Source organism: Bidens hawaiensis, unplaced genomic scaffold (assembly GCF_021521415.1).
Source record: "Bidens hawaiensis isolate Kalapana, Puna unplaced genomic scaffold, B.hawaiensis_p1.1 tig00044294_1, whole genome shotgun sequence".
In the NCBI taxonomy this organism is placed as follows: Eukaryota; Viridiplantae; Streptophyta; class Magnoliopsida; order Asterales; family Asteraceae; genus Bidens; species Bidens hawaiensis.
In genome coordinates, this window is record NW_027497877.1 from 22,693 (window position 1) to 94,781 (window position 72,089).

Genomic DNA, 72,089 nt, shown 5'->3' on the forward strand with positions numbered 1-72,089 from the left:
TTTAATGGGAGCAAACAAATTTAATGGATATTATAATAAGAGGATACATTTAATATTTTTCAGTTAACTACCACTAACAGATGATAGATCACAGATTCTCGTTTGATGTAGGCAATGCATTTGCTCATACATTAATGGATATTATAGTAAGAGGATACAAACAAGTGTCCAGCGGTTAGATAGTTCCAAAAATGATACCAGTATTATGGGCCAACATTCAGTTTATTTTTAAACAAATGACCTTCAATTGCATAACGTTTGTTTTTAAGAATTATGATGACCCTACAGCTTAAACACATCGTAAATCACACTGAAATTCAAATAATGACGAAAACTATTAATTAAAATATTTTTACATTTCTTTATTTTACATAAAGAAGCATCTTAGTACAATATTAACATATAAATATCTAAGTTGGGATATACTAGACTTTCTATTGTTTTTTCTTTCTGAAAAATGACTTTCACTTGTTAAAGTGGTTAAATTAAGTCCGAAGAAGTGACATTTGTAAAGATGACCTTTAGAGCATAATAATATATAGAATTGAAGTCTTTTATTGAATCTCAATGTGCCAACCCTTTCCCTAAACATTAACAATAATATTTTCTTGGAAATTTAAATCCATACCAAATGTCACCATATGCTTCTGTATGAATCGGAAGAATGCTAGAACTTATTAATCAGGATTGATTTTTAATACCCCCAACTTTTGCTCATTTAACACTCCTAATTAACAATTTGTCTTCTACCACCCTCAACTTGTAACCTTTTTTCTTCTGTCACTCCCGAACTTAACGAACCCTAACCTCGTTAGTTTTTTTTTCGCTGACGTGACATGTATTTAATGATGTGGCACTTTTTAGAAAGTTGGGGGTCCATGCCTCCACTTCATCATCTTCTCCATAAAATCATAACCTCTAACCACCACCATCACCCACTTCCTCCTTCCACATAAAAACCCTAATCCGACGACGTCGCTGCCGTTTCCACAGGAAAAATGAAGTATGAAAGAGCGACGCTAGAAAGATTGAAGGAGGAGCGGGCTGTGAGATTGTGTGAACGTGCTATTTAGGTTTTTTAGGTTTAAACATGTTAATTTTCACATTTAGTCCTTTCTTTCCCTAGTTTACATAAAAGGTGTAAAATATATTTGTGTATTATAACAATTAACTACCTTATATTCACTAGTTTACATTTTGGTCCTTAAACTTATAAATTTATACATAAAATTTATAAAATCAACATTGTATGCATATACAACATATATATATATATATATATATATATAAATTTATGCATGGTACTAAATAACCGATATCTCACCCCAAAAAATGATATATCATGTATCGATCCTTGACCGATATCTCCGATATTTTTCCGCATTAACTGTTTAGCTTTTATGTCTAAACAAGTAGTTCATGTCCTTTGGATGGTAGTAACTATTATTCAACAATTGCACATGATCGAGTTATGTCTGTGCATTCATTTCAATAAAAGTAATATCATCATCATCATCATTATCGTACTCAGTAAATCCCACCAATAGCAAAGCTATGGTAGGGTCTGAGGAGGGTAAGATGTAGACAGCCCTACCTCTATCCCGTAGGAATAGAGAGGCTGCTTCCGGTGAGACTCCCGGCTCGAAAGTAGTTTTGCATCAAGCCTTGGGCATAAGGCACATAACACTCAACCACTGAGACACCGGCCGAGTGGTGCATGTACCCTTGTCTTTCGGCTATCAACGTCACCACATGATGCATGATTAACCTTCTGTCACTTTTAACGTTATTTTCACGAGATCGGTAAAATAACGTCAAAATTAGTGCAATTTTACATAAATAAAAATAACACGTGACACGAGTTTACTGGAGATTTAATATGCAGAAAAATCACTGCATTTTCTCTCTTCTCTACTCACAACACCTTAAACTATTCTCTAAATTATAAAAACTCGCTCACAGAAATTAGTGGACACGATGAGAATGTTCAAGACTCATCACTCAACAGTTCACACAAGTTATATCAAGCTTTGAACCACAATTACATCATGATCAACAATTCAAACTAAAGAAGCAAATGACAGGAAAGACATGTTTCTGTCTACAAGATCTGTCCCTTTGTAAGATTTTTGAACAAATATTATTTTAATGGGAGCAAACGGATTTAATGGATATTATAATAAGAGTATACATTTAATATTTTTCAGTTAACTACCACTGATAGATCACAGATTGGTTGCATGCCATGAATGACGAATTTAGTGCTTTACAGGTTAATCACACTTGGGATTTGGTTTCTCGAGCAATGAACAGCCCGATCATCTGACCCATGTGGCTTTTTTGCCATAAATTCAAAGCCGATGGATCCTTGGATAGATAAAAAGCTCGATTGGTATGCAATGGTAAATCACAAACGGTAGGTATTGATTGCGCCGAGACATTCAACCCGGTTATAAACCAAAAACTATGCGTACATTCTGTCTTTAGCCATCTCAAGAGCTTGGCCTATACAACAATTAGAAGTGAAAAATGCATTTTTACATGGCCACTTACAAGATACCGTGCTCGTTTAACAGCCACATGGATTCGTCTATCCAAACTTCCTGAACCAAGTGTGTAAATTGAATAAGTTCCTATATGGTTTGAAACAGTCTCCTCGGGCATGGTACACTAGATTCTCTTCATTTTTGTTATCATTGGGATTCAAGAATAGTGTATGTGATACTTCTGTAACATTTCGGTTTTTCGGTATTTGTATTTGTATTGTATACCCGACGCGAGTTTGTCATTCGGGTTGTTTTCACTAAATAAATCACGCAATTATTGAGTATATATTGGTATTTTTATTATTTATTGTCATTATGTCATGTGTAACCATTTATCGAACTCTAAACTCGATTACTCTGGCATAGTATTGCAATTATTCGAAGTCCAAGGGCTAGTTTGTAATTAGCAAAACTTAGTTTGTATATTTTCGGTTTTTAATATACTTCATCATATTGTAATTTTTAGGGCATCTTATTTGAAAGTTGTCGGCTCGCTTATTTTCGCATCCCATCTTCTTTAACTCGCCTACTGTTCTAAGGTGAGTAGTCATACTCCCATTTTTCTATTTTGTTTTGGGGACTTTATGCGTACACAAAACCCAATTTATTTATTTACACAAGTATATAATCAAACGCAATTCCTCTATTTACGTAGTTGTGATATTGCTAGATTAGTTGTTAAATGCTACGTGATTATGTGTTTACAATTTTTAATGGTTGGTCGGTATCTCATCATCATACTTATCCTCGTAGATTGATCATATGTTGTCGTATTACTCGTCACCTTTTTTGGGTCGAGGGAAAAGACACTTTTGCTTTATGTTATACTAGTTGATGTAATGCACATTATCGCAAACAATTGTCATTTTTATTTATTATACTTATCTCAAGTTGTGATTACTTGCTCAACATTATGTCAACTTATATTATTTTTCACATATTGTAGGTAGCTATATGGGATGAATGAAGTAAAGTTTGTAGGCTTAGTTTGTGTCACACCCAACTTACGGCGGAAATGCCGGGACGCGAACTGATTGTTCACAACTCAAAAGGTACTATCATAAAATAAAAATATCACAATATCTATTAAATTAATATATTTCAAATTTAATATATTTCAAATTAAAGTGCAGAATCATTCAAAACATAACAAACAATCTAGTAAATAATTCCAAACCAAATAAAATATAAATAGTCTTCGTTTTATTTCCTAAGGTCCTTCTAACCGTTCTTCACATTAAACTTTAAGTCAACTGGTAACCAGTATATGCATAGAAAATAAAGTAGATTTTGTAAACACTAGGTTGAGTGAGAATATCATCATTTTTCATGATACAATAATATATAAATAAATAAGCAAAACAAAATAAATGCGGCAATAAACAATTAAACCGTGAGCAATTAATGTGTCAGCTGACCATTGCCATGCGAGCGGGCGTTAGCTATTGTGACAGTCGTATGATCATACTATAATGTGATTACGATGGACCTCTCTGAATGCGATAAAGTAAACACCTAAACAAGTAACTGATAACATTTGATCGAATACACACAATTATACGTTTGCTAATTTGTGTATGTATGTAATATGAAAGTAATTATTAGTACGCATATGCCCCCAAATCATTTAAAAGTAGTAACATAGAGGGGAATGATAAATCTCACCTTATTACGTAAGCGAGTGAGCAAAAATAAGACTAAAAGATAAGAAAATAAACGAATCGTCCTCTAACGCATCGTATGAGATGAATCAAATAGACCTAAAATTTGAGATAAATAACTACTATTAAAACCGAAAACATTGCCACTGGAATCGTTCCAAACGGATGTCTAGAACTCCGGTTAAGAAATAAACGTTTAAGCAAGTTGGTACTGACCAGAATCTGAACAGCGAGTCGGAAGTCGGGTTATAGTCAGTAGCCTTAAAATCTTGAACAAAAATAAAAGTCTTCTGGACCGAAATTCGGTTCCAACCAGAAGCATGAGAAATTGATTAGTCAAAATTCTTGACTAATATACCCTTAAATGGGTTTGAATCAAATTGTCCCGTCAATACCCCTCAATTTCAGAAATTGATTAAGGGCTATTGATAAGTGAGTATTAGTGAACAATTCATTAGTTAACAACTTATCCGGATAATGCTTGAGTTGACGGGAAATCGGAGTCAAAGGTCAGACAAACGTTAAAGTCAAACTGCAGCTTGTAAACCTCGAGTAATAAAGCAAAAACGAGAGGGAATTCGTGTGTATAATGAAAGTGATGGCTGGGATAGCAAAGTTTTAGTAACATCTAGGGTTTGGAATTGTGATTTGTTTATATAATCAGTAAATCAACTTGTAGAACAAGAAACCGACTTGTTTTGGTATACGAATAACATATTAATGACGAAATCGGGTCTTGTAATCTTTGATATATCAATTAAAATACAAAGAATGAACCTAGACATTATTCCCTAGCATATTAAATAACTTGTTGCTCAAATTTTGTGATTTAGGGTCGTTTAGGGAAAGATTTAGCATTAAACGAGAATCGAAACCTAAATTAGCTGAACTGGGCACGCTTCGCCATGCCGCGCGAAGAACCAAAGGCTCCTCCTTCGCGCCGCGCGAAGGGGGGGGGGGTCTTTGTAACATCCTAAAATTTATAATGTTAAATAAAAGAAAGTTATGTTTAGTGATTTCACGTTTTAGTTATTTAATGTCGAGTAAGGAACGGGTCATGGGCTTAGATTACGTAAGATGGGTTAAATGAGAATGGGCCTTGGGTCCGTGGGCTTATAAATACCCATCCCAAGCCCAAGATATCATTTTATTTCCATCTTTCTCTTTTACACACTCAAAAACACACACATAACCGACCGAGATCCGAAGTCGAGACCCGAGATTTTGCTGGTAGATCTGAGTTGGAAAGGTAAGAACTAATCCCGCAAAGCTAATATTACTGAAAATGGTTAGGATTTGACGGGTTAATCGGACCCGAAACACAACTGCCCAAATCGGACCCCTAAAACGTCGATTTTAGGCCGATTTGATGGTTGGGATTTGTAGGCGCCGATCATACGATTCCGTGGGTACCAAAATCGAGTTATTTGGCTAAGAAACGAAGGAGTTATGGGCAAACAGATCTGCAGCGCGACAACTTCGCCTTCATCTGGGCAACTTCGCCTTCAAGCTAAGTTCGCCTGCAAGCTAAGTTCGCCTGATGAACTTCGCCTGCAAGCCAAGTTCGCCTGATGATAAGTTCGCCTGAAGCCAAGTTCGCCTGATGGTAACTTCGCCTAAATGGTAACTTCGCCTAAAAGCCAAGTTCGCCTGAGGTTTAACTTCGCCTAAAAGCCAAGTTCGCCTAAGGTTTAACTTCGCCTAAAAGCCAAGTTCGCCTGAGGTTTAACTTCGCCTGAAGCCAAGTTCGCCTAAGGTTTAACTTCGCCTAAAAGCCAAGTTCGCCTAAGGTTTAACTTCGCCTGAAGCCAAGTTCGCCTAAGGTTTAACTTCGCCTGAAGCCAAGTTCGCCTAAGGTTTAACTTCGCCTAAAGTGAAGTTCGCTTAGAAAATAAATTAAAAACCTAATGGAAAATGTGTTAAGGCAGTTATCGAAAATAAAATTTTTCCAAGCTGACCTGGCAGCTTAACCCCAGCCAGGGGCTCTGCCCCTTGGACCCCGCTAGGGGCTGCCACCCCTAGAACCCCGCTGCCAGGGGCGCTGCCCCCGGACCCCCGTTCGTTGTGGGTCATATATAGATAGAAATACAAAACGAGTAGTAGTAGTTAATTGATATGTGTAAATATTATACAGTTAGCCGAGCCCAGTTAAAGAAAGGAATTACGATCAACGGCGAGCGTAACAGGATCCAGGTGAGTTTCTAGCCCCATTCCTTGTTATGTTTTCGGGGCTGTGTGCATACTTGATGTGTTGTTAATACATTTATCCTAAGTGATAAGTGTATGCCATATGTGGTATATGTGATATGTATGAATGATTGCTTGATGGTACGTGAACGATCTTCGGATATTGCACGTACTGTCAGGTTGTAACGTTATAAATATGGTAAGTATGATATGTATGAATGATTGCTTGATGGTACGTGAACGATCTTCGGATATTGCACGTACTGTCAGGTTGTAACGTTATAAATATGGCAAGTATGATATGTATGTTTATGTGTATGAACGTAATAAAGTTAATAAAGGAAGGAAATGACGGTTGTATGGTTGTATGGTTACGAAAAGGGTACCGAGCCCTAATAATACTCGAGGTATGATGTATGGTTGTATGGTAACGAAGAGGGAATCGAACCCTACTAATATTCGAAAACAAGGGACCAGACCCTAATAATATCTGTGATGTTAGGGACCAGACCCTAATAATATCTGTGATGATAGGGACCAGACCCTAATAATATCTGTGATGTTAGGGACCAGACCCTTATAATATCTGTGATGTTAGGGACCAGACCCTTATAATATCTGTGATGTTAGGGACCAGACCCTTATAATATCTGTGATGTTAGGGACCAGACCCTTATAATATCTGTGAGGTTATAGGGCGAAAGGCTCTTTAAAACGTATGATTATGAATGTAAAGAAAGTATGTAAGTAAGAAAGAAAGTATGTAAGTAAGAATGAAGGTATGAGTACTTATGTGTGTATAAAAGAAAGTTATGAGGTTAAGTACGTATGTATGTAATAAGGTATTGTATGGTATTGTATGATTAACTAGAACTCACTCAGCGTAGCTGACTTTTAGTATGCACGCAGGTGAGTAGGATGAGACAGCTGGCTTGAGTGGAGGACACATGGCAGAAGACTAAAGCCTGGCATCTGAAGATCTGATATGCTTTTATAAGTTATGTTTTGATTTTGAAAGACAAGAGGAATGTTTTAAGACATGATTATGAATTGATATGTAATGTTTTATGAAAGTTTTATATTCCGCGTAAAGTTTTTAATTAACTCTGATATTTAGAACTGTGTTTATGAGTAAATCCAACACGAAAGTAGGGTTACCTGTGACGGGGCCTTACAAGTTGGTATCAGAGCAAAGTTCGAGAGATTTAAGCATCCTACATGCTTAGACTCGAACAGAGAATGGGATTTAAGTAAGAAAGGAAAGAAGATGCCAGTCCAAGAATGCCATGTGTCGTTCAAGCAAGATCAGTAAAGGTAAATTGTATGATTAAATGATATATGTTAATGAGAAAGAAAAGATATGTGAACGACAGGGATAGGAATAATTGATTGTTGATTTGACTAACTACTTAAGTAGAACCAGCACAAATAGACTCATAAAAGGAAGTGTATAGGACACGGAAAGTAACGTGATCAGCTAATCACAACTGGCCACTGTTATTACCTGTTAGCCTTACCATCCTTGTACTAAACGGTTCCTTGAGTGACGATGTTTGTGTTTTCCCCTTTAGAATACTAATGGCTGGAGCTGGAGAATTTGTTGAAACTGGGGGTCGCGCTGGGCGTCGTGGCAGGCCTCGTCTTGTCCGGCAACCCTCGGTGGAAGAAGCTTCCCACACCGAAGATGAAGGAAGCGCAGCTGGAGGAGACCAGAACAACAACGAGGAAGTTCAACTTAGCCCTGCAGTTCAAGCAGCCATCGTTCAGGCTGTAGTTGCTGCTGTGAAGAACCTGAATCCCGAAGGATCTGCTGGAAGCCGTGAGCGAACTGCTGAAGGGGCGGGTGGTGATGGTAGAAAGGATGGGGAAGGTGAAAGAGGGGCCTCGAGTGGGGTTAAGTCTGTGAAAGTCGATGATAGGAGAGGAGGACAAGGTGGGTGCAGCTATAAGTCCTTCAAAGGTTGTGACCCGCCAAAGCTGACTGGTTTAGGAGACGCAATCGCTACTCTCCAGTGGATAACCGCTATGGACAAGGTTATCCGCATTAGCGAATGCCGTCCAGACCAAGCTGTGGGTTATGCTACTCAGTCATTCGTAGATGAGGCTATGTATTGGTGGGAAAGTGTGGAGCAGAGAAAGACTAAGGATGAGATTGGAGCAATGAAGTGGGAAGATTTGAAAGAGTTGGTAATGAAGAAGTTCTGTGCAGATGCCGAGGTTGAAAGAACGGAGATGAAGTTCCAGAATTTAAAAGCCGGTATGATGACGCATCGTGAGTATACCACGGAGTTCAACCGACTATCTAGGTTGGTGCCTGACATGGTTGACACTGAGGTCAAGAGAATCAAATGTTATGTGAGGGGGTTGCCACAAAAGGTCCGCATGTTAGTCAGGGCGATTCAACCTGCTACTTTTGATTCGGCTGTTGGACTCGCGGAAATGGTCTATGCTGACGTGGCCGCGGATGATAGGGTGGAAAGGGACGAAGAGAAAGAGAAGAAAGGGGTCACTCCTGCTAAACGACCCGGTACTCAGTTATGGAACTCCAAGGATAAGAAACAGAAAGTGTGGGAGAAGAGATCGTGTAAGACCTGCGGGAAGAGGCATGGTGGTGAGTGCAAGTGGGGTAAAAGTTCTAATGTTTGTCTCAAATGTGGAAAGGCTCATGGTGGAGAATGCAGAATGGGGTCGAATGCCTGTTATAAGTGCGGGAAGGTAGGGCATTATGCCAATGAGTGCAGTGCGAAGCCAGCATGTTACAAATGTGGCAAGACAGGCCATATGTCAAGGGAGTGCACTGAAGGTGTAGCTGGAGGTAGTGGAAAGAAGGATGCCGATCAAGCTAGGCCCAGAACTAGAGCCTACATGCTGACCCAGGAACAAGCCAGGCAGATTCCGGATGTCGTCACAGGTACGTTTCTAGTGAACGATGTTTCCGCTTCTGTATTATTTGATTCTGGTGCGAATAGAAGTTTTGTAGCTACGACGTTTAGTAAACTAGCTAAAATGAAAGGCTGCCGAGTGTCTGAAACTTTTGTAGTAGAAACCGCAAGTGACATTTCGGTGAATATAACAAAAATGGTTAAGAATTGTAAGATAGAGTTAGAGGGACATGAGTTCCCTGTTACTTTGTATGTTATGGCCTTAGGAGGGTTCGATGTAGTCTTGGGTATGGATTGGTTGTCTGAGTTTGAGGCTCAGATAGTATGTAAAAGTAAGATGATAAGGTTAAAGTCATTGGATGGTAGTGCGGTGACGGTTTATGGTGATAAGGAGAGTTATGGACTTAATGTCATTTCGATGATAAAAGCCGAGGGTTTGTTAAGGCGAGGGTGGGGTGCCTACCTGGCGTATGTTGTCAACGCTACGGCCGAGACGAAAGAAATGAAAGATGTTCCTATTGTGCGCGACTACCCAGAAGTATTCCCTGAGGATCTTCCGGGGTTGCCACCGGAGCGAGAAATAGAATTTCAGATAGATTTAATACCAGGAGCCCAGCCCGTCGCGAAAGCGCCTTACCGTCTAGCACCGTCCGAGATGAAGGAATTAATGTCCCAACTGCAAGAACTCCTCGACAAGGGTTTTATCAGACCGAGTGTTTCTCCGTGGGGCGCACCGGTTTTGTTTGTGAAGAAAAAGGATGGAAGTATGAGAATGTGCATAGACTATCGTGAGTTGAATAAGCTTACGGTAAAGAATAGATACCCCTTGCCTAGGATTGACGATCTGTTTGACCAACTGCAAGGTTCGAGTTGGTTCTCACGAATAGATCTCAGATCAGGCTACCATCAGCTGAAGGTGAAAGAGGTAGACATCCCTAAAACAGCGTTCCGAACGCGGTATGGACACTACGAGTTCCTTGTAATGTCATTCGGTCTAACAAATGCTCCTGCAGCATTTATGGACATGATGAATAGGGTGTGTCGACCGATGTTGGATAAGTCGGTTATCGTCTTCATCGATGATATATTGATTTATTCAAAGAGTGAGTCTGACCATGCCGAGCATCTGAGAGAGGTATTGGAAGTTCTGAAGAAAGAAAGGTTGTATGCCAAGTTTTCGAAGTGCGCGTTCTGGTTAAGAGAAGTGCAATTTTTAGGTCATGTGGTTAATCCGGAGGGGATTACCGTGGACCCAGCTAAGATTGAAGCGATAACGAATTGGAAGACTCCGCAGAATCCGACTGATATACGAAGCTTCCTAGGGTTAGCTGGCTACTATAGGAGATTCATCGAAGGTTTCTCCAAGATAGCCGCACCGCTGACCGGTATGACCCGAAAGACGATAGTATTCAATTGGGGAAAGTTTCAGGAGGAAGCCTTTGAAGAATTGAAGAAGAGACTCACGCAAGCTCCAATCCTTACTTTACCCGATGGTGATGAGGATTTTGTTGTCTGTGCTGATGCCTCGCATCAAGGGTTAGGTTGCGTGTTGATGCAACGAGGGAAGGTGATAGCCTACGCGTCTAGACAGTTGAAGGTCCATGAGAGTACTTATCCGACGCATGATTTGGAGTTAGCAGCTGTAGTGCATGCTCTTAAGATATGGAGGCATTATCTGTACGGCACTAAGTGTACTATCTATACCGATCATAAGAGTTTAAAGTACTTCTTCGAGCAGAAAGAACTGAACATGAGACAGAGAAGATGGTTAGAATTGATAAAGGATTACGACTGTGAGATTAAGTATTACCCCGGTAAGGCTAACGTGGTCGCTGATGCGTTAAGTCGTAAGAATGAGGAAGTCCTTGTAACCGTGAAGTCATATAAGTTGATCATGAACTCAAGTCTTTTTGAAGAAATCATCAAAGTGCAGTCAGAAGTGTTAGTAGACGAAGGGTTAATAAAGAAAGAAAGGATTTATGGCCAGCAAGATGAGTTGATGGAAAACACTCATGGAGTTAAAACTAGATTTGACCGTATGTGGATTCCACGCCATGGTGATCTTAGAAGTCGAATCTTAGATGAAGCTCATAAGTCAAGGTACTCAATCCATCCTGGAGCTACAAAGATGTACCAAGACTTGAAAAGAGATTACTGGTGGCCAGGAATGAAGAATGATGTAGTGGATTATGTTAGTAAGTGCTTAACTTGCTTACAAGTCAAGGCCGAGCACCAAAAGCCTTATGGGAAGATGCAACCGCTAGAGATACCTGAGTGGAAATGGGAACACATCACCATGGATTTCATAACTAAGCTACCTCGTACAGCTAAGCATCATGATACCATCTGGGTGATTGTGGACCGTTTGACCAAGAGTGCTCACTTTCTGCCCATACGAGAGGCCATCTCGTCAGAAACGTTAGCAAGCTTGTTCATCAAGGAAGTGGTAACCAAGCATGGAGTACCGTTATCGATCGTGTCTGATAGGGATACACGGTTTACTTCGAGGTTCTGGAAGAAATTTCATGAAGCTATGGGGACGAGGTTGAACATCAGTACGGCGTATCATCCTCAAACCGATGGACAGTCTGAAAGGACGATCCAAACCCTTGAGGATATGCTACGTGCTTGCGTTTTAGATTTTGGTGGAAGTTGGGATGATCATCTGCATCTGGCAGAGTTCTCCTATAACAACAGTTACCATTCGAGTATTGGTATGCCACCGTTTGAGATGCTGTACGGTAGACGATGTAGAACCCCGGTGTGTTGGGGTGAGATTGGTCAGAAGGAAATGGGAAGTATAGAAGTGGTTCAAGAAACGTCTTCAAAGTTCGATCAGATCAAAGCAAGAATGAAAGCCGCTCAAGACAGACAAAAGTCTTATGCGGATAAGCGGCGACGACCAATTGAGTTTAACGTTGGCGACTATGTGATGCTTAAGGTCTCGCCTTGGAAAGGAATTATCCGTTTTAGAAAGAGAGGGAAGCTAAGTCCGAGGTACATTGGACCATTTAAAATTTTGTATCGTGTGGGGGAAGTAGCTTATAAGCTGGATTTACCCGATGAGTTAGAAGGAATTCATTCAACCTTCCATGTTTCTCATCTGAGGAAGTGTCTAGCTGATGACACGTCTCACGTGCCATTAATGGACATCGAGGTTGATGAACAATTGAACTACATCGAGCAACCGATAAAGATCGTTGATCGCAAGGAGAAGCAGCTTCGTCACAAGATTATACCCTTGGTAAAAGTGATATGGAAACACCGCAAGGGATCAGATGCTACTTGGGAAGTCGAGGATGAGATGCGCAAGTTTTACCCTAGTTTGTTTATGTAATAGTTAGGTTTCGGGGACGAAACCTCTTTAAGGGGGGAAGACTTGTAACATCCTAAAATTTATAATGTTAAATAAAAGAAAGTTATGTTTAGTGATTTCACGTTTTAGTTATTTAATGTCGAGTAAGGAACGGGTCATGGGCTTAGATTACGTAAGATGGGTTAAATGAGAATGGGCCTTGGGTCCGTGGGCTTATAAATACCCATCCCAAGCCCAAGATATCATTTTATTTCCATCTTTCTCTTTTACACACTCAAAAACACACACATAACCGACCGAGATCCGAAGTCGAGACCCGAGATTTTGCTGGTAGATCTGAGTTGGAAAGGTAAGAACTAATCCCGCAAAGCTAATATTACTGAAAATGGTTAGGATTTGACGGGTTAATCGGACCCGAAACACAACTGCCCAAATCGGACCCCTAAAACGTCGATTTTAGGCCGATTTGATGGTTGGGATTTGTAGGCGCCGATCATACGATTCCGTGGGTACCAAAATCGAGTTATTTGGCTAAGAAACGAAGGAGTTATGGGCAAACAGATCTGCAGCGCGACAACTTCGCCTTCATCTGGGCAACTTCGCCTTCAAGCGATGAACTTCGCCTGCAAGCTAAGTTCGCCTGATGAACTTCGCCTGCAAGCCAAGTTCGCCTGATGATAAGTTCGCCTGAAGCCAAGTTCGCCTGATGGTAACTTCGCCTAAATGGTAACTTCGCCTAAAAGCCAAGTTCGCCTGAGGTTTAACTTCGCCTAAAAGCCAAGTTCGCCTAAGGTTTAACTTCGCCTAAAAGCCAAGTTCGCCTGAGGTTTAACTTCGCCTGAAGCCAAGTTCGCCTAAGGTTTAACTTCGCCTAAAAGCCAAGTTCGCCTAAGGTTTAACTTCGCCTGAAGCCAAGTTCGCCTAAGGTTTAACTTCGCCTGAAGCCAAGTTCGCCTAAGGTTTAACTTCGCCTAAAGTGAAGTTCGCTTAGAAAATAAATTAAAAACCTAATGGAAAATGTGTTAAGGCAGTTATCGAAAATAAAATTTTTCCAAGCTGACCTGGCAGCTTAACCCCAGCCAGGGGCTCTGCCCCTTGGACCCCGCTAGGGGCTGCCACCCCTAGAACCCCGCTGCCAGGGGCGCTGCCCCCGGACCCCCGTTCGTTGTGGGTCATATATAGATAGAAATACAAAACGAGTAGTAGTAGTTAATTGATATGTGTAAATATTATACAGTTAGCCGAGCCCAGTTAAAGAAAGGAATTACGATCAACGGCGAGCGTAACAGGATCCAGGTGAGTTTCTAGCCCCATTCCTTGTTATGTTTTCGGGGCTGTGTGCATACTTGATGTGTTGTTAATACATTTATCCTAAGTGATAAGTGTATGCCATATGTGGTATATGTGATATGTATGAATGATTGCTTGATGGTACGTGAACGATCTTCGGATATTGCACGTACTGTCAGGTTGTAACGTTATAAATATGGTAAGTATGATATGTATGAATGATTGCTTGATGGTACGTGAACGATCTTCGGATATTGCACGTACTGTCAGGTTGTAACGTTATAAATATGGCAAGTATGATATGTATGTTTATGTGTATGAACGTAATAAAGTTAATAAAGGAAGGAAATGACGGTTGTATGGTTGTATGGTTACGAAAAGGGTACCGAGCCCTAATAATACTCGAGGTATGATGTATGGTTGTATGGTAACGAAGAGGGAATCGAACCCTACTAATATTCGAAAACAAGGGACCAGACCCTAATAATATCTGTGATGTTAGGGACCAGACCCTAATAATATCTGTGATGATAGGGACCAGACCCTAATAATATCTGTGATGTTAGGGACCAGACCCTTATAATATCTGTGATGTTAGGGACCAGACCCTTATAATATCTGTGATGTTAGGGACCAGACCCTTATAATATCTGTGATGTTAGGGACCAGACCCTTATAATATCTGTGAGGTTATAGGGCGAAAGGCTCTTTAAAACGTATGATTATGAATGTAAAGAAAGTATGTAAGTAAGAAAGAAAGTATGTAAGTAAGAATGAAGGTATGAGTACTTATGTGTGTATAAAAGAAAGTTATGAGGTTAAGTACGTATGTATGTAATAAGGTATTGTATGGTATTGTATGATTAACTAGAACTCACTCAGCGTAGCTGACTTTTAGTATGCACGCAGGTGAGTAGGATGAGACAGCTGGCTTGAGTGGAGGACACATGGCAGAAGACTAAAGCCTGGCATCTGAAGATCTGATATGCTTTTATAAGTTATGTTTTGATTTTGAAAGACAAGAGGAATGTTTTAAGACATGATTATGAATTGATATGTAATGTTTTATGAAAGTTTTATATTCCGCGTAAAGTTTTTAATTAACTCTGATATTTAGAACTGTGTTTATGAGTAAATCCAACACGAAAGTAGGGTTACCTGTGACGGGGCCTTACAGTCTTCTACAAGATTTTGATTTTTGGTAGTTTTAGTCCCTGTAGTTTCAAAAATGCATTTTTAAGCAATTTTAAACAATTGTAAGAGTTTCTAAGGGATATTGGGCACGATTGAAAGTTAAGAAATCATAAACTAAGATAAACACAATTATATTGCTAATAATTGCATAATTTATTAATAAGAAATACCCGAATACATTATCGAATTGGGTAAACAAATACGAATACGGAAAAATCGAAATGTTACAGTTTGGACCTTAGGCTTTAAATAAAATGAACATTATGCTTGTTTTGGGATTGATGTATTGTCTTTAGATTTGTTTTAGTTTGTCGAACAATTGTGTACTTTGATATGGAATAAATTAATTAGTTATTGTCACCATATTTTTTAGTGTCTTTTAAGATATGATACAAATTATGTCGCGCTCCAGCATGCTCTGCGGTTCGGTTAGAGTGTGACAACTTCCCTTTTTCTTTGTCACCACGACGATTAGATGACATAATTGTTTCTTTATGTCGACGATATTGAGCTCACCGCTTCTAATAGTGCACTTCGTAATCACGTCGTTACAAGGTTATGTTGTGAATTTGTTATGTCCGATTGAGGCCTCTTCATCACTTCCTTGGCATTTCGGTTACTTGGGACATCTTTTTGTCCCAATCACAATATGCATGGACATTTTTCATCGAGCGTCAATGATGGCATGTACGTCGTATCCCACCCTTGTTGGCACCAGCTCTAAGCCCAGTGCTAATGTAGGGGGTCTTACCCGGTTATGCTCACCCCTACGTTTGCTCCGCCCGTTAGTGTCGCTTATGTCTACTGTCTAAGGTATGTGATTAATATATAAAAGCCCTTCAAAGTTGTATTAACTAGCGGTTAGTGAATGGCATTAGCGGGTTGGACTAAGAACGATAGTCAAATGAAAGTGTTTTATACCATAAAAACCTAAAATAAAGTATTGGATCAAAACTGATAATTTTAAAACCTCATAAACGAAAACTGAAGTTCTCTTATTTTAAATAAATATATTGAACCAATGGCAACGAAAAAGAAAATGAAAATTAAGAAAAACAAATGGGAATTAACAAAAATAAAATATCATAAACTTAAAAAATATATGAAAACAGTAATTAAAATAACGTTTCCTAGTTAAACAATTATAAATTTACTAGATTTTATCCCCCGTATTAAGGATGTCGTTTTACATTATTCGTTTTAATATTTATATATGTATATTTGGATTTTAATTTTATTTATTGTTAGAAAGTTAATATAATTAATATATTTGAGGTTTGATGATGAAATGGTTTCATAAATAAATGAGATGTTATAATCCGGTTTAAAAGCTATCTGGGTTTGGTGATACCCATTACTTGTTTATTTTCTTTATTATAAAACTGTTTCTTAACTATAAATAATATTTTTTTTAAATAAAATAGGATATTAAGTTTTTTGTATATCCCTATTTTATAGGATTTTTATATCAAATATTTGATAAGATTAATTTACCTATTCTAATAAAGTAAAATAAATGTGGAAACTTGTCATGTTTTAGTTAATCTTCACAATTTTTTTCCCTCCAAAACTAATATACTCTAATATATGTAATAAATCAATAATGATTCACTTTCCTTTTAAACTATATTTATATAATATCTATATATTTTTATAAATATAAATATTAACATATTTTTTTACTATATATTTCAAAATACTTGGTGATTTAAAAAATCAACAACAAATCATGTTTCTTAAATGAAAATTGTTTCGGGTTTTTTATGGAACTTAAAATTTTGATTTTATAGGTCAAAAGTTGGTAAATAGATTGTTTGGTACAAGTTAACTGTATTTAGGTTAAAATTTGTAACGGGTAAAAATGAAAATTTTGAATTTTAAAAGTTTGAGAATGCAAAATAGATTTATCGTCAAATTTGTTATGGGTTCAAAGTGTTGACTTTAAAATGTCAAAAGTATGAAAGTTAGAAGTTTAAACATGATTCGGGTTTCAAATTTATCTTTAAGGGCATTTTTTGAAATAATCAAAAGGTTCGGGATTTGGCAAACTAACCATTTTCCCCTCAACTATTAAAATATAAGAAAAGATTGCGAACACTTTCGACGTGCCACCCCCATGCCTATCAATGCTTCTAACTTTTATCAAATTTGAAATATTTATGTCAACATTAATTTTTCCTTCAATGGTGAATAGAACGTTGTATGGGAAGCATGTCATGCAAAACTATGCTCAAATGAATATTCACAAAATTGAATGAGTTAACATGTTATTTTTTATATTGTCATTATGACAAAGTCAAAAAGCCCTCTGAAACTTATCAAAATCTTTTTCATGGTGTAGCTTAGAAAAACATAGCTCTTGAAGAACATCCATTGTTACAATTTAATGTTCTACTTTCCTTTGATGGGTGGTAAATTGATAAATATATCAATAAAGGTAACGCTCCTTTTGTATTTAGGCTGAGTGGTTAGAACTACTGAGAAGCTTTATTTCCGAAATTGGTTCATAACCAAAAATCTTTCAATTATACATATATGGCACCGAGAATGAATTTTTCAATAGAAAGAAGCATTATCGGGCACGTTTTTGCACGGACATTTTTTTTATTAATTTCATTTAAAAAAATCATTTTTGTGATATAAATAAAATCAATTTATATACACATTGTATAGATACAAGCATAGATGTAATATATTTTTTTTCATATACGCTATGCAATTATTTTTTTTACTTATAATTTTATAATTTGAATTATCCCGTGTGGGACACGGGCTTTAAAACTAGTTTTTAATATAATGGGATGTTATAACCCTTTTAAGAGCTATCTTGGTTTGGTGAGAATCATACCCGTGAATTCGGGTCAAATGCATGAGAAACCTTCATTTACAAATAAAGCAATCTGATGGCTTGAGAGAATGGTTGTTTTATATTTTTAGTTTTTAATATTTATTTTTTGGATTTTAATTTTCTTTATTGTAAGAAAATTAATAATATACTTAGCGTTTGGTGATGAAAGGTTTTCATAAATAAATGATATATTATAACCCGTTTAAAGGATATCTGGATTTGGTAACCCATGACCCACTTATTTTTTTACTATAAAATTATTTATTAATTTTAAATAATAACTTTTTATTTTTAAATTGGATATTAAATTTTAGTATATCCCTACTTTATTGGATTTTCATATCAAATAATTGGTAAGATTAATTTTTAATTTAATGAGATGTTATAACCCGTTTAAGAGGTATCTGGTTTTGGTAAGACCCATACGCATGAATTTGGATTAAATCAATGAGAGACTTTCATTTAAAAATCAAGCAATCTAGTGACTTTCATAAAAGAGAGGATCGACCACATCATGACACGTAGGATTTTAGGGGTTTCGCTTATATATATTATAGATAAATAAATAATAAAACAAAATACACTATAAAATAAAAATACTATAAATTCATTTAGTGGACCACCAACCCGTTGACACACATTTATTTTAATTCTTCATTTGCCCAGCCCTTTATGATAAAAAAAACAATTAATTTGGCTTACAAAATGTTGAGACATTTAAGGTTAGTGTTAGCCAATGTTTTCAGACCCGGTTCAGGTCCCGGGTTAAAGGTCAGACTGATTCGAAAGGACGGACCGGCGTTTGACCCGAATGACGTTATAAATAATTTAAATATATGTGTTAAAAATAACAATAATTAAAATTAATAATAACAAAGTTTAATGTTTATTTATGTTTTATATATTACTTTTTAAATATATATTATTTATGTTTGATTAATAAAGAGATAAATGGACCTTGGTTGATAGGTTCATGGATTAATTATTAAAGTTTTTATTTCTGAAATGACTCAAATTTAAATCCTAACAGGTAAGGGTGGCAAAACAAACGCAAATGGGTTTTTTTGGGTCAATTTGGATAACTTTTAAAATTGAGATGGGTCAGGATGGATCAAAATAATTTTGCAAGAGGGTCAAGATGGGTTGGGAAAATACTAATGACTTTTGGTTATAGGTTAGAATGGGTTTGCTTATGGGTTAGAATGGACTAAAAAAGCTTTATCCAATTTTATTTCAAACAAAACCCACGGAACCGAATAGAAACCGAGAAATCGAAACCGAAATTATTGAAATCGAACATATACCGAAACCAATCGAAATGAAAAAAAGCAAAACCGAAGCGGAAAAAAAACTGAAAAAACCGAACCTGAACCGAGACAAAACCGAGATTTTTTTTTAATGAACAAGGAAGACCGGGGAAACATTTTAGTTATTTTACTTTTTGCGTTTTCGATTTATATTTTGAGTTATTATTTTTTTATTAATTTTTTTGAATATTTTTTTGAGGGGTTTTTGAAACCCTTTATATTTTAACCTTTACTTGGTTCAAGATTGGTTGACTTTATCCATCTTGACCCATACCCATCCTAAACCGAATAAAACCGAGAAATCGAAACCGAACGAAAACCGAAACGAAAAAAAAACAAAAATGAACAAAAAAAACCGAACCTGAACCGACACGAAACCGAGTTTTTTTTTTTTTTTATAAACGAGTACGACGTGGGAGACATCTTTGTTATTTTAGTTTTTGCGTTTTTGATTTATATTTTGAGTTATTGTTTTTTTATTAAATTTTTTGAATATTTTTTTGAGGGGTTTTTTGAAACCTTTGCATTTTAACCTTTACTTGAGTCAAGATGGATTATCTTTACCCATCTTGACCCATACCCATCCTAACCCTCTATTTTAAACATCCATCCTCATCCATATCCACCCTGACCCAAACCCATCCTGACTCGTCACCCAAATCCAACCCAACCCACTCATATTGCCACCTCTACTGACTGGGTTTTTAGAAAACAGTTCAAATCATCTGATCTGGCCCTTTATAGAGACCGACGGGCCAGGCAGGATTTCAAAGCAGTAGTGTTAACGGTCTAATAATCTGATTCCAAAGTTAAAATAGAAGATGCCAGATATGACTAATTGAAGTATTTTGTCCCCATTACAATACTCTCGTATTTATACATACTCCATGGATGAAGTTGGTAGAGGTGCATAAAAGAAACCCAACCATTGATTTTAGCAGATGCCATTTTTGATAACAAATCAAAGACGACGTCACCTTCATATTCATCTTGGTTAGCCTCTGTTTCCTGTTCTTCATCCTCTATTGTGTCACATAACACATCAGGAGGTTCACTCTTTATTCAATGGCTGAGATTCATCTTCCTCTCTCCATGCCCACAAAGAGCTCTTCTATCCGCCGTTGATCTCATCTTCCTGCTCGCCCTCTTTGTTTTTGCTGCTCTAAAGCTATATTCAAGATTCACATCCCACACTTACACATCACCCGTTGATGATGAACCTTTGATTACTAAAACCACAACTGTTCACACCAATATTTGGTTTAAGCTGTCTCTGTTTGCCACCGCCATATTAACAGTTTTGTCTATTGTTTCATCAGTTTTGGGATTCACCGAACATACCGAGTCGCCATGGAAGGAAGTTAATGCCATTTCTTGGCTAATTCAAGCTTTATGTTTTCTTATAATTATTGTTTTAGTCTTCCATGAGAAGATACGTCAAGCAGTAACTCACCCGTCGTCTTTTCTGGGGAGTCAATTTCATCGTCGTTGCATTGTTGGCTTGTTCGGGTATTATCCGACTAGTTTCTAGTACCCGGAACGCTTCGCTTTTCAAATCCGACATAGTTTCGTTGATCTCTCTAGTGTTTTCGGCTTTCCTGTTCATTGTATCCATAACTGGCTCAACTGGAGTTACAATATCTAGAAACAGTAACGGTAACAGTGACGATAAAGTGTCAATTGTAAGCGGATGGGCAACAGCATCCATTATATCAAAACTATTTTGGCTATGGCTGAACCCATTGCTATCAAAAGGGTACAAAGCCCCTCTAAAGGTAGTCGACATCCCGACGCTATCACCCAAGCATCGGGCCGAGAAAATGGCAAGCCTATTCGAACGAAACTGGCCTAAAGCGAATGAAAACTCGCAACACCCTGTCCGAACCACGCTTATCCGATGTTTCTGGACAGATGTCTTATTCAACGCGTGCCTTGCACTGGTAAAGCTCTCGGTCACGTATGTCGGGCCTTTGTTGATCCAGCAGTTCGTTGATTACACGGCCGGGAAGAGATCGTCACCGTACGAAGGGTATTATTTGATACTAACCCTTCTAGTTGCAAAGTTTATTGAAGGGTTGGCATCCCACCAGTTCAATTTCCACTGCCAGAAGCTCGGGATGTTGATCCGGTCGACGTTAATCACATCATTGTACAAAAAGGGGTTACGCCTCTCGTGTTCGGCTAGACAATCACACGGTGTTGGACAGATAGTGAACTACATGGCGGTGGATGCTCAACAAGTGGCTGATATGATGGTTCATTTGCATGCTGTTTGGCTTATGCCTCTACAAGTTGCTTTGGCCCTTATTATTCTTTACACGTACATTGGGCTGCCAGCAGTGGTTGCGTTGGTTGGACTAGTGGCGGTTGTGATTTGCGTGATATATGGTAATAATTTGATGAACAGGTTCCAGTTTGGTCTTATGCAAAACCGGGACAAGCGGATGAAGGCGACGAATGAGACGCTTAACTATATGCGGGTGATCAAGTTTCAAGCATGGGAAGAGCACTTTAGAAAGCGGATTCAAGCGTTTCGCGAGTCCGAATACCAGATGCTCACCAGGTTCGGGTTCTCCATAAACGGGAACACGATCCTTTTATAGAGTACGCCTTTGCTGGTGTCCACGCTCACCTTTGGGAGCGCGGTTTTACTCGGGATCCCGCTTACTTCGAGCACTGTTTTCACAGCGACATCGTTGTTTAAGACGTTGCAAGAGCCCATTCGGACGTTCCCTCAGTCGATGATCGCGCTGTCGCAGGCTGTGATCTCGTTGGGGAGACTGGATAGGTTTATGCTGACTCAGGAGTTGGATGAGGGGTCGGTGGAGAGGGTGCTGGAGAGTGGCAGTGGCGATGGCACCGCGGTGGAGGTTAGAGATGGGTCTTTTAGCTGGGATGACGAAGCTGCTAATGGTGCTGTCGTCATGAATTTGAACTTTGACATCCACAAAGGACAGCTTGCAGCCATTGTTGGGACTGTGGGTTCTGGGAAGTCATCTCTTCTTGCCGCAATTCTTGGCGAAATGCACAAAATCTCCGGGAAGGTACGTACCATTATTATTATTATTATTATTATTATTATTATTATTATTATTATTATTATTATTTCCTCTCTCTCCATCCATATCATAGCCAATGTGACGCTGAGATGTTTTTTTATGAACCAAACATCTTTTCTGTCTTTTATGACCTAATAAATGACCCGTAGGTAACTTGGGAAAATCTTCGAAATAGTAATGTTAATCTCCTCCTTATTTTTCAATTTTAGCTATCAATTAGTAAAAATCCCAAAAACAACTAACAACCCTCGGATCCGATGGAACTTGTTAAAGATTTGTCGGATTGTAAAAACCATCGGATTAAAAAACATTCTTGATGGCTATTTTGGGAATTTTAACTACTTGATGGTGGATCTCTGGTTGATCCATACCCGATTTTGATATGACGCTCCTAACCCAACGAACTTGAACATATAAACCCTACTCCCTTTCCACATTCTCTTACGGCAGTAATCCTCCTCACTATTAAGAAATCGAAATCCTTCGTTCAAATTTGGTTTTGTCCTAATTAACCGTTTATACACAGCCATTCAACCAGCGTTAGCGACACCATTATTGGCTCTAGTTCAATTTAAGGTTGACCACGGTTCAGTTGAGTTATTATGCGAAACCGAAACTGAAGTTATCAGTTTTTTAATATACAAACCGTTCGGTTTTCGCTTTTTGGGTTTTTGGTTTCGGTTCGGTTACTAGGCAAAACCGAAACTGAAGTCATCGATTTTTTAATATACAAACCGTTCGGTTTTCGATTTATCAGGTTTTCAGCTTTGGTTTGGTAATAGTTGTTTTTTTTTTCAATTATGTGTAGACATTGCAAAAAAAAAATTAAAAATAAAATGATGATTTTAAGCTTGTAAGAGCGTATTAGATTATCACATATATATTGAATTCAAAAAACAAAACCAGTCACGTGTTAAGTGGAACCTTACAAATACAAAGTTGATAAAGTAATAAAGTTTAAAATTCAACAACATTCTTAATAAAAAAACCACTAAAAGTTTAGTCTCAATCTTCACTTATTATCTTGTTCATCTTCAAAGTATGATTTGAACTTATTACACATTTAATTTGATAAATATAGTTTTTTTTTTAATTTAATTCATTTAATTTTTATGGCTTAATTGTATTTCTTTTAAGAATCACATGCATCGCATGAGTTATAAAGCTAGTGTGTATATATATGCACACACACACATGCATATATAGAGTTACTAGCTTTTGAACCCGTCAATTACACGGGATTTGTTAAATAATAAATGAACAGAATTGAAGGTAAGAAGAAAATAAAAATATACATAATCTCAAATTTAGAAATTAGAATGAGATGAGAGATTAGAAATATTAGAAGGGAAATTATAACTCATTTGTCAAAATTGTTTTATCCCATGACCAATGGATATGTAGGATAAATAAGATGAGAAATTAGAAAATTATTAAGGAAATTAGAACCCTTTTGCCAAAATTATTTTGACTCATGACCCATGGATATATATGAATGAGATGAAAGATTAGAAAGGAAATTATAACCCATTTAACAAAATGATTTTGCCATAACCCATGGATAGGTAGAATGAGTGAAAAGAGAGATTAGACCAAGAATAAATGTGAGATTGTCACATCATCTTAATTATTTTTTTTTATTAGTAAGGTTAGATTAGATTCGATGTTCAAAAGAAAACTCCAAAAAAATAAAAAATGGAGAACCCCTTTCCGAGCCCTTAAACATCTCTCTCCATCTTGCTATGCACCATCAATTGGCTACATCACATCTTTTTTTAAGGAAAAAACCCCTTTAAAAAATAAAAAAATAATTAAAAAAATTGTAAAATAAAAAAACACAAAAATAAAAAACCAGAATATTTATCTAACACCACTCAGTTCATTAAAAAAAATAGGTTTACCTTTTTGAGGGGGGTTTTGGTTTAATTATGTTATGTAACGAAAACACAAAATGTTGTGTGTCATGTTCCTATACGGTCCATGTGGTCGACATAAACGTAGAAACATGTCCAAGTGGCCCACACTCACGCACAAAAGTACATGGGGCTTTGATTTTCAATGTGCCTTTTTTTTTTTTTTTAAATTCCCAGAACTTGTTGGGTTATCATTTATTGATTACATGATATAGTTCAACTAATGCATGTCCTACCCTTTGTTGATGATCTTGCAACAGGTGAGGATATGTGGGAGCACCGCGTATGTTGCACAAACAGCATGGATTCAAAATGGGACAATTCAAGAGAATATTTTATTCGGCTCGCCAATGAATAGGCGGAAATACAACGAAGCAATCAAGAACTGTTGCTTGGAGAAAGATTTAGAAATGATGGAATTTGGAGACCAAACCGAGATCGGAGAGCGTGGGATTAACCTCAGTGGTGGCCAAAAACAAAGGATTCAACTCGCCCGAGCTGTTTATCAAGATTGTGACATTTATCTGCTTGATGACGTCTTTAGTGCTGTCGATGCTCACACGGGTTCTGACATATTTAAGGTGATCATGCATATTGGAACAAATTTTATTCATTTGTTTTGAGTAGTAATTCTCACAGTTTTTTTTAAACTTTGATTGTAGGAATGTGTGAGGGGGCTCTACGAAACAAGACAATCTTACTTGTCACGCATCAAGTTGATTTCCTCCATAATGTTGATCTTATCTTAGTAAGTATCATAATCTTTTATTAGGATTTTGTTTGTTCGTACTTGAATTTAACTTGTATCTGTTTTAGGTGATGCGAGATGGAATGATTGTTCAATCGGGAAAGTATAATGAGCTGCTAGAATCGGGTATGGATTTTAAAGCTTTAGTTTCCGCCCATGAGACCTCGATGCAACTAGTTGAAATGGAAGCTACCACATCAGATAGCCCCTCCCCTAAACCCCTTCAAAAATCTCCTAGCCTAAACCCACGAGAAGAAGATCAACAGGCGTTAGAACGATCCAAGTCTAGTTCCATAATTGGCACCTCAAAGTTAATTGAGGAAGAAGAGAGGGAAACCGGAAGAATCAATTTAGGTGTTTATAAGGTTTATGTCACCGAGGCTTCCGGATGGTGGGGCCCGATTATTGTTTTGGTTTTTTCAGTCGCGTGGCAAGGCGCACAAATGGCAAGTGATTACTGGTTGGCATATGAAACGTCTGGTGAACGGGCTTTCAACCCTTCATTGTTTATAGAAGTCTATACAGCTATAGCCGGTCTTTCACTCGTTTTGGTATTCTGTAGAATTATTTCTTCAACGTTTCTTGGGCTTAAAACTTCCCAGATATTCTTTAAGCAGATTCTTTACAGCATACTTCATGCTCCAATGTCGTTTTTCGATACTACGCCGTCCAGAAGAATCCTTAGCAGGGTAAAGTTTCTTAAATCTTTTATTACTATGATTATTTTTATCAGTATCAGTATCATTATCATCATTTTCAGTAAGTAAATGCTAAACATTTACAGAGGTTATTTGTTTGATATTTTCAGGCATCAACTGATCAAACGAACCTCGATGTCTTCCTTCCATTCATGATGAACCTGACGCTTGTCATGTTCGTAACAGTGATTGGCATTGTCATCATTACTTGTCAGTACGCATGGCCGACTGTTTTCCTATTGGTTCCTCTTGGTTGGCTCAACTTTTGGTTTCGGGTATGCCTATCTAGTTTAATCTTTTTAAGTGAATTGGCATGTGTAAAAGAGGCTAGAATAATAAAAATAAAATAATAATAATAACAATAATATATCCGAATGTTGTGTTTACAGTGGAGGGATAACCCTTAATATATAAAAACTGGAAACTAGAACCCCTAGATATACCTAACTTAGGCCCATGAGCTAACCACAACTAATTGTTTCAGGGATACTATCTGGCAACGTCTCGTGAACTAACACGACTTGACTCGATTACAAAAGCACCCGTTATTCACCATTTCTCAGAGAGCATCTCAGGCGTTATGACAATTAGGTGTTTTAGAAAGCAAGGTGGGTTCGTTCAAGAAAACATTAACCGCGTGAACGGAAACCTAAGAATGGATTTCCATAATAACGGATCCAACGGGTGGTTAGGTTTTCGTTTGGAGTTTCTTGGAAGCTTATTTCTATGTGCTTCCACAGTGTTCATGATCATCTTACCTAGCAGTATTATTAAACCAGGTGAGCTTAAATTCCTATCACATTTCACATTGTTTTTACTTGTTAAGAGAGCTAACTAATCTTGAAATGTGCAATATTGATCAGAGAACGTTGGGTTATCACTCTCGTACGGTTTGTCACTTAATGGAGTGTTGTTTTTTGCTTTATACATGAGTTGTTTTGTTGAAAACCGAATGGTTTCGGTTGAAAGAATTAAACAGTTCACCAACATACCTTCAGAAGCCGAATGGATGAAAAAAGATAACCCTCCCCCTTCAAATTGGCCTTCTCATGGCAATGTAGAACTCAAAGATCTTCAGGTAACTAAATCTAAACTAAACTCGTGTCTTATTTTCATTTTAAGTTAAAGTCTCTTAATGTTTTGTTGTGAAAACAGGTGAGGTATCGGCCCAACACGCCTCTAGTTATTAAAGGGATTACACTAAGCATTAAAGGAGGCGAAAAGATCGGTGTGGTTGGTAGGACCGGTGGTGGAAAGTCAACTTTGATCCAGGTTCTGTTTCGGTTGGTGGAGCCATCTGGCGGGAGTATAACCATTGATGGTATCAACATCTCCACCCTTGGATTGCATGATCTAAGGTCAAGATTTGGGATCATTCCTCAAGAACCAATTCTTTTTGAAGGCACTGTTAGAAGCAACATTGACCCCATTGGTCAACATACTGATGAAGAGATCTGGAGGGTAAAACTTATTTGTTTTTTTTTTTAAGTGACTACATGTTTAACTGAATTAAGATATACAAAATAGAAACCAGAAATGCTATAGAAACCTAAATTGGGCCCTTGGGCTAAATACAAATAAACCTCGAAATACAATATTAATAACTATTTAAACAGTTTCATGGATATACCAGATGTCTAACATCCTTGGCCTCCATTGATTCATCTCTAGGCTTGTAAACAAACCGAATGAACACGAACATAGCATGTTTGCTCGTTAACTCATAAGTTTCTAACCTAACAAATAATCGAGCACAAACAAGTAAAACGAACGGGGTTTCCTTGTTCGTGTCCGTTCGTTAAAAAAGTATAGCATGTTTGTGTTCGTTAGTTAATAGTGTAAACGAACAGTTAAAGTAACGAACGAACATAACCGAACATAGATGAAGGAGCATAATCGAGCTAAAGCTTGTTAATAGTGAGGTGAAGAATAATGTGTTGGGCCTAGAGAGTTATAAAAACTAGACTAAGTTGTAATGAGCCAAAAAAATTGTATAAAAGAATATACTAACGAACATTCACGAATACAGATGAACGAACGAGATGTGCTCGTTTCGCTCATTAATTAAATGAACAAAAGTTTTTGTTCATGTTGTATATAAACGAACATAAACAAACTTCCTGTCAAACGATTCACAAACTGTTATTTGTAGACCTATTCATCTCACTCGAGAATTTTGTTTTGCAGGCTCTTGAGCGATGCCAGCTTAATGATGTTGTAGCTGCAAAACCAGGAAAACTAGATTCTGCAGGTACTAAAAACAATTATTTAACAACGGAAGTTGGGGTGTGTGTTTAAACATATTGATTTTGTTTGTTTTTTGTTAGTTGTTGATAATGGCGATAACTGGAGTGTGGGACAAAGACAACTTTTGTGTTTGGGAAGAGTGATGTTGAAGCACAGCAAGCTCTTGTTCATGGATGAAGCAACTGCTTCTGTCGATTCACAGACCGATGCAGTAATTCAGAAAATCATACGCGAGGACTTTGCTGACTGTACCATCATTAGCATTGCTCATAGGATACCAAGTGTCATGGATTGTGACCGTGTCCTTGTCATCGATGCTGGTAACTGATAACTCCTTTACTTATATGTAGGCTTGAGAAAATGAGCTTGTTCATGTTCGTTTATGTTCGTTTGTTAATAGTATAAGCAAACGGTTCACGAAAATCAATGAGCAAACAGCGCGCACACAAATTAAAAGTTAATATGGAGTTGTAGACATCAATATGTTGGGCCTAAAAGTTAGATAAAACTACACTAAATTGTAAATAGAGATATCTTAATTAAATAAAACTAAACTAAATTGTAGCATGCCTGAGTATATTAAATGATTATATAAATGAAAGAACTTAAAACTAACGAGAAGATAAATGAACGTAAAGGAACGAACATAAACGAGCATAATTGATCGTTCACAAACATAAATGAATAAACGAGACATGTGTTCATGTTCGTTCGTTCGTTTAACTAAATGAACAAAAGAATGTGTTCATGTTCACTCGTATATTAAATAAACGAACTTTCCATCAAACGGTTCAGTGAGCATTCAGTTTGTTTACAGGCCTACTTATCTGTGAAAGACTGGAATTAATATATCCAAAGTCAGTAAAAGAAACTAGAAATCCTAGATAAACCTAACTTAGCCTGCGGGGCATATATGTCCTTATCTAAACAATAGTTATTGAATTTGTGGTTTTAAACTTGAATTCACTGAGTTGTGAATTTGCTTTGTTTTAAACAGGTTACGCGAAAGAATTTGATAAACCTTCGCGGTTGATCGAGAGACCATCACTATTTGGGGCTTTGGTTCAGGAGCATGCGAACCGGTCTTCTGGTTTATGAAAAGCACAAGGTTTAAGAAGAGAAGAGGCTTGTGATTTGACAGTTTTGATGAATCAGTTGTCTAGTCTACGGTAATAATATTATGCTAAACTTGTCTATAAAAGTTTGCCTGATGGAATTGAGATGATTAGTTATTATTATTATTATTCTAAAGTGTAATTTTGGTGCTTGTAATTTCTAAATAAGTTCATGTGACTGGGCATTTAATTGCAGGTTTCAGTTAGGCATTTTATAAAACACTTCATCTGCACTCAAATCTAATTAAACAGAAACTTGATCAAAATGAAACATTGAACAATAATACACAAAATTAAACCAGCACTGAGATACGTACCTTGAAATCAACCAGGTTGCAGATGGAACAGCAAGCTAATTTGATGTTGATGGTTAAAACGATCAGAAAGATCACAATTATCTGCTAGTTGAAATAAATTTATGGCTCGTCGTATTCGTACGGTTGAACCGACAACAATCAATTCGAACGATCCTGGCCCGGCAAGCCTGTTCTTCGTATTTCTTCTGGCCGCCAAAACATTAGTTTGGACATGTTATAAAAATAAAGTTAATAACATTATTCCAGAGTTCATTTATGAGAAGAAAGATTTATGAGAAGAAGGGAAAAAAAATAAAGTTCTCTTTTCTCCGTTATTTTGTTCTCTCCTCTTTCTTTTTAATTTCTTTTATTTTAAGGTAACGTTTGGTATGCTGGAATGATTGTGGGAATGAAATGATTCATTAGATGGTAATGGAAAAAGTGGTGTTTGATTGCTCAATGGAATAAAATCATTCATTACACATGGAATCTCATTCCATCAAAACCATTCATTCCCATCCTCCTTTTTGTTCATTCTATTCCTCCTTCACCCTACTTTCTCAATAACACTACCACCTAACAACGACTACCACCACTACCATTGCTGCCACCACCACTAGCCGCCACCATCATCATTGCCACCACCTCCATCACCGCCGCCGTCACCACCGCCACCACCGTCGCAGTCGCCCTACTATCGCCATCACTACCAATGCTACCACCATTTGACCACCGCCACCCCTACCACCACCACAACCACCACCCACCACCGTCATCGCCACCGGCACCACCATTTTGTCGCCGGAGCTACCACCACCATCGCCATTGCGTTTTTTTTTTTTTGTAAAAAAAACATTTTTGAAATGATACAAATTCTTTTATTTTACTTCTTATTCTCTCCTCTCATCTCCTTTTATTTGCTTTAATGAAAATCGGGAACACCCTTTTTATATTTTCCCTTCCTTTCTTTTCTTAAATGAAACTTGGGAACACAACAAATTTTTTCCATCCCTCATTTTCCTTCCCTTTCCTCCTTTAAATGAAACTCGGGAATGTGCATAAACATTCGTATTTCGTTGCATATAATTTAACACTTACAATTGACCGTATTATGTGACGGTTTCCACGAAACCCAAAAGGGTACTCTAAAAATCCGGTGTAAGATCAATATAATCAATCCTACAGAATGTGTCATCTTCGTTGTAGAAGAACTGCACAACATTTCGAGACAAGTGCTTACGCTTTTGCGAATGCCAACCATGGTTGTCAAATGGTGCTAGAATGTAGTCAACAACAAGAAGTGAACAAGAAGATGAGTCGTTGCGTTGCCTTGTGTTTATTCTGCCTATCGTTTCTTATGTTAAATGACATCTCATTGCTTTTGCATGATGATGGAGCTACATCTTTATATTCGTAGTATGAAAAATGTGATGTGTTTTTTGTAATCTTTTATATTATTGCATGCTTTTTTTCTATTTTTATAGTAGTTTTATTTTACTACCAGCTCGTTTTATTTTATAGAGTTCGATAAAACATTAAGCTAAAACTTTAAAAACAATTATAATTACTCATAAGTTATTAATTTATTTAAGAATTAAAGAGAATACTTTGTACTTTTATTTGCACAACAAATATTATTATATTGGTATTATCTTACTATTGGTAAGTAAATTTCATCTTCCTATCCATATCTCATTCAAATTTCACTCTATACGTTACCACCCACAAGCAAATAAATATAAAATGTATTCCGGCCCTAGTAGACCTCTAGAGGATGTGCTAGAAAGCCCTCTGTATGCCAAACCAAATAATCCTTTGGTCGAAGATCCCGCTGTATAGAACGGTTTGTCTTACCCTATGCTTATTGCTTGGTTTGACTTAGCTTAATCGACTTTAATGTAGATTTGAACTTTAATAAAAGATTAAAAAAAAAGGAGTTTTAACAAGCTGTTATAACTTCTGTTAGTGCACATGTCTATTGCTTTCGTCTTTGTCAAATGAAGGTGAGCGAAGCTTAAAAGGAACTAAAAGTTTGTTCATTTTAGATGGAGTATAAATAAAGATATGGGGTGATAGACAATTTGAATACGAGCATGTGGACGAAAACGACACGTAAAACGGAGCTATAGCGAAGAAGTTATGAGTAAAACAGTTTTCTGGTCTTCTGGAGCATAACATATACGGAGTATATGTTATACGTTGAAAACATATACGCTGGTTGATGACTTATACGCTAGAAATGCTCTAACCACCCTATAAATAGTAGTTTGAGATATGCTTTAAAAACTCTTTAGTCCAGAACGTATATGTACTAATATTTGTCATATCTTGTTGCAAATCTTGATATATATGAGAAATAGAGATAAGATAATGAGAAATCTTGTTGTTTTTGATCACGTTTGGGATTCCGCACCTTCACGTTGATTATAGATATCGATCTACGTCTTGTTCACGACACGAACACTTTCCTACAACTTCTAACCAAAAAGAATTTTAACAAATTTAATACATATTAGGTCCTAATACATATCGAAGTGTTTATTTCTCTCCCTCAATGACACTAATCGTTGAAAATATACAACTTTGTTAACATCAGTTTAGCTATTCGTCACATTGGTTTGGCTTCATTTTTATAAATTTGTGTAACTGAAGTCAAACTAATATAGTTACTTATTGAAGATGAAGAAGATTGGGAGATGATTAGGGACTTTAGGTTTTTAATTAACTTTTCCAAAATAACGATGTTTTAGTAATTTTGTAAAAGGTAACATAAAAACCAAGTTAGCTTTACTTTTACTATCTTACTTTAGAACAAACAGTGAAAAACAAACGTGTAACCATAGAGACCAAAAGTATAATACGCACGTATCCGAGAGTGGACGCTAATTAATGTTGTTACAAAATAATATACGTAAAATATTCTTGTAGATTAAAAGGTGTGGTGACAAGGCTTATTGTGCACGAGATTACCGTGTGCCTTTCAGGGGGTATTCAATTTCCAAACGAATACCCGTTGAAGGTGTCGTATGGGTCCCAACGTCAAACGTCCCATCACTCAAATTATCAATCATTACCAACTAACGGCGTTAATCGGTCGTGTATAATTATAAACATACATACTATATATTGTGTCTGTTTTGATCTACACAAATCGCGACGGAAACAAAATAAATCAATGGCGAACACGGAACAGAAACCGGTGATGGTAGTCGGCATCGATGACAGTGATCATAGTTTTTACGCACTGGAATGGACTCTGGACCACTTTCTAGTACCTTCTGCTCCTAATACTCCGTTCAAGCTGGTCGTTGTTCACTCCAAGCCTTCTCCCACTTCCGCCATCGGTTTCGCCGGTCCTGGTAAATCAATTCATCATTATTATTATTATTATTATTATTATTATTATTATTATTATTATTATTATTATTATTATTATTATTATTCATTTGTTTTGATTATTGTGTCTGTTTTTGCTGGTGAATTCAGGTGCAGCGGATGTGTATCCGTTTGTGGATTCGGATTTGAAGAAGATCGCTGCAAGAGTCGTGGAACGAGCCAAGGAGCTTTGCCATTCCAAATCGGTTCGTTTCGTATTTTAATTGTTATATAATTGAGGATTAGTATTAATTTGGCTGTGGCTGGATGATTTGGATTTAGATTCCGATTTTGAATCTAACCGCAGCTTGTTGTGATTGGATCGTTTTGTTCGGTATTAATGATATGTGTATTTTGAATCTATAGTCGAAATCGAAATTGAATTCGGCGTTAAAATTGTGAGGTTATGGACAACCCCTAGGTTGAAGGCTATCAGGTTTTGTATGTTAAATACGTTTATGGCCGGCTCAACGAATGTGGGGGCCTAAATCGAAACAAGATTTTGTGGCCTTTTCATGACAATTGTTAAGGAAAAAAAATTGCTTATTACAAGTTTTGAACTAATAACCTATACTTTAGTAACAACCAAGCCAAACACCACAACAATACATTACTTCGAGTTTACTTTACCCATTATAATATATCTACATATAATGTTTTTGTCGGATTTGGAGGCCTCAATTAAGTGTGGACCTAAAGCCCTAACTTGTTTCGTTGTCCCACAAGCCACCCCTGCGTTTATAGATTTGTAGAAACTTAGGCTAATGGTAGGTAGTGGTATTGATCATTCAAGTTTGCTGTTTTTTGAGATTTTATACCTAGCATAATAGGATTAGGGCTTGTGTGATTGAAATTGTGAACCGGATTTGAATTATTGGAAAACTTTTAGCATTTAATGATCAGAATTACAGAATTAGGGCTTGTGCAGTTGGAATCGTTGAATGATCCTTGCTCTTTGTGAAATGACTTTGAATTTTTAGAACACTTTTAGCTTCTAATGATCATCACTACAGGATTAGGGCTTTTGTGCAATTGGAATCGTATGCGGTTTATAATGGCCCTTGCTCTTTTTTATTGAACTTTTAGCATCGTATATTCATATGCATTTGAAATGTTGGTTGTTTGGTGTTGAAATGTTTCATTTGTGTATCACTTTAATCATTTGCACTTGTTTGGATTAGTTCTAAAAGATCGTTTCTCTATGTAGGTGGATGATGTGAAGGTTGAAGTTGTGGAAGACGATGCCAGGAATGTTCTATGTGAAGCTGTAGAGAGGCACCATGCTACCATACTGGTAGTCGGTAGTCATGGTTATGGTGCAATTAAAAGGTAACCTTTATTCAATAACTTAACACGAAAACCTAATGATTCTTGTTTCAAGTTCTGATAAAATTTTGCATATTTAAACACTATACTAATTTGTTATGCAGGGCGGTTTTGGGGAGTGTAAGTGACTATGTTACTCATCATGCTCACTGCACCGTGATGATTGTCAAGAAGCCAAAGACTAAACACTCGGGTTAGCTTTACCCCAAGTAAGCTGCAAATTACTTGTACTTATATTCTTCATAGTCTTGGCTTTAGAAGGTTAAGACATGATTGGCATGTGCTCGCTTAGTCAACTGCCTTCAACTTGAAACTGCTTGATTCTTTGTTACTATATACTTGTGTGTATGCTTACCATCGATAAACTGTATTATAATATACAGTGTTTCATCTGCTTGTTTTTACGGCTATTGATAAATCTGTTTTTGGTTTTATAAGAAATGGTGCCTGTGTGACTTAGGTCTTGTGGACAGTGATATTCTTTTTGTGAGTAGTCTTCATAGCTTGGTGACAACTATAGGAACATTTTAGTGCCATCAATTCTGGACACCCCCTAGCTGTGCCGGCGCATCTAGCTACCATTACCGCCACTTACTTGGCGGCACCTGCTACCACATCTAGCTGGCAGCGTGGCCAATTATTTCATGTAGTTAGCTTAGTACGATACCACCGATTACTTTTTCCTTCCAGCAGCCTGGGGACTTAGGGGTGTTTGCGACGGGTTGCGGGTTGGGAGGTTAAATTGTTCAACCCGAACACAAGTTGAAGTCGTCCTGACCCATATTTTGAATCGTATTCGGTTTAAAGTTAGAGCCGATCTTGAAGTCGTCCTGATTCGGCTTGACTGGCGTGGATTGGCTCATTATAAACACCATGCAATCATTTGGAGAAATAAACTCGGTCCACTGGAGGTATTATGCCTTCGGTCTTACGTAGTAGCTTATTTAAGATAGGATGGGGATGAGGATAGTGATAGGGATGGGATAAGGATGAGGATAGGGATAAATCTGTACACTGATATTGGTAACTAGAATCTTAGTAACTTGGTGAAAACAATACTAAACATTTCAATGCCACCATTTTCTGAAATCTGATATCCCTAACAGTGCCGCCACATCTAGCTACCATCACTTACCACCGGCCACCATATCTAGTTGACATTGTGGCTGATTAGTGCATGTAGTTATACTTAGTACCACCCATCACTGTATTCTTCCAGCCGTGTTATGGTGGCAAGTTGACGAGCTGCAGGTTGTTAGGTTACATTGTTCAACCCAAACACAACCCATATTTTTATTTGTGTCAAAAACATCAAATTTTTATTTGGGTGTTTAGGGAATGGCGATAGGGGGGGATGCAGGTTTGGCGCCAACATTGTGTTGTGTGGAGTATGGTTTTTGGCTGAGGTGGATGGGAAGTGACGCCCCCTCCACCTCCACAACACTTAATCTGACCGATATATACAAACTGAACCAGCCTTTATATAGCTTTAAAATAATTTTGATATAAATTGTTGTCTTTTCCTTTCATTTTTTTTGTAAATTAACAATTTTGTCTTATATTTAATCTAAAACTTAACTGAATTTATTAACTAAAATGAACTTAAATCAACCAGACCCATAACCAACTATTAACTGAATTAACCGAAACTCCCTGTCATGTCACCGAAAAATCCAACATGTATAACATGATAAATCGTTGCTACTAGATTCTATTGTAAAGACATAATATTACATAATTATCCATTGAAAGTATGAAACTTCTAAACCACATGTCTATATATAATTATATATACATTATTCGACTTGCACAAGGAAAACACAATATGGCTGCAGTCTGTTACATGGTGGAATGCAACCGCACAGATTTCCACCTGCACACCTGCTGTACCGATGGTGATGAGACTTTACCTTGACCGACCCTAGAAACATTATCCAATGTATTCTCACGTGTGGCAGTAGTTGTACGCATCTCACCACATCGCTTGTCAAGCCAAGAAATGATGTCGCCAAAAACAATATCAATGTTGTGATCTGTCTCACCAGTGGTCAAGCCATGCCACATACCCGGGTAGAGTTTTATGGTCTTGTCTTTACTGCTCGCTTGAGCGTATAAAGCTTTGCTTACTTCTGGATCCGTGACTGTATCGGCTTCACCATGCAACACAAAGAAGGGTATTGTCACCTGCCAATAAAGTCAAAGTTAACACTGTTTCGGACTTTTGGCTGAGAGTAGGCTTGTAAACGAATCAAGCGAATGCAAACACAGCATTGTTGCGTGCATTCATTTAACAAACGATCGAACGCAAACAATTAATGTAACGGAGTATTCTTGTTTACTCCTTGTTAGCATGTTCGTTTGTTAAGAAATTGATGGTGTTTGTGTTTGTTTTTCTTCGTTCATTAATAGTATAAACAAACGGTTTATGAACGAATCATCAAAGCAAGAGGGTAATTTTGTAAAATAACCTCGTTTAATGTGTCTTCAAGGCTCATGCTAGTTCTAAGCAATTCAAGAGCTGTTTTAAGCCTGGGCTTCTCTTGATAAATCAACTTGTTCCCGCGAATCTGTATACCGTGTTAGTTTACAGAATTAGCCTTGGTCAGATAGGAGTTTAAGAGGTAAGAGGAGGGGTAGTAATGGAATTTAACTAGTACCTCCTGTCTTTTAAGAGGGTCCTTAAAAGCAGCCTCAATGACATCTTTTGTAGGGACAATTTTCCAGGTGGGAATCAAGTCCTCTACTCTTGTTAATATTTTTACAACTAGTGGGTGAGGCTTCACTTTCTCTGATATCTATCAACAAAATATATTGAAAATTAGTACAAAATAATTATAAATTAATTAATATATAAAAATCAAATTAGCCCTTAGCTTATAGGGTTACCTTACACATGGGAGCCACAAGAATAGCAACATGCCAGAAATTTACATCTTTTTTATGCACAAGGAGGGCTACTGCACCACCCATTGACTCTCCATACAAGAATCTTTTTTTGTTCTTGTATTAATCTTTTCCTGATATACAAAATTATTCATAAAATGATATTATTTAAACAAGGACAGAATTACAAATTTTGTCCTTTAAAAAAAGCCAAATTACGGTTCGTGTCCTTTTCTAAGTTTCCTTGCAGGCGGTGTACTTTAAACTTTTTTTTTCTACACGTTATGTCCTTTACGCTAACTGGGTTAGAAAAACTCAGTTAAATGCCCTCATGTGAGGTGCATGTGAGGGCATATTAGTCTTTTTGCCTACCTGCAACTACTTCTTTCTTCTTCATTTTCACTGCTGCTGCTTCTTCTTCTTCTTCTTCATCACCATACCTCCCACTCTTCTTCTCCATCTACTTAACCATCTACCCCTTTCTTCTTCAGCCATCACCGTCACTCACCACATCTCACTCACCATCTTCTTCTTCTTCTTTATTTCTCCCTTGTAAACCTTAAACACCCTTAACCGGTTTTATCAACTCCTTACGATCCCCACCAGGCGTCTTTAAAGTTCCTTCCTTTTTATCTTTTAACCGCCGGTGACAAAACCACATTTGCAGTTGTCGATCCGTTAACCCTAAAGACTCTGAAAGCTGTGCTCTTACCGCCTCAGACGGATACATATCAGCTGCAAAACAATATCAATCACATAAAATTTCTCAAAAATCTAATCTTTAACATCAACTAGCTCCGTCAATCCAACAAATTACCAACAACAATTAAATTAAGAAAACACATACAAGCATAGGTCTTTTCAAGCATATTGAGTTGAAAAGGGGTCTTCATCTGGCGTTTAGGCTTCTTAGATCCATCCGATTGAGCGTTATTATGATCGTTAACGTTCCGATTGCTTTCCCCTTCAGAACCCGTCTCCATTGAACGGCTGCAAATCGAGCAAACCCTAGAATATCACACCCCCAAAAACTAGGGTTCCAGGACGAATTTCAACATAACGATTCCGACCCACCAATCGTTATCCTCAATCAAAGAAAACCCAGAAGCGAATTTCAATTTGGTTAAGTAAATCGAAAGGGTCAATTAGGGTTGATGATAGTAATAATAATAATAAATAAAGGGGTAGAGAGAGAATGAAGGATGTTGTTCTTGAGAGAGAGAGAGAGAGAGGGGAAATTAGGGTTTTGTAAATCTGCAAAATGAAGAAGAAGTTGTTGCAGGGTAGGCAAAAAGACCAAAATGCCCTCACATGCGCCTCACGTGAGGGGATTTAACTGACTTTTTCTAACCCAGTTAGCGTAAAGGACAAAACTTGTAGGAAAAAAAAGTTTAAAGTACACCGCCTGCAAGGAAACTTAGAAAAGGACACGAACCGTAATTCGTCTTATTTTAAAGGACAAAATTTGTAATTCTGTCTTTAATAAACAAGTGATTAGTGGTGATTTTTTCAAGTGATATTACTTATTGAAAAATGTTTGACAAATTAACGTTACGTGAGTGGTGGATACATATATAAGGTCATGAGTAATGGGTAATGCCTCGTAAGAGGCATTTTCCGCCATATTATCATCACCCGTTTTAGTAAAAAACATGCGTGATAGATAATGCTCATTCAATCATTATCATTTAAGACACGTATGGACTTTATTGTAAAAACGCTCATCCCCTTGTAAAGCCCCATGCCATAATAACTCGGGAGATGGTGTAGGGGCTTTATCCACCCATATAATGCCCCTAAATGCTCCATTATACATAATAATTATCATATTATATAACACAAAAGGATTTCTATCACTGAAAGTGTTGTGTTGATGTGAATTCGTTGACTGAAGTTGTAATAATTAGATAATTGTTTTGACTGTGGTACAAGTTACCTTAAAATAACTTGATAATAATAGGTTTGATTATCCAAAAAAATTGATTGTGACACTTCAATATACATTAAAATAAACATTATTTATAATGATCACTTTAAAACTTGTAAAACATTTTTGATAAGTGATGCCTACCCGAAACAAGTTTAAAGTAGTTGCAACAATCATTAACGATGTCATCGAACTTTTTGATGTAACAACGTGCACCCATGGACCGCCCATGTCCTTCATAATCGATCCCAAACACAGCGTATCCATAGCTAGCTAGCTTGGTCCCGCATCCTACGATCGAATTTCCTTTTCTATATTAGAACGATTAATAACTAATTAACTATGAAAGTAAACACCGCAAATATACAATAACCATGTCAAATAAGATGATAGAGTTATACAATACTAATGTAGTATAAAACTACAAAAAAGGAATATCAGTATTATCCAAAAACCTTAAAATTTCTCTTTAAATATAAAGAATATATATTTACGCAATAAATTGTCCTCTGAAAAAAGAATTAAAAAAAATGTGTTTTTGAGTGAGCATGTTGTACTTGTAGTCTTAGTGGGCATTTATATTAAATGCCCATGTTAAAATTGAGCATATTAATCTACAACCTAAATAACTATTAATTAATTATAACCTTTTCAAGTTAGGCAAACAAATGTCAAAATGTTTTTGACTAGATTAGATCTACATAAACATGACGGAACCAAAAAGAAGGTAAAGAGGGGCCATCAACCTTGCTATTATCAGAACTTGTTACCTAATGAGTTTTCGTTTTTAGAAATTGTGAGTTGAACCTTTTAAGTCCTTATTGTTAAAAACTTCAGGAAAAGGTGGTATATGGTAATTCAGAAAAATATGAGTTTTTTAAATATTTAAAAGTTAGAAAAGAGTTCAACAGGTCGTACGCAGTAACTCATTGACGCCGAGAAAGCATAGTTTTTGTTTACAGTGGGATCGGTTTTATCATTTAAAAGGGGCTGCGGCGTAACTTGTTGTCCGCTTACATGCTTCTTTGTTGTAATTTTGAATCTTTTATTAAGAATTGAAATTTATAAAACATAAACTATATGTAAAAAAATTATAGACGGCCTATTTTGCCGAGAAGTTTCAATTCCGTCACTATCTAGTATCTAATATATTAGTCCTCAGGCATGATCAAACTACCAAAAGCGTAAACAAAACTCAGTTCAATACGAGAAGATGCATTTACCTTTCATGAAGTCACCACATTCCATACCATAACCTACAAAACAACAATTAACAATTGATAAATCTTACACCACTAAACCCTATAATCACAAACTTTTATGTGTGAATGATATATATATATGTATACCATGGCAGAGGAAGACAAGAGCTTTTGGAGAAGAAAAAGGCAGCCATCTACAAGTAAAAAGCTGAACTCCTCTTGAATTCTTTATATACTCCTGAAAAGTTCACAAAAACCACCACTAATAATCCAAATTTTATAACAAAATCATAACACCCATGTAATAAAGATTCAATATTTGTGACAAATAAACAAAACCCATTTGCGAAAATCAATCAAACAACTACCTCTTGGTATTCAGCTTCCATTAATTAATGGTGGTTTTGAAGTGAATGTTATTATTGTGGATGAAATGATAAGAAGATGAAAGAAGACAGAAACGAGGAAAAGATGGATTATATTGGGTGATGGTTTCCAAAAATTATACGAGACCCATGCCCTGTGTGCCCATAACTTTCGGCATCATCATGATTGGTGACGTGGAGAATGTTTCCTCAAATTATTATTTCTTTGGATATTAGAATATGCATTGTTTTGTTGGATAGATAAGTATAACTCGTACGTTTGGAATATTGATTAAATAATCAATTCAATCTTCTTATATAATAGTAATAAATTAAGAAAGTTGGTCAGTTTTATTAATATTTATTATATTGTTAATTTGTTACGTTAATTTGATCGTAAGCTAATTCAAGTCCTGAATCGATATGAACACAACATGAAGAAGTTGAACGTTTATTGACCAACAAAAATATAACCTTATAAAATTTGATTAAAATTATTAACCTTGTTAGACTATAATATGTATTGCTAAATAATAGGATAAATATACCCAGCTTGCTATTATCCACCGTAGAGTTTTTTTCTCAAATGAGGTGGAAAGAAATTGTATTTACTTTGAAAATATTTATTATAATACGTTTTCTTAAAGCGTAATTTCTCACCCCTATTCTTATTGGTTAATAATAATTTTTCTTCAAAAGTTTTTTTTTTTAAAAAAACATAACATAAACCGAAAAAATGAATTAAAAAAAATAAGTTTTGTTATTTTTAAAATCATTTTTTCGTTAAGGCATCGAAAAAATGTAACTGTGTGATGATTAATACAAAATGATGGCATCGACTTCATGAGTTGTTGATATTATTGATATTATTAAAATACCTGTTTCTTGAAAATTCTCAAGTATCCCAGTATAGCTCGATTTCTTTCCTTGAAAATTGACTAAATAAAGAGGGTGGCAGTTATAACACATCATGAGATAAGGTCGCTTGAGTACGTACATAGCATATGCAAAAGGCATGATTTCATTATTATATGAAACCCAGTGTTATGCAGTTGGTCCGGATCATTCTAGACCATCTAGAAAGGGGGTTCATGTTTTTCGAACCGCGGAAAGGGGTCATGTGGGTAGCCAGAATGATAAAACGAACCGAGCTACTCAGATAGTCTCGCAAGCCTAGATATTCGATTACTAATGAGATGGTGTAACTTTTGTTTTATACAAAATTACGATAAAAAAAACTAAATAACTAATATTTACTACATGTATAAAATTGTAAATATAAATATGTATACACAAATTTGTATATGTATAAATACGGAGAGAAAGGCTCCCCCGCGATTTTTTTTTTTCATACGGAACATACAAACATACAAAGTGGTATAATATCAAATCAAGATAATGACGCATCCAATATACATAATTATGCAACCATATTCTGATAATCACACAAACTTTACCTAGTCTACAACACAACAAATCTTTTAAAAAAAATGTATTTTGTTTAGATATAACAACACTATACTAATATTAAAAGTAACAAAATGTACCTTTTATGGTATATTTGATAAATGAATATTGAAGATAAAAATTTGTAGAAATTGTTAAAAAGTAAACAATTGCAGGGTTTTTTTTTTTATCATCCTATTTTTCTAACCAAATACATAATTATCAGTGTCTCTGTCTTAGCAATTGATTTGTACACATTAAAGATCCAATTACTTGGTATGCTTTGCTAAAAGGAAAACAGACTTTGTATCTGTTCCCTCTCTTTAGTATCACTTACCCAAAATTTAGACAAAGTGAAAATAAACTATGTGTGATTTAATATATAAATATTTTTATGCACAAATCTTTACCCTTACAAAGCCAAGAGCCGCGCCACAAGCTGCTTTTTTCGTTCGTGCCGCTCGTCTTTTGTGCACCCAGCTCCTTTTTCAAGTTAGAAGCGACCATGCATGAGGTCTTCTTACACGCTTTTCAAAACCCAACCCAATATGTACTAAATAATGAAAATGCTAAGCACAAGCTTAAAGAATTATTAATGAGCTCGAGCTTTAGACATATAAAGCTTGAACCAAGCCGAGCTTGGCTCGTTTACACCTGCAAGACAAGTCCCAATGATCAAAAGGGTGTCAACTTCAGTCTTATCCTAAGTAAGAAGCAAAAATAAATTATATGGGAGCAATGGGATCCTATCATTCTCCAAATTGTTCCAAGACACAATTCAAAAGTTTCAAACTAGTTCATGTGATTCTTGATGCACTACACTAAGAGGTTTGAAGCCTGATTTAGATTGCTCTTGATTGGTCGGCAATGGCGCAAAATCCAGAAAGAAAAGCAGTCATCACTGCAACCTGCCTCCAGTTTCGGGTCCCGGCACCAATTGCTGCACCTGCAACCCCACCTGCAACTAGAGCATTCACCTGTTTCAAACCAAAGCCAAAACAAACAATATCAAATCTCAGCCACTTAGTATATTAATTGCAATCTAATAAGCATCATGTGGAATGTAGCTCACCCAATCATTTTTGTTGCGGTATCTTCGAATCCCACAACGCGTAAATGAGAAAATTCCAGCAAAGAGTCCTAATAAATGGATGTTTAAGCAAAAGATCAATTCTTTTTTGCAAGAAAAACAAGATTAAAAGTTCAGAAACAAGAAATGTGCACTGCAAATGAAAAGAAAAACAATGAGCTTACCACATTGAAATCCATATTTACCAACAGTCTTGGCCTGCAGATAAGATAAAAATATAGGAAACCATTAATCAAACTGGACCTACAAATTTGAGCACATATGATTTATTGATGCCATGTTTGGTTCTTGAATCATGTGAAATCGATCAAAAGGTTTGAGTAATACGGTTGCCACTTTCATTAATATCCCAAAGATGAATAAACTATTTGACATTTACATATGTTTGAAATCTTTGTTTCCAATAACAAAAACCTTTTCCTGTAACAATGGTGATCAAATCACAAAACGGGTCAACGGCCCACTACCGAAAGAAGACACATTTGATTGATGTTTGATGTGGGATAAAGACTTATGAATACAAAATTTACAGATTAAATTGAATCCGAATCAAGTGGTTATGATAAAAGAAGAGAAACTTACAAGGAAAGAAGCTCGAGAAATGCCGGTAAGCCCTAAATCACATTCAAATTCAATTCAACCAATAAATATTATTTGTTAAATGACAGATAGAAGATTAAGTAACCTTTTTGGTTGGCGTCGTAGGAACCAGCACATGAGCCCCAGATTAATCCGCCCTGTCATTTATTTATTTATTATTTAGGGGTTTTGATTAAGTGATCACTGGAATGAAAAGATGAATGTTTGGTTGCTTACAGTTCCTACGCTAATGATGGACTCGACGGCGATGGAGGAGCAGGGAACGTCATGATACCACTCTCTCTCCATCTTCTTCTTCTTCTTCGGAGGTCTGTAAGACGGTACCTTTAGCACACCATCCCCATTTTGGCTTTATTCAACCCTTGTATTTTGCTTATTTGTATTCTCATTCTCCTTGATTAAATAATAAAATAAATATTTATAATCTATAAATACATAACTTATAATTCAGCGTGTATATACCAACACCCACACCTCTAGGGATGAGAAAAAAAAGGAATTAACCGAACTGAAACCGAAAACCGAACCGAAGCATTAACCAACTGTTAATTTTTTTATTTTTGAAAAACCGAATTTTCGGTTTCGGTTATGTTTTCCATTTTTAAAAAACCAAACCGAACCGATTGATCATGATGAAGATTATAAAGATGATGAAGAGTGAAGACTGAGACTAAACTTTAAAGATGAACAAGATAATGAATGAAGATTAGGACTAAACTTTTAGTGTTTTTTTAATCAATAATTTTGTTGAATTTTAAGCTCTACCGCTCTAGCAACTTTTTATTCGTATAATTTCACGTAACATGTGTCTATTTTTGGTTTTTGTATTTAATTTATTTGTGGTGTTCAAATACATTCTTACAAGCTTAAAGTCATCATCTTCATTTTTAAAATTTTTTGCAATGTCTACACCTAAGTGGAAAAAAAACCAACTATAACCGAACCGAAACCCAAAAAAAAACCGAAACCGAACGGTTTGTATATTAAAAAAACCAAGGACTTCGGTTTTGGTTTTTACTCAAAAACCGAACCGAACCGTGCTCAGCCCTACTTACACCGATGTAGGACTAACTCGCTTGATAGAGTCCTTGTCTCTTACCGGAGGTCATGGGTTCTAACTATGACATCATGATTACCTCTATTCGACAATTGACACATGCTCCATAATGGCCCGTAATCATGGTTGTTTAAATGTTTCTGTCGTTCATCTTTAAACTTGTTTGTTCCCATGGTTGCTCTCTCCTCGTGTCGATTAAGAGGAAGCAGGTGATTCCAACTCATTTGGTTGAATTTATTCACAATTTGAAAAGGATTTTAAAATGCTTTATTCTAAGGAATTAAGAACTCAAAAAAACTCATTTTGTTTTTGGTTTTTTAAAATTATTCGACCAATTTAATTACTGTTAAAAGGAAATTTAGATATCAAATGCATTGATTTATAACTTTTGAAAAAACTCATTTTGTTTTTGGTTTTTTTAAATTATTCGACCAATTTAATTACTGTTAAAAGGAAATTTAGATATCAAATGCATGGATTTATAACTAATAATTATGACACATCACCTCAACAACTGACTTGAAACAAAAATGATTTTATAACATCACACCCTGTTTTTGTAATTAATTTGATGTTGTTACGCTATTTTCTTCACTTATTTATCTTTTTCTTCTAACATCTAATATTCATAAATTTAGAACTCTAGTCATCAATTAACAACCCGTATCAGTATCAGCCACCTTGTGTATAGAACAGCAATGGGCCAATATGACCTCTACATCATCAACTCTTGAGTAATTAGTATCCCAGTTATAAACTCGATCATGGGTTGGGCCAGCCCAACTATTGGTCTCCATGCACAATCACCGAAACTCTAAAAACTCATCTCTATAACCAGTTTCCAGTTTCAGCTCGCAGTTTTCAAACTCTAGGTACGCTAAATCATCCGGCATAATCTTCTTACGTTTTGTGCATTCTCTTGTATTCGATCAGATAAATATATCTTGTTTTAATAGTTACCATATGTCGAACAATCATCTTCAGCTGCAATAAGTGACATTTGGCTGAGCTTTTAAAAATTGCTTATGTGCTTTTTGGAAAACAAATAAGTCATTTGGAAAAAAGCTCCATTTTGAAGCTTTTGGAAATTGCTTATTTGCTGCAAATAAGCAATTTCCAAAAGCTTAACCAAACACGATCGTTTTTATCATGCAATTAGGTCAACTTTGTTTCCATGATTACCATACGTTGAATAATCATCTTCTTCAGTTGCAGAGAGTATCAAAGATGAGCCGAGGAGTAGGAGGCGTCGGAGCCAAGGGCGGGAAAAGGAAAACCGCAACGTTTGTTATCGATTGCGGAAAGCCTGTTGAGGACAAGATCATGGAAATCGCATCGCTCGAGAAGTTTCTTCAGGAGCGAATCAAAGTCGGTGGCAAAGCTGGTAAACTCGGGGATTCCGTTACAATCTCCCGCGAAAAGAATAAGATCGCCGTCACGTCGGATAGCAATTTCTCCAAAAGGTACTCAACTTGACTTAAAACTGAATGTTATTTCATCTCATTGCTTAAATATTTGATCAACTGTTTTAGTTTTAGAACCAGATTGAAGCTATTGTGTTAATGTAAAATACTTGGTTGTAATAAATAGGGATGAGCGGAAACCGAACCGTTAACCATAACTAAACAAAACCGAAGGTTATTGTTAAGTGAATCTGATTAACCGAGCATTCGGTAATGTGTTTTCGTTAATCGACTTTAACCGAAATCTAGCTAAACCTTGTATGTTCGTGTTTTTTCAAACCTTATACCTCTATTTCTTATTTATACGTCCATTGGGGACCCTATATGGTGGGAACCAGCATATTTTAGCTTCAAAACTTCATAATTGAGCTTGGAACACCATGATGAACCATTTTTAATTGGAACAAGGAAAAAAAATGCATTGGGCTATTAACCGAACATAACTGAAACTGGCCCGTATCCTGTGACATTCGTCAATTTCGGTCTTGTTTGTATTCGTTTTTGTATTTGTTTATTATGTAAATCGACCCGATTTGTAAACCGAAGCTTATGTTATAATCAAAATAATGGATTTATGTTACAATATTGTTTCACACTTGTTGGGTCTTGAAAACATCCTATTTTTATTTTTATTTATTTATTTATTTATTTATTTTGTTGTTTTGTGTTTTTGTCTTGATCCATTTTGCATGAAAACTCTTGTGTCTCACACCCATATTTGACCACCAACATTACCCTATATACACACTACCTTTCCACTTCATTTTCCCTTGCTACAACTCCAAAAAAAAAAAAAAAAAAAAAAAAGAAAAACTCTCTCAAACATCAAAGATTCAAGGTTATCTTCTTAAGTGTTCTTGAAGGATTTTGGTCTTTCATCTTAATTAGTTTATGTAGCCTTATTAATACTTGTTTATGGTTGTGCAACATATATATAATATACACCCCTTGTTTACCTTTGGTAGTTACTTCTCCGATTCCGGTCGGTGAGGTTTCGGACCCCATAAGGCAAGGTTTCATGGAGGACTTCGTGTCCTTGATATATATACATCTATATAACTTGTTCATACATATTAATCTTGCTTATTTTAGTTTGTTGGTCATGTTTACAAGTTCCATGGTTATGGGTTTTTAAGAGTCTAAGTTTCGGTTTAACCGTAAATAGCTCTAAACCGTAAACCGAACTTTGTTACTAGTTTTGTTTGTTTAAACATACTTAGTGTTAGATCTAAGTTTCTAAAATCATTTTTACAAATTCTATGGTTATGGGTTTGTAGAATCTTACCTCGGTCTTAACCCGAAACACGAACCAAACCGAAAACCGAACTTTTGTTTAAAGACTTTATTGTTAACTTTTGATATTTTTTTTATTTGTACATTATTATATAAGTTATTTAGTGTTTGGACATGTGGAAACCATCTATGAACTTGTTGTGAGATGGAAACCGAACCAAACCGATTCTTGCTCGCTTAAGACACACAAGTGTGTTTTTTATTAGCCATCAAGACTTGTATATGTCTTTAAAAATAGTTACAAATTGATTTTTAAATATTTTCTTAAGTACTTGGAAATGTTGGATCCAACTTGATCTCATAACAAAGTTTGGACCGACAAAACCGAACACTCGCTTAACGTGCGTTGTGAGTTCTAAAACAATGGAACTACATACTTGGTTAAGTCTTATTAAATTTTATTGAGTTATCTCATAACATTCAATATTTTGGAAAGTTGACTTTGGGTTTGACCAATTATCAAGACCCGAACCGACAACCCGAACACTCGATAAAAAAAACCCGTTTTAGTATCTTTATTCCAAAGGGATTTGCATTCTTGCATTTTACCCACCTTATTACTTAACATAGGTTGAGTAAATATTAAGGTTAGATACTTTAACCCGGTTTCGAGCAAACTTACATTTTTAAAGGGTTATTATTATAAATTCTTAAATAGTCACATTTTAAACCTTGAACTTTAATTATTTACATTTCTCAACAATTATTTTGTTTAAAGACCTTCAAGACAACCTTTCTAAATTCAAGACTTCTTTTCTTTTTAGGCATTGTGTGACATCTGCCCCGATCCGACCCGACCCAGGTACCCGTTTCTCTGACCCGATCTCTTTCTTTTATGATTTAATATTTATTTATACTTATATTTTACTTTTAATAATAATAATATACTTTTCCTTCCCGCCTCTTTCTCTCTCTTTCTTTCCGCCGTCCCGTCCCTCTCCTTCTCTCTTTCCGCCTTCTTTTCCCTCTTGTCGCCGTCCCGCCCTTAAGCCTTGTTTCCCTCTTTTTCTTCTAACTCTTTGCTTGTCCTTTGTTCCTTCCCGCCTAAGGTTGTCTGCGCAGCTCCACGCGCCAGACCCCTTACAAGGAATCCTGCGTGAAGACCATCTGTTCCAGCGATACGCGAAATGAACTCTTCTCGCAGCGCGCTAAGAATTGTAATTCTTCTCGCAGGGCGCGAAGGACGGTAGTTCTTCCCGCGACGCGCTAAGGATTTGTAGTTCTTCTCGCAGCTCGCTAAGGATCGTAGTTCATCCCTCGACGCGCGAAGAATTATAATTCTTCCCGCGGCGCGCTAGGAATTTTAGTTCCTCCCGCGGCGCGCTAAGAAATGTGATTCTTCCCGCGGCGCGCTTAGAAATGTAGTTCTTTCCGCGACGCGTTAAGGTTGGTTCTGTCTGCCTTCGCGCTCGCGCTCTCTTGACCTTCTGTGTCTGCCTTCGCGCTCGAGCTTTCTCGCGCTGAACCCTTTGAGTTTTCTTCTGTTTAATCTAGCCGTTTGCTTTTGTGTTGTCTTATCTTTTGAGCCGTTGACCTAATCTGCTTTATGTCTGAAAAGTTACTTTCGGCGCAGCATGCGCACCAACCCCATTGGTTGGCAGAAAAAGTGACTGACATTATCTTTGGAGATCTGCTTTTTCCATGCCTGACCTGTACCTTTATCTGATCCGCCCATGCCTTTTTTTACTGTTCCCTGTCAGCTTTATCTTGCCTCTGCAGCTGCCATATCTTTCCATATCTTTTGCTTTTGGATTCTTATGCTTTTTGATATCTTTTGCTTGATCCTGTTAAAGATCATTTCCCCTTTTCTAGGGATTATGTCTCCTAGGGTTTTCCTATAAATAATAATAATATTTTCATAACACTACACACACAAAACACTTAATCTCTCCTGTTCTCTTGCTCCTTGCTCTCTCTGCCGTCTTCCTCTCTGCCTCCGTCTTCCTCCCTGTTCTGCCCTGCTTTTCCGGTAATATATATATATATTATATATAATAATTTACTTATTAATTATGCTAACTTATAATCAAGACTTAAAACAAATCATTAAAACAACAATCTTATTTATAGGTTAACTTGTGCTTGTTTAAAGTTGGTTCTTGCTTTATCTTACACCGCATCGTTTATCAAGTGAGTAATCTCGTACCTAATCCCTTTTTGCTTTTAATGTTTTGGGATGTTCATGTGTTCATACAAACTTAGAGTCTTAAACTGTTTATGAACTTTAGTCGCGCAGTATCCCATTTGTTGAGGACGTAGACTTGGCTGTTTATTTGTATGTGTGGATCATTAACCGTCTTGTCGGTCTATTCCGCAGTTCTCATGGTACCATTAGATGAACACGGGAGAACTATCGTTTATGATTTTCTCTTTTGTTTACACATGCACAGTTTGTCTTGTTTGTGAGCTCAATTGTGAGCACTGGCAGTCTTATGAATCTTAGAGTTGGTCCCGATCAGATTACACCCTTGTTGAAAACCAGACATACACATGTTGCGCGCAGATTTATGGTTATCTATGTATTGTATTAAACTTGATTTCTCACCAACACGCAAGTGTTTGACGTTTATTTTAACACATGTTCAGGTTTGCAGTAGCTGTTTTGGAGCTTGTGGACACCTAGGAAGTTTTCTTTATTTTGGACCTAGATTAAAATGTATCAAGACAAGTTATTGCTGTTTTATTATTATGATTTATAATATATTGATTTATGATGATTTATGTTATCTTGTGTTTACCCTGCGCGTGCGCGAATGAATGTATTTATTAAATATTGACACCCAATAGTGTCACGAGTAATGAAACAATATGTGGCGCCCCGATGTATAATCCGCCTTTGGTCGGGGTGTTACAGATTGGTATCAGAGCTCGTTGACTTTAGGATAGGTGGTTAGACGTAACGGCCTAGAATACCTAAGAGTCCCTTCTCGCGCATGAGAGAAAACTCATGTTTGCACGCTTATTGTTAATTACTCGTTATTTATGAATATTCTCGCGCTTGCGCAGTGTATGATTTTATGTTCTACTCCGCGATATTTCGATTTTTGTTGAATTTCGATTTTTATTGATTTTACTTACATATTCGTTTGTTGGATTTGAAAATCCGAAAAGTCATGGTGATACATGAATAGTTGATTTTCAATTTCCATTTACGATTATGTTCTGAGGTTGGAGACTTGAAAAGTCATGGTGATACATGAATTGTCAACCTCCAATACTCATTTTCTTGTATGTTTTATATTGAAGATTGAAAAGTCATGGTGATACATGAATCGTCAATCTCCAATACTCGTTTGCTCGTATATTTTAAATTGAGAATTCGGAAAGTCATGGTGATACATGAATTGTCGATTCTCGATTCGAATTTGTTATCTGTATTAAGTTTGCATTCAAATTCATGTTTTACTTTAACTGTTGATGGTATCTAACCCCGCGAAACCAAGCTTTATAAGATTATGCTTTGCGCTAAGATATTAACCAAAATTAAAACTTTTATAGAATGCCTCCGCTATCTCGCCGATTTCAGAGAAGAGAAGCCTCGCGCATGCGTAGACAGCAACGTTCCCAGGAAATGGCCGCCGCAATAGCCCAAGCTTTGAGCCAAAACAATACCAACACCTCTGGTTACAACATTAAGTCCTTTAACGCGGGTAACCCTCCAAAGTTCACAGGTCTTGAAGGAGCCACCGTGATGCTCCAGTGGCTTGAGAAAATAGAAAACGCTTTCCTCCACACCCAATGCCCCTCAGACAGACGAACCCTATATGCTTCCAGTGTCCTGGAATCTAGAGCGCTTACATGGTGGAATGGAGTAGCTCATGCGCGTGGCGCAGAAGCTGCTTCCAGCATGCTCTGGGAGGAATTTAAGGAAATTCTGACGCGAGAATTCTGCCCTCCCAACGAAGTTAAGCGCCTGGAGGAAGAATTCTGGAACTTGAAGCAATACAGCGGTGAAGCGCGCGAGTACGCGACGCGCTTCCATGAACTAAGCCTGCTTGTCCCTCACCTTGTTACCCCTTCCCGCCGAGCCATAGAGAAATTCCTTGGGGGTCTCCCCATGGAAATTCAAGATTCTGTATGGGCCAGAAACCCAGTAACCCTCTCTGACGCCATTGAGTTGGCCGCTGTGCTCAGCGACAACCATGTCAGAGCAGGAACCCTGTTCCTGCGGGGAACAGAAAAGACCAAACTCACCAAGACTGCCCCTGAACCAACAGAAACCAAACCCGAACCCTCAAACCGTAACAACCTCAAGCGCAGGCGCAAGGCCTATGCGCTTACCAACCCGCCCATTGTCCAGCAACCCATCTACCAACCCCCAGTTTACGCGCCTAACCCTCTGTCAGCCTACCCAACACCTCCTGTAGCCCACAACTATGCCTTAACCAATCCAGCACTCCCTGCCCCGCCAACTAAGAAACCTTACACAGGAAACCATCCCTTTTGCCCAACCTGTAGATTTCACCACCCAACCCAAACCCCGTGTCGACTTTGTAACCGATGTGGCCGTACTGGTCACACTGCTGAAAACTGTAGAGTCCTTCCCGCCAATCCAATTGCGCCAACACCACCAGTCTACCCGCAGAACCCACAATCAATCTACCAAAACCCACGACCCAGATCGTGCTTTAACTGCGGTGATCCCAGTCATTTCCGGAACGCGTGCCCAAGGCTACAAGTGCAAATCACACAAGTGAATCCGGTGAACCAGATTTCAAACCAAGTAATGCGTGGACGAGCTTTTAACATAACCGCGCACCAAGCGCAAGCGAATAATGACGTAGTTAATGGTACATTTTTACTTAACGGATTTTATGCTTCTGTACTTTTTGATACTGGCGCCGATCGAAGTTTTATCTCTCGCGCCTTTGAGCTGAAGCTTGCGCGACCGCGCGATAACTTAAAAGAAGATTTTTCAGTTGAATTGGCTAATGGTGAAACTATTTTAATAAACTCTGTGATCAAGGATTGTACGCTTAACCTTAACGAAAACGATTTTCTAATCGACCTCATCCCCATGCCTCTTGGAAGCTTTGATGTCATTATTGGTATGGACTGGCTCTCGAATAATCGCGCCGAAGTTATTTGCGCCAAGAAGATGATTCGCATACCTCGAGAAAATGGTGATCTTCATATCTACGGCGAAAAACCCTCCCGCGGTCTTAAACTTATGTCTTGCGCCGAAGCCCGAAGGCTCATGCGGAAAAGGTGTATTGCATTCTTAGCTCATGTGGTTAAACCTGCTGAAGAAGAGAAGCTTCGCGATATCCCTGTTGTGCGTGATTTCCCTGAAGTTTTTCCTGATGATCTTCCTGGTATCCCTCCCGCTCGTGAAGTCGAGTTTCGTGTTGATCTTGTCCCTGGTGCTTCCCCCGTAGCTAAATCTCCTTATCGTCTTGCACCCGCTGAGATGCAAGAATTGGCAAGCCAACTTCAAGAGTTGACTGCTAAAGGATTCATTCGCCCTAGCTCTTCGCCCTGGGGTGCTCCGGTGTTGTTCGTTAAAAAGAAAGATGGATCGTTTCGCATGTGTATAGATTGCCGCGAGTTGAACAAACTCACCATTAAGAACCGGTATCCCTTACCACGTATTGACGACCTCTTTGATCAACTCCAAGGTGCCTCTTGTTTTTCCAAGATTGATCTCCGCTCTGGCTATCACCAGTTGCGCATCCGCGATGAAGATGTTCCGAAGACTGCTTTTCGAACTCGTTATGGCCATTTTGAATTCTTGGTCATGTCCTTCGGTTTAACCAACGCACCCGCCGTTTTCATGGATCTAATGAATCGGGTGTGTAGGCCTTTCTTGGATAAATTCGTGATTGTGTTTATCGATGATGTTCTGGTGTATTCTAAGACCAAGGCCGAGCATGAGCAACATCTCCGATTGGTATTGCAAAAGCTTAGAGCTGAGCAACTCTATGCTAAGCTTTCCAAGTGTGAATTCTGGTCTGATGAAGTACAGTTTCTTGGTCATGTTGTAAACAAGATGGGTATTCATGTCGACCCATCCAAGATTGAAGCAATCAAGAACTGGATTACGCCATCCTCTCCTTCTGAGATCCGTTCCTTTCTGGGCTTAGCTGGTTACTACCGGCGATTTATTTCGAACTTCTCAAAGATCGCTTTGCCTTTAACAGCTCTAACGCACAAAGGTAAACCGTATATTTGGGGCTCGAAGCAAGAAGAAGCCTTTCTAACGCTCAAGCGATTGTTGTGTGAAGCTCCTGTTCTTGCGCTACCTGAGGGTAATGATGATTTTGTCGTGTATTGCGATGCATCCAACCAAGGTCTCGGTTGTGTTCTTATGCAACGAGGCAAGGTTATCGCTTACGCATCAAGGCAACTTAAGGTTCATGAAAAGAATTATACAACTCACGACCTCGAACTTGGTGCAGTTGTTTTTGCCTTGAAGATCTGGAGACACTACCTTTATGGTACTAAGTGTATCCTCTACACTGACCATAAAAGCCTTCAGCATATCTTTGATCAGAAGGAACTTAACATGAGGCAACGCCGATGGAACGAACTCATCAGCGATTACGATTGTGAGATCCGGTATCATCCTGGTAAGGCTAATGTGGTAGCCGATGCGCTCAGCCGAAAACCCTGCCAGCTTAACTGTATCTTGCCGCGCACGCATCTTCACTTTGAGCCGATTCAAAGCAACCTTGAATCGCGTATTCGTGACGCGCAGCGCGCATCCATCAGTAATGGTAACCTTCGCGCCGAGTTAGCGTGTGGCGCGGAAGCGCATTTTGTCCCTAATCTGAGTGGAATTCTCTGCTATCTCAATCGCATCTGGATTCCCTTTGATGAGAATCTTCGCGCTGATATCCTGAGTGAAGCGCACAAATCTCGGTATTCTATTCATCCTGGCGCTGATAAGATGTACAAGGATTTGCGCATTACTTATTGGTGGCCCGGTATGAAAAAGGATATTGCTGTGTTCGTAGCTAAATGTCTGACTTGTTCTAAAGTAAAAGCTGAACACCAACGCCCATCTGGTTTGCTCGAACAACCAGAAATTCCTACGTGGAAATGGGAATGTGTAGCGATGGACTTTATTACCAAGTTACCTTTGACAGCAAGCAAACATGATAGCATTTGGATAATAGTGGATCGTTTGACTAAGTCTGCTCACTTCCTGCCCATTCGTGAAAACTACCGTGTTGAGCAACTCGCGCAGCTTTATGTCAAGGAAATTGTCTGCCGCCATGGTACTCCTTTGAGCATCATATCCGATCGCGATGGCCGTTTTATATCTCGCTTTTGGAAATCTCTCCAATCTGCGCTAAGAACTCGCTTGGACATGAGTACGGCATATCATCCTCAGACTGACGGTCAGTCTGAGCGAACTATTCAAACTCTTGAGGATATGCTCCGATCTTGTGTTCTTGATTTTGGAGGTAATTGGGATTCGCACCTGCCTTTGATCGAGTTCTCTTATAATAACAGCTATCATTCCAGTATTGGTATGGCCCCATTTGAAGCACTTTACGGTCGTAAGTGCCGCTCCCCGATTTGTTGGAGCGAAGTGGGAGAAGCTCAAATCACAGGACCCGAACTTGTTCAAGAGACAACCGATAAAATCGCCAAGATCCGTGATCATCTGCTGACTGCTAGAAGCCGACAGAAGAGTTACGCAGATCGCAGACGAAAGCCTCTCGAATTTCAAGTTGGTGATCTTGTTCTCCTCAAGGTGTCGCCCTGGAAGGGTGTTGTCCGCTTTGGGAAGAAAGGTAAGCTTGCTCCTCGTTATGTTGGACCATTTAAGATTCTCGCGCGTGTGGGAAAAGTTGCCTACAGACTTGACCTGCCGCCCGCGCTCAGTAATGTGCATCCAACGTTCCATGTATCCAATCTCAAGAAGTGTTTAGCTGACGAGAACCTTCACATTCCACTTGATGAAGTTCAAGTTGATGAATCTATGCATTTCGTTGAGAAGCCTGTTGAGATTATGGATCGCGAGGTTAAGCAAACCAAGCGCAATCGCATCCCCATCGTGAAAGTTCGCTGGGAGTCCAAGCGCGGAGCCGAGTTTACATGGGAAAGGGAAGATCAAATGAAGATCAAGTACCCGCACCTGTTCTCTGCGCAACCTACTTCGAGATAAATTTCGGGACGAAATTTCTTAAAGTAGGGGAGACTGTGACATCTGCCCCGATCCGACCCGACCCAGGTACCCGTTTCTCTGACCCGATCTCTTTCTTTTATGATTTAATATTTATTTATACTTATATTTTACTTTTAATAATAATAATATACTTTTCCTTCCCGCCTCTTTCTCTCTCTTTCTTTCCGCCGTCCCGTCCCTCTCCTTCTCTCTTTCCGCCTTCTTTTCCCTCTTGTCGCCGTCCCGCCCTTAAGCCTTGTTTCCCTCTTTTTCTTCTAACTCTTTGCTTGTCCTTTGTTCCTTCCCGCCTAAGGTTGTCTGCGCAGCTCCACGCGCCAGACCCCTTACAAGGAATCCTGCGTGAAGACCATCTGTTCCAGCGATACGCGAAATGAACTCTTCTCGCAGCGCGCTAAGAATTGTAATTCTTCTCGCAGCGCGCAAAGGACGGTAGTTCTTCCCGCGACGCGCTAAGGATTTGTAGTTCTTCTCGCAGCGCGCTAAGGATCGTAGTTCATCCCTCGACGCGCGAAGAATTATAATTCTTCCCGCGGCGCGCTAGGAATTTTAGTTCCTCCCGCGGCGCGCTAAGAAATGTGATTCTTCCCGCGGCGCGCTTAGAAATGTAGTTCTTTCCGCGACGCGTTAAGGTTGGTTCTGTCTGCCTTCGCGCTCGCGCTCTCTTGACCTTCTGTGTCTGCCTTCGCGCTCGAGCTTTCTCGCGCTGAACCCTTTGAGTTTTCTTCTGTTTAATCTAGCCGTTTGCTTTTGTGTTGTCTTATCTTTTGAGCCGTTGACCTAATCTGCTTTATGTCTGAAAAGTTACTTTCGGCGCAGCATGCGCACCAACCCCATTGGTTGGCAGAAAAAGTGACTGACATTATCTTTGGAGATCTGCTTTTTCCATGCCTGACCTGTACCTTTATCTGATCCGCCCATGCCTTTTTTTACTGTTCCCTGTCAGCTTTATCTTGCCTCTGCAGCTGCCATATCTTTCCATATCTTTTGCTTTTGGATTCTTATGCTTTTTGATATCTTTTGCTTGATCCTGTTAAAGATCATTTCCCCTTTTCTAGGGATTATGTCTCCTAGGGTTTTCCTATAAATAATAATAATATTTTCATAACACTACACACACAAAACACTTAATCTCTCCTGTTCTCTTGCTCCTTGCTCTCTCTGCCGTCTTCCTCTCTGCCTCCGTCTTCCTCCCTGTTCTGCCCTGCTTTTCCGGTAATATATATATATTATATATAATAATTTACTTATTAATTATGCTAACTTATAATCAAGACTTAAAACAAATCATTAAAACAACAATCTTATTTATAGGTTAACTTGTGCTTGTTTAAAGTTGGTTCTTGCTTTATCTTACACCGCATCGTTTATCAAGTGAGTAATCTCGTACCTAATCCCTTTTTGCTTTTAATGTTTTGGGATGTTCATGTGTTCATACAAACTTAGAGTCTTAAACTGTTTATGAACTTTAGTCGCGCAGTATCCCATGTGTTGAGGACGTAGACTTGGCTGTTTATTTGTATGTGTGGATCATTAACCGTCTTGTCGGTCTATTCCGCAGTTCTCATGGTACCATTAGATGAACACGGGAGAACTATCGTTTATGATTTTCTCTTTTGTTTACACATGCACAGTTTGTCTTGTTTGTGAGCTCAATTGTGAGCACTGGCAGTCTTATGAATCTTAGAGTTGGTCCCGATCAGATTACACCCTTGTTGAAAACCAGACATACACATGTTGCGCGCAGATTTATGGTTATCTATGTATTGTATTAAACTTGATTTCTCACCAACACGCAAGTGTTTGACGTTTATTTTAACACATGTTCAGGTTTGCAGTAGCTGTTTTGGAGCTTGTGGACACCTAGGAAGTTTTCTTTATTTTGGACCTAGATTAAAATGTATCAAGACAAGTTATTGCTGTTTTATTATTATGATTTATAATATATTGATTTATGATGATTTATGTTATCTTGTGTTTACCCTGCGCGTGCGCGAATGAATGTATTTATTAAATATTGACACCCAATAGTGTCACGAGTAATGAAACAATATGTGGCGCCCCGATGTATAATCCTCCTTTGGTCGGGGTGTTACACATTGTGCGTTCAACTCGTCGTTCCGAGAAATCTCCAAATTATCATCTTTCAAGTTTACTACTTGAAGGTGAGTACTTCATACCCCATTTTCCATCTTTTATTTTGGGGGTGACATTTCATACTTATTCAACAAAATGCTTTATATTTGAATCTTAAACCACAAACGTAGTTGTATACTTTACCTAAATAATTGCTCGATTTGGTGTTCTATGCTTATATGCCTACGTGTTTATCGCTTTTGGTTGGTGGAACTATAAAATCCAAGACTATTTGGCATCCCCTTATAGCAAGGTGTCGTTAACGTAATGCAATTAACGATAACTATAAAATCCTAGACTATTTGGCATCCCCTTATAGCTAGGTGTCGCTAATGTGTTTAGCGATATCTATTTATCCAAATTACCACTTTTATTTATCGTTTCGTATGCAAGTTTTGTGGCTATCTTTATTATATACTAATATGATTAAACTTATGAATTGTTCACCGACCTTTGTGTTGACAAACTTTATTTTATGAAATGTTGCATGTTTGCATCTTGGTTGATTTATGATTGTGAAGAAAATGACATCAAAGACCTTAGGATATTAGTAAAAATGAACAATATCAATTTGCCATATTTTGTGATATCTTGTTCATGGTTATTTTATGGATAATTGTTATGTGACATTTTCGATGTTGTGAAATGAAATGAGTTTATTAAATATTGTCACTTTAATTAGTGTCATGTGCTTATGGACAATCGTTACACCTCGGCATGTTCCGCCGCCTTTGGTCGGGGTGTGACATATCCGACCTATGGTTAAGCAATCATTAGCTTCGATGTGAGGTCGCATTGATGAGTAATACAAAACCAGAATCATTATAGGAACAAATGCATTATCTTCAAAGATGTTTATTATTTGCGTGCATTGGCTTAAAAAGCGTTTATGTGCAACCAAATAAGCTTTATTCACAATCAAGAACTGCAACCAAATAAGCTTTATTTACAATAAGAGCCTATTTATTCAAGGAAACTATTTATAGTTCATCCCTCACATTGTTTTTACACACAAACCTTTTATTGTTTTCTATGATCTAATTTTTTACACACATATATGCAAACATAATACCTGATTAGTTGTATCTCTTGAGATAGATTGCATTTAAATGCGGTTTTTAATTATTTTAATGTGCTTTCAGGTATCTTAAGTATCTAACAAAGAAGTACTTGAAGAAGCACAATGTGCGAGACTGGCTTCGTGTGATTGCTTCTAACAAAGACCGAAATGTCTATGAGCTGCGGTATTTCAACATTGCTGAAAATGAAGGTGAGGATGAAGATTAAGCCGACTTTTTGTTTAATGGTTTTGATCATGATTTTGGTTCTCACAAAATTCATTGAAAATTTCTAGAAGTTCTCTTCTAACTTTTTTTGATACATTAACGTGGTGCTTGGTTCATAATATTATTTAGAAAGATAAGACATGATTGCTTGGTTCACTATAACAACACTTCTAAGGGTTTTATGAGTACAATGTTCACAGGATGACAAGACCTAATTTATATATCTAGCAAGCAATTATTTTACTAATATGAACATTTGAGTTTTTGATAGTCAAGTAGGTTTTAGTTATTTCTAAAATTTACAATTATAATACTAGAATTTATATTTTATTAGTTGATTTTATTTTGGTTTCGAATGTGAATCTAAAATAATATGGATCTAGTTGAATTTAAAAAAAAAAAGAAAAATCTCATAGAATGGTAACCAACTTTCAAAAGTGTCCCAATTAGGTCATTGGTGCATATTTTTCTCAAATCGGGTCACTAAATCTTCAAATCAAGTTTCATCGATTTTTTTTGCGTCAAGAAAGAAATGGAGGATAAGATGTGGCGGTCGGAATTTGCAATATATGTAGTTAAATTTAAAAAAACCCTAATTATATTAAAATTTAAAAATAAAAAGTAAAATTCACCTCGTCACTCAGTGTCAACTTAAAAAAAAGATAAAAAGATTTCCTATGTGAAACAAAAAAGAAAAAGGCTAAAAAAACATGTTAAAACCTTTAATTTAATCAAACATGAAAGTTGAGTGACTTAATTGGAACGCTTTTTAAAGTTGAGTGACCTAATTGAAACACTTTTAAAACTGGTTACTATTCTATGAAGTTGTCCCTTTAAAAAAATAACATTGTTGTCAATGTTGTGTATTTGCGGTACCACAACTTTTGCGAGTTACCACACTCGTGCACGAGTCATTCCGGTCTTCAACTAGTATTGAACCAGGTTAAATTTCAGTCAATGGTCTTCAACTGGTATGTATGATGTTCTAGTTGGACCAGGTTTGATTGTGTATATTCAACATTAATCTTGAAAGAATTTTTGAGAATAGAATGAACACTAATGTTCATTATCATTCACACGAAAATACTAGAAAAAACACATCTTGGTAGAAAATTTTGTTTCTTAGAATCTAAGGGAACTCTCTAAATGGTTCCATCATCAGCTTCTTCTTTTCCATTTCCTAACCATGGACACCGTTTTACCCGGTGATTTCTCGTGTGTGAGAGTAATTTCTGGCAGTTCGTATTGCTTAAGTTTTTGTAACCTGGAATACACGCAAGTTCTTCAAGGGATACTCGAAATCAGTTTTAAAGGGCATGTGTTGAACACGAATTCTCAATCACAACCGTCAAGGATTATCTGCTCGTTTTGATGTCATGAACGAAGCCAAAAACTTTGTTGAAATTCTAATTGAAGTCACTAGTTCAAATCATCATGTTCATATAAAAGTGAGGTTTTATATATTATTTGTCATTAGTTTTGTATGTGCTTTTGTACAATATATTTCCAACATACAATGAGAGTTTTTTTTTTTTTTTTAATTCAATTATTAATCTTAATAAAAAATGCGCCAACTTTCTATAAAATGTATGATGTTTTCATATGTTTTATAATTTGCGCTGAAAGTCATAAGTACAGCCATGCTTACTATAGATTATGAGCTTTTACTAACTTTTGTACCAAATGTGGATCAAGTTGGCCTCGATATCTTTAGGTTGAATAATAAATTTTTGCATATTTTTCAAAGTCACAAACTGTTGCATTGAACCATCTCATTTTGCTCTCTAACATTTGCCCTCCACTATTACAACTCTAAGGTAGATGATTTTTATTTGGATTAGATCAGTAACAGCTAAAGCTTAGCTAATCTAAGCTTGGATGTTCATTCTAACCAAATAGGACATTTACAAGAATACAAAGATGTCAACTCATTTCTTGGTGAATGGTGATAGAACTTGCAAATATAATATTTTTCTAAGCTATAGTAGCAGAGATAGTTGAAATTAGCGTTGCATTCCCTAGTTCACTTGACGAATGAAAGGAAATAAAAAGAAAACATTTACACTTCTTTCCTTTCATTTCTGTTATTTCATTTTCTGTTTATTTAATTTCCTTTCCTTCCATCCGGTTCTTTTTTCTTTTTCCTTTCTTTAAATTACACTCAAAAACACACTTTTTATTATTTCATTTCCTTTCCTTTCTTAAATGAAACTTGGGAACAAAACGTTAAAGTAATATATACGATAGATTACTTTGAGCACGGTACTGGTAACTTCTCTTGTTACTTCTTGTTTTTATAAATTTTACTGAAAACTTTTTTTTAACTAACTTTGAATTTTTACTTGGTTTTAAGCATCACACCAACGTTAAAGATTGGCCTGAAATAAATTATTAAATCTCATGGACCAATTATCTATTATGTAATTAAAGATATGTATTCATTTTTAGAATTTATAACATAAAATGACGATTTGAAAACGACTGAACCTTTTTTTTCAAATAAAAGCTTAGAAAGTGGGTGAAGATAGCAAAAAATAATATTGGTGATTGGATCGATCAAACGAGCAACACGACCCACAATATAATATTTATGGACAACAAATATCTTCTTTCTTGCGAGTTTCTATTTTGAGTAATGATTAAAATAATCATTTGAAAATAAAGTTCCTTTTACTTTTCTTTTTGAACTTCCATTTAATATAACTCTATATAAATCTCGAATTAAATTATAAACTACTCTACAATAGTTTGCTACATACTTTTTTAAGAACTTATATATAGACTGATTTTTGCTTCCTAGGCAATATTATTGCATTTACTATGCCTATAAACGAACCGGATGTTTGGTAAACAGTTCGGCGGCAAGTTCATTTATGTTCGTTTATTTAATAAACGAACGAATATGAACAAAAAATTTGTATTCGTTTAATTTAATGAACGAGCATGAACACATGTTCCGTTCATTCATTTATGTTCATGAACGTTTGTGTTCGTTTATTTATTTCATTTATGTTTGTTTATATATGTTCGTTTATGTATTAATCGAAAATAATTAAATATTATCTTGATAGGTCATTTACTTAAAGGCTTTATATTTGTTAATTTGTGCTCATTTAAGTGCGTTTATGTTTGTTTGTGTTTATTTACATGTGTTCACATATGCCCGTTTATCTTTATTCAGTTATGTTCATTTAGATTTAAACAAATGAGCATAAACGAACACAAATGTCTATTTTTAAATAAACGAACATGAACATAAATATTTGTTCGATTAATTGTCCGTGTTATTTTAAAGTTAAATGAACGAACACAAGCATGCCCTTATTAATGTTGATTTGATTCAATTATAGGCTTTCACCATTCACATTGATGAATACACTGGTCTCAATCTCTAGGCCCTGCCGATTTTATTTGTGTTCATTTGTTTTCGTGGACCGTTCGTGAATACATTAATTTCCTAATGAACGAGCACGGACATAAAATCTTATTCGATAAGTGTTCATGAACCGTTCGTAGACACATTATTTTCTTAACGAACGAACATGAACAAGGGTGTGTTCATGTTCATCCGATTCGATTACAGCCCTAGCATTTACTCTTTGTCATTGCTTACATTTCTAGTCGGGTTTTATTGACACTACATGTACATAATCTGTTAAAAGATGACTAAACACTAATAGTCATCAAGTTTGTAACATACGAATAAGGATAAACATAAAGTAATTTATTGTTTTAAATATGAATATGATATTTTATATTTATGTATGATTTACCACAAAGTGGATTGCACATTACGATATAATTGTGCATTTATATTACTTGTATTGTGCGCTTGTCGAAATTTGAAATGTGTTTTGATTTAGTAGTGCAGTTACGTTAAATATGTCGGAAAACTTGTGTACAAATAGAAGTGATGAATCCAGAAAATTTTTTTATAGAGGTTGGAATTTTTTTGAGTCTATACTCGGTTGACTATATATATATATATATATATATATAATTATTTATGGTTCTGTCGTTTGAGTTGGCTCAAATCGGTATATAAGTTTTGTTCCGATCCGATTAGGTCATTCCGATCGGGTAAAATCGGGTCGAGTCATATAAAAAGAAATAATCATATAACAAAAAAAAGTGCTTCAAATGTCATTAAAAACACACAATTAAAACACAATATATATGCAGTTGTTCTCGACAAAAAAATTTATTTTTTGAAATCTGATTATAACATTATCTAGTTTGATATTTGTAAACAACTCTTTTTAGAAGAGAAAAACAAATATATATATATACACACATCCTTTTTCTTTTAAAAAAAAAAGCTACTTTATACAACCCTCGTTAACAAGAACCAAAAAGAGTATAAATTCTAGTTGTTACTATCAAGTTTTGAAGTTCATACAAATAAATGGAAGGATAAAAGGAAAACAAATAATAATTAAACAATGATATGTGCATAAATCCATATATTCTACCCTTATTTTATTGTCACTTTAAAATTAAAATAAACTACTATAAAATTATTAGTTAAAACAATATTGATAAAATTTGACTTTTTTTACTGCACACTACAAAATTGAGTTAGGAAAGTTGTAAAAAGTTACTTAATATTTTATTAATTGAATATAGTACTTTACATTGGAAATCTCATTTTAACTAATTATTTTATTAATCAACTTTTTATTCCTTCTTCTTCTTCACTACGTATTACAGCAACAAGAAGAACCTCTAATGGAGGTTGCCTGTAAATCTCTTAACACAACTCTATTTTTTCTTTTTCAAAATTTCACAGGAGTCGGCGTCAAAATATCACAGAAGTCAGTCGAGATTTTAACATATATATATAACAAATGAAATAAAATTTTTTCAGGGGTCGGCGGACCCCTGTGCAAAGGCACTAGGTCCACCCTCACAAATAAGTCGCATATTGGCGTCTACTTGTCGCCTATGCTTTTTACACTTAAAACCTGTACTATATAATAAATACAGATTTATCAATGCTACATTACATCACAAAAGATATATTCATATAAAATTTTCCCACCTCTCTCTCTTGTTAAATGCATTTTTCTTTTTTATTAATATTTATATTTTTTCCTTTTTATCCTATTATTTTCTCTTTTTAATAATTATTTTTTGATTTAAAAAATTTAATACCAACATAAATATATTATTTTGATAAATATATTATATTAGCTATTAATATCAATCTTTTATAAGTAATGACTTTTCACGTTAATTTAGATAAAATAATTAATTTCAAATTTAAAAGCAATATTCACTTTATATTTGTTTTATAATGAAGTTTAATAAAAGCTAAGGCCAATCACTACAGATGGTTGATTTGTTTTTAAGACAACCTGTTTTAACGCATGGTAAGTTATGTATTTCATAATATAAAGTTGAAAGCAAAACAAAGTAAAACTACTAATTTTGATATGAAGGTTAAAATTACAAATATTTTATACAAAAAAATATTTAGAGATTTACGAATTTTCATTAACTTTTTATTTTCATATTATGTAATGTATGACTTATTCTACCACATATTGTATCTTTTGAACATGTTTTTTTGTATTTCACATTGTGTTATTATTTAAATAAATTTATGTATTCTAACCCATGTTCTACACAAGTTTTTTAATGTCATATGTCATCACATGAGTGATCCTAAAAAAAATTCCACCTCTCTCTCATATTAAATATATATTTTCTTTTCTTATTAATAGTTTTATATTTTTTTTCTTTTTTCCTTTTTAATCTATTATTTTCTCTTTTAATATTTATTTTCTGGTTTAAAAAATTTAATATCAACATAAATATAGTATTTTTTTATATAAATATATTGTATTAGTTGTTAATATTAAGCTTTTATAAGTAACGGATTTTCACGCTAATTTAGATAAACTAATCAATTTCAAAGATGGAAATTTCCACTTTATGTTTATTTTGCAATGAAGATTAATAAAAGTTAAAGATAATTGCTTTAGATTGTTTGTTTGTTTTTGAGACAACCTGTTTTAACACATGGTCAGTTACTTGACCATTATCTATAGTTGAAATAAAAAACAAAGTGAAACTACTAATTTTAATATATGGGATAAAGTTACAAATAAAATTACAAATATTGTATACAAATAAATATTTAGAGATTTACGAATTTTAAACTTTTTATTTTCACATTATGTATTGTGTAATTTATTCTATCATATATTGTATCTTTATATATGTTGAACATCATTTTTATATTTCACATTGTGTTACATTTAAATAAATTTATTTATTATAACCCGTGTTCTACACCTGTACCTAACCTATTTATATATAGAAAAAATTGATAGTTCGTGTTGCTGTTACCCGTTGGTCCACATGGCGGCACCAACTTGTGCCATGTCATCTTGTTATATATAGACATAGAATTTGGGGGCTTACTCATTTATGTTTACAATTTAATGTCGATACTATCAATGCCACAATTTAGTGTCGATACCGTTGATACTAAACAAATTCGTTTCGGTTTACCGCCACAATGCAACGTTTTTTTTTTAACATTATTATTAAGTGATCTTTTGGGGGTTATTTATTTATGTTTTAGTGTCCGTATTATATTATACTAACCTTAACCCCGTGTTGTAACCTGATACCTATTGAATCGCGTAAAGTTGCAGTTGCCTGGTTTTACCCTACGAGTTTACCAACTGACTACATGTCATTTTAAATATGTTTTTCTTTATTATAAGTTAACGAGTGCTTTGACTACTCTATACGTATACTTTTTGTGTTTATTGTCGTCACCGTTATAAATCTAATTGATTATGACCGAATTTGCCATGCATCAGGTTTTGATACCTTGTGTGTAGATTAATTTAGATGGCTGGCGCCACAAAATAATTTTTTTTCCTTTAAATATACAACTTTTTGTTTTTTCTTTGTTTTATTTTATTTCAAATATTGTAACAAACCTAACCTAAATTGATTGAATTCACGTCTATATAGTGTTTTTTTTAACGACATTTTGCATTTACATTTTGCGTTTTGGCCCGTATCGTGTGTGTATATATAATATTTAAATACCTTATTTGTTTTTTTAATATGTTAATTTCATTCATACTTTCTGCAAAAAGAAATAATAAAATACAAATGAACAATAAAATACAAACACTGTCCGTCAAAGTGCAAGTTGTCGATTGTTATCTTATCAAGCATTATTGTTATTTCAATTGGCCTTTTCTCGTTTAGTATAGACATATAGACGAATATCGAAACTATTTATGGTACAGTTAGCACGTGCCCATAAAGAAAAGAAAAAATAAAAAAACTTATGTGCATCGCTTTATTGCGGCGGACCAAGTTTTTGCCATGTTCTGCACGTATTAGACATGTTCATAAACTCATTTGTATAGATGGGCAGCGATATTGTTTAGGCAGTAGGTCCCTATTTAACCATTAAATTATGTAAAATGTCACTAAGTAAAACAACTTTACATTCGCAAAAAGCTCTTCAAAACATTGATGTACATCTTCTTGAGTTCTAGCACTGCATTCAAGAAACAAACAGCCAAGTTCTTTTGCAAGTGCAGCACCTTCTTATCTGCTTACAAACCTTTGTGAGTCCTGAAATATTATCATGACTTAGCAAAAGCTAAAAATGAAACATAAGAAAATTATAATTAAACTCATCAATGAAAGCAAATATTAAACACTAAGTAGAATATCCACAGCAAATTAACATGCTAAAACTCCTATCACAAATGCTACTAACAGAGAGATAAAAATTCAGCTATAAACCATGAAAGTCATTTAAGCTTGAATGAGACTTTGACCAATTTAGTCAACTGTGATGTTTTTGAATACGGAAGTAGTTTGTGCGAAACTGCTTCTGGGTCACGTTTCGGCTCAAAGTCTATATGGTGATTTAAGTTCACAGGGGCATCTTCAGAATTATTCAGAAACTGTTAAATGAAGCTAACATGGGCAGTTTTGGAATTATTAAGTTCTGGTGATGTTGACCAGGAAAAGTCAAAGTGGTCAGGTTTTGATTCATCATCATTAATGAAAAAAAGGGCAGCATTTTATAGATTGGTATTGTTGACCAACGGTTCAAAGTACAGGCCGGTTGAAACAAAGACAAACCAAGTGACTATTCTTGAGCAAGTTATCACTCAAACAGAAAGTCAGATAATTTTTCTTTTTTTAATACAAACCCTTTTGTATTGAAGATCAGTCAGATCAAAGTATCTGTTTCAAACCCAATACTGAAAAATGACCAAATGCCCTTCGTGCAAAATCTGACCCGTTATCAAGTTCGTTGCAGACTCGTTTACAAACTACCTAACTACCATGTTAATTACTATTATCAAAACCGGCAAACCACTTAACAATAAACAATAAAGTAGAAATGACAGCGTAATTCGAAACTGTTGTGAAAACCAAAGACCAGAATTGAGAAAAAAATAATAACGGCTTTGGAAAAAACCCTTAACACCACTAATGGGGCCTCATTGCCTACTAACCAAGTCCACATAGTGACATTGGTGGCTACTATCCATTAATTTGAATTTAAAAATTGACAGCTAAGAATATCAATAAAATGAATTGTTGTTATTCTGAGTCAAAAGAGTCGGTCGAATCCACCTTTTTAGTGCATATAACGAAAACCAAATTATTAACGCAACTTAATACCTTATAAAACTCGTTAACTTTTAGTGTACATTCCCACACGGCAGGCAAAGATGCAAGGCTCGTGTGTACATGTGGATAGTATATTGTGTGCGTGCATGATCACCTAATCTGGGTAAGACAAAAATTTACCCAGGCAATCAACTTCTGATATCAAAACTATTAAATTGAGAACTAAAAATATTGTATAAAGGAGCGTTAGGTGGATTCGATTTAATAATTATGTCAATTACTTTACCTAACCACTTACAGGTTGAGAACAATAGGAAAAAGAATTCAGAGATTCCTTGTTTCCTCATACTTATCATCATCATCATCATCATCATCATCAGCATTACAAACCTACAGTTTTAAGAACAGGTTCAGTTCAATTACAATCTGCCTAATCACAAATTAATTGGCTGACAAAGAGTTCAAACTATATAAATCAAACAATCTGATTTGGACCATATAAATATAATTTGATATCTACAAAGTCAATACTCACCGAATCAGTTACTTTAACAGCTGCCTTTTGATCTCGAGTTTTAGCTTCCTCAACAAATGCCTTTAAACAATAGAAGTCAATGTCAACAACACCAAAATCGTCTAACTGAAGTTTGAAAAGTAATCATACATATGAATTAAGGTGAATTTTCCGCAGAGACATTCAGCAGACGAAGAACACCGTAGCTTTCTTCTTACCGTCTTTCTCCGCCACACCTAATCCCCAAAAGACGTTCTTGCCGCTCTTTCTTCTTCAAAACCTAGAAAAACAAAACAGGTCAAAGCGGATGATGGGTCGAAAGGAAGAGCATATGTTACCTGGGGGAAACATCTGCTTGATCGATGAAAGTTTTACAGCCGATTTAGTGAGTTCGAGAAGAAACCTAACCCGTAAACGATCGATTGAACAATAAAAGCCTACCTTCTGTTGTGACCGATGCTGAAGATGAATCGCCGCTAGGTGGAAAAGTGAGTGTGGTGAAGAAAACCAGTGATTGAGCAGAAGCTGGGGAAGAAGAAGACCACATGTTTTGGGTAGTCATTAACGTGAAAGAAACAAAACGAAACACGTGTCCATGGCAGAGGACTACGTGTGAAGTATGTATGTATTGGTGTATGTATCTATGTGCTTTAGAAGAGAGTACACAAAGCATTATCACATGTAAAAGTGATGAACAGTGGCAAATGTGTGACAGCCGAAAGATAGCATTTTAAATATATATATATATATATATATAACTAGATTTTATCCCCGTATTACGAGGGTTGTTTTATATTATTCGTTTTTAATATTTATATATGTATATTTGGATTTTAATTTTATTTATTGTAAGATAGTTAATAATTAATATACTTGAGGTTAGATGATAAAATGGTTTCACAAATAAATAATATGTTATAGTCCGATTTAAAAGCTATCTGGGTTTGGTGATACCCATTACCCGTTTATTTTCTTTATTATAAAATTATTTTTTAATTATAAATAATATCTTTTTTTAAAATAAAAATATGTTATAACTCGTTTAAAAGCTATCTGAATTTGGTGACTCATGACCCGCTTATGTTTTTTACTATAAAATTTTTTATTAATTATAAACAATATCTTTTTGTTTTTAAATTGGATATTAAATTTTAGTATATTCCTATTTTGTAGGATTTTCATATCAAATAATTGGTAAGATTATTTTTTAATTTAATGAGATGTTATAACCCGTTTAAGAGCTATCTGGTTTTGAAAAACCCATGCCCATGAATTTGGGTTAAATCAATGAGAAGCCTCCATTTAAAAATCAATAAATCTGATGGCTTTCATAAAAAGTGGGAGCGACAATATTGTGACACATAAGATTTTTGGGTTTTCGTTTATATATATACTAGTTTTAGAGCCAATGTCATACACGGGATAATTCAAATTATAAAATTATAAGTAAAACAAATAATTACATAGCGTATATGAAAAAAAAAATGTATTACATATATGATTGTATCTATACAATGTGTACAAAAATTGATTTTATTTATATCACAAAATAATTTTTTTTAAATGAACTTAATAAAAAACACGTCCATGCAAAAACGTACCCGAGAATGCTTCTTTCTATTGAAAAATTCATTCTCGGTGTCATATATGTATTAAAGAATTTTGGTTATGAACTAATTTCGGAAATAAGACTTATCATACGATAGTAGTTCTAACCATTCAGCCTAAATATACAAAAAGAGCGTTACCTTTATTGATATATTTATCAATTTACCACTCATAAAAGGAAAATAGAACATTAAATTATAACAATGGATGTTTTTCAAGAACTATTTTTTGAGCTACACAATGAAAAATATTTTGATAAGTTTCAGAGAGCTTTTCGACTTTGTCATAACGACAGCATAAAAAACAACATGTTAACCCATTCAATTTTGTGAATATTTTGTTTCATTTGAGCTTAGTTTAGCATGTCATGCTTCCCATACGATGTTCTGATCACAATTGAAAGAAAAATTAATGTTGACATAAATATTTCAAATTTGATAAAAGTTAAGCATTGATAGGCATGAGAGTGGCATGTCGAAAGTGTTCGCAATGTTTCTTAAATTTTAATAGTTGAGGGGAAAATAGTCAGTTTACCAAATCCCTTTTGATTATTTCAAAAAATGCCCTTAAAAAATAAATTTGAAACCCGAATCATGTTTAAAATTTTAACTTTCATACTTTTGACATTTTAAAGTCAACACTTTGAACCCATAACAAATTTAACGATAAATCTATTTTGCATTCTCAAACTTTTAAAAATACTCAAAATTTTCATTTTTGACCTTAACAAATTTTAACCAAAATGTAGTTAACTTGTACCAAACAATCTATTACCAACTTTTGACCCAAAAAATTAAATTTAAGTTCTACAAAAAAACCCGAAACAATTTTCATTTGAGAAACATGATTTATTGTTGATTTTTTAAATTTACAAAGCATTTTGAATATATAGTAAAATAATATGCTAATAATTATATTTATAAAAATATATAGATATTATATAAATATAGTGTAAAAGAAAAGTGAATAATTATTGATTTATTATATATATTAGGGTATATTAGTTTCGAAGAAAAAAAATTATAAAAAATAACCAAAACATGATAAGTGTTGATATTTATTTTAATTTGATATTTATTTTAATTTATTAGAATAGTTAGATTATAGATTTCAGTAAAAAAAAGATTTAATTAAAATAACAAACACTTGCTATCAAATTGCAAGTTGTCATCTTATCAGTCTCCATTTGCAGCAGGTGTTCAAATACACCAAACCTGTGTGGCTGTGCTTCATAAAATAAAACGTGTTCATCATGACAATGACATAATAATAATAATAATAATAATAATAATAATAATAATAATAATAATAATAATAATCACGAGTCCGTCCATTCACCTGAGCCGCTTAGGGTTTATGATCGCCGATTCCGATCTTACCGGAAATGGCTACCAATACGACACCGTCCAGGAACAAACTGAACGACGTCGTGTTATGTGAAAGCTATTTTCTGTTACACGGTGAAACTGCACTCGGTGAAGGATTCCGTACGTGTTTGTACCTGTTAGCACTTGCGTATTGTTTCATTGGATTATCGGCGATAACCGCTAGGTTTTTTAAATCGATGGAGCACGTGGTGCAGCACACGCGGACGGTGACGGAGGTGGATCCGGTTAGTGGTAGGGTTACTGTGAGGCATGAGAAGGTCTGGAACTTCACGGTTGCGGATATTTCTTTGTTAGCGTTTGGAACGAGCTTTCCGCAGATCTCGTTGGCGATGATTGATGCGATTCGGAATGTCGGACAGCTGTATGCTGGAGGTTAGTGGTTTTGTGTTGTTGAATAGTGTTTGAGTTTGTTTTAGGCTACCGCTGGATAGTTTGTTGATTGAAGTTGAATTTAATTGATATGTGTAGGCACTGGAACATTTGTTGAATGTAATTTGTGTGATAGTTTGTTGATTGAAATTGATTTCAGCTTGTGAAGTTTGGTTAAGTCGATAGGTTTAGGCACTGGAACATTTGTTGAATGAAAATTGAAAGTGTATAATACTTTAAATTGTTGAGTGGAATTGATTTTAGCTTGTGAAGTTGGCTTAAATTGTTAGGTTTAGGAATTAGGTTTTGCATTATGTGTTGGTTTTGTAATATCGCAGATTAGTTTGCGGATTGAAATTGTATGATAGTTTATTACTTTATTGAATGAATGAATGAATTGATTTCAGTTTGTGAAGCATCTTTTAATTGTTAGGTTAAGGAATCAGGAACCGGAACATTGTTTGTTCTGTGACTTCACAGATTCGTTTTCGGATTGAAATTGTATGATAGTTTATTGAATGAAATTGATTTGAATTTGTGAAACATGCTTGATTTAATAGGTTTAGGCCCTGGAACACTTGTTGGATCTGCTGCATTCGACCTGTTTCCAATCCATGCTGTTTGTGTTGTGGTTCCAAAAGCTGGAGAACTGAAGAAGATTTCAGACTTGGGAGTTTGGATAGTAGAACTGT

The 72,089-nt window shown here is 36.1% G+C and overlaps 4 protein-coding genes and 2 pseudogenes across 6 annotated transcripts in view; 4 read left to right on the plus strand and 2 right to left on the minus strand.

Moving 5' to 3' along the window:
- Nucleotides 1-20,118: 20,118 nt before the first annotated feature.
- On the plus strand, nucleotides 20,119-28,994 carry LOC143594895 (ABC transporter C family member 4-like; annotated as a pseudogene). Its single transcript, XR_013146429.1, has 12 exons — nucleotides 20,119-20,131; nucleotides 20,173-22,275; nucleotides 24,464-24,784; nucleotides 24,866-24,951; nucleotides 25,020-25,640; nucleotides 25,760-25,924; nucleotides 26,134-26,428; nucleotides 26,513-26,727; nucleotides 26,805-27,110; nucleotides 27,837-27,900; nucleotides 27,977-28,216; nucleotides 28,894-28,994. The product of XR_013146429.1 is annotated as an ABC transporter C family member 4-like (transcript).
- A 3,478-nt stretch (nucleotides 28,995-32,472) lies between these two features.
- On the plus strand, nucleotides 32,473-34,320 carry LOC143594889 (universal stress protein PHOS34-like). The gene is made up of 4 exons (XM_077074082.1): nucleotides 32,473-32,666; nucleotides 32,794-32,888; nucleotides 33,890-34,011; nucleotides 34,113-34,320. The coding sequence occupies exons 1-4, from the start codon at nucleotides 32,483-32,485 to the stop codon at nucleotides 34,204-34,206; spliced, it is 495 nt and encodes a 164-aa protein (XP_076930197.1). The 5' UTR covers nucleotides 32,473-32,482; the 3' UTR covers nucleotides 34,207-34,320.
- A 1,510-nt stretch (nucleotides 34,321-35,830) lies between these two features.
- On the minus strand, nucleotides 35,831-40,360 carry LOC143594891 (caffeoylshikimate esterase-like; annotated as a pseudogene). The gene is made up of 7 exons (XR_013146428.1): nucleotides 40,168-40,360; nucleotides 40,042-40,074; nucleotides 38,963-39,109; nucleotides 36,895-37,025; nucleotides 36,666-36,803; nucleotides 36,477-36,575; nucleotides 35,831-36,192 (listed from the first exon to the last, which is right to left on the minus strand). The product of XR_013146428.1 is annotated as a caffeoylshikimate esterase-like (transcript).
- Nucleotides 40,361-42,505: 2,145 nt separating this feature from the next.
- LOC143594890 (outer envelope pore protein 16-4, chloroplastic-like) lies at nucleotides 42,506-43,831 on the minus strand. Its single transcript, XM_077074083.1, has 6 exons — nucleotides 43,738-43,831; nucleotides 43,607-43,658; nucleotides 43,504-43,535; nucleotides 43,086-43,119; nucleotides 42,904-42,971; nucleotides 42,506-42,808 (listed from the first exon to the last, which is right to left on the minus strand). The coding sequence occupies exons 1-6, from the start codon at nucleotides 43,807-43,809 to the stop codon at nucleotides 42,674-42,676; spliced, it is 393 nt and encodes a 130-aa protein (XP_076930198.1). The 5' UTR covers nucleotides 43,810-43,831; the 3' UTR covers nucleotides 42,506-42,673.
- Nucleotides 43,832-45,782: 1,951 nt separating this feature from the next.
- Nucleotides 45,783-58,903, plus strand: LOC143594897 (large ribosomal subunit protein eL22z-like). Its single transcript, XM_077074086.1, has 2 exons — nucleotides 45,783-46,041; nucleotides 58,747-58,903. The coding sequence occupies exons 1-2, from the start codon at nucleotides 45,806-45,808 to the stop codon at nucleotides 58,889-58,891; spliced, it is 381 nt and encodes a 126-aa protein (XP_076930201.1). The 5' UTR covers nucleotides 45,783-45,805; the 3' UTR covers nucleotides 58,892-58,903.
- A 12,121-nt stretch (nucleotides 58,904-71,024) lies between these two features.
- The window catches only part of LOC143594900 (magnesium/proton exchanger 1-like), a 2,281-nt gene continuing 1,216 nt past the window's right edge, over nucleotides 71,025-72,089 (plus strand). The window contains exons 1-2 of the mRNA XM_077074089.1: nucleotides 71,025-71,400; nucleotides 71,958-72,089. The exon at nucleotides 71,958-72,089 is cut by the window's right edge and continues 44 nt beyond it. Coding sequence (XP_076930204.1) covers nucleotides 71,025-71,400; nucleotides 71,958-72,089 — 508 coding nt within the window. The remainder of the gene's footprint in view (nucleotides 71,401-71,957) is intronic.

Excerpts from the sequence above, each read along its gene's own strand:
- LOC143594897 (XM_077074086.1), top strand. The coding sequence starts at position 45,806 with ATGAGCCGAGGAGTAGGAGGCGTCGGAGCCAAGGGCGGGAAAAGGAAA. Across the intron at positions 46,042-58,746 it reads GATAGCAATTTCTCCAAAAG|GTATCTTAAGTATCTAACAA; the intron begins GTACTCAACTTG and ends ATGTGCTTTCAG.
- LOC143594889 (XM_077074082.1), top strand. The coding sequence starts at position 32,483 with ATGGCGAACACGGAACAGAAACCGGTGATGGTAGTCGGCATCGATGAC. Across the intron at positions 32,667-32,793 it reads CATCGGTTTCGCCGGTCCTG|GTGCAGCGGATGTGTATCCG; the intron begins GTAAATCAATTC and ends TGGTGAATTCAG. Across the intron at positions 34,012-34,112 it reads GGTTATGGTGCAATTAAAAG|GGCGGTTTTGGGGAGTGTAA; the intron begins GTAACCTTTATT and ends TTTGTTATGCAG.
- LOC143594890 (XM_077074083.1), bottom strand. The coding sequence starts at position 43,809 with ATGGAGAGAGAGTGGTATCATGACGTTCCCTGCTCCTCCATCGCCGTC. Across the intron at positions 43,120-43,503 it reads TTTCTCGAGCTTCTTTCCTT|GCCAAGACTGTTGGTAAATA; the intron begins GTAAGTTTCTCT and ends TCTTATCTGCAG. Across the intron at positions 42,809-42,903 it reads ACCGCAACAAAAATGATTGG|GTGAATGCTCTAGTTGCAGG; the intron begins GTGAGCTACATT and ends GGTTTGAAACAG.